Source organism: Apium graveolens, chromosome 1 (assembly GCF_009905375.1).
Source record: "Apium graveolens cultivar Ventura chromosome 1, ASM990537v1, whole genome shotgun sequence".
In the NCBI taxonomy this organism is placed as follows: Eukaryota; Viridiplantae; Streptophyta; class Magnoliopsida; order Apiales; family Apiaceae; genus Apium; species Apium graveolens.
In genome coordinates this window covers 197,037,202-197,109,290 of record NC_133647.1, presented here as the reverse complement: position 1 = coordinate 197,109,290, position 72,089 = coordinate 197,037,202, and the positions used below count along the sequence as shown (strand labels likewise).

The 72,089-nt window shown below is 31.7% G+C and overlaps 4 protein-coding genes, 2 long non-coding RNA genes and 1 pseudogene across 6 annotated transcripts; 4 read left to right on the top strand and 3 right to left on the bottom strand.

The window, feature by feature from the left end:
• Positions 1-28,405: 28,405 nt before the first annotated feature.
• LOC141723916 (ubiquitin domain-containing protein 7SL RNA1-like) lies at positions 28,406-29,364 on the top strand (annotated as a pseudogene).
• Positions 29,365-34,889: 5,525 nt separating this feature from the next.
• Positions 34,890-35,952, top strand: LOC141723908 (ubiquitin domain-containing protein 7SL RNA1-like). Its single transcript, XM_074525859.1, has one exon. The coding sequence runs from the start codon at positions 34,973-34,975 to the stop codon at positions 35,783-35,785; it is 813 nt and encodes a 270-aa protein (XP_074381960.1). The 5' UTR covers positions 34,890-34,972; the 3' UTR covers positions 35,786-35,952.
• A 1,089-nt stretch (positions 35,953-37,041) lies between these two features.
• Positions 37,042-38,174, top strand: LOC141723901 (CASP-like protein 1F2). The gene is made up of 3 exons (XM_074525847.1): positions 37,042-37,314; positions 37,482-37,605; positions 37,733-38,174. Exons 1-3 carry the CDS (start codon positions 37,097-37,099, stop codon positions 37,943-37,945), a joined length of 555 nt encoding a protein of 184 aa, XP_074381948.1. The 5' UTR covers positions 37,042-37,096; the 3' UTR covers positions 37,946-38,174.
• A 4,702-nt stretch (positions 38,175-42,876) lies between these two features.
• LOC141677081 (protein phosphatase 2C 70-like) lies at positions 42,877-52,349 on the top strand. Its single transcript, XM_074482817.1, has 13 exons — positions 42,877-43,237; positions 46,582-46,759; positions 46,892-47,071; positions 47,644-47,819; positions 47,910-48,068; positions 49,384-49,524; positions 49,605-49,666; positions 50,135-50,270; positions 51,013-51,107; positions 51,217-51,332; positions 51,419-51,548; positions 51,962-52,016; positions 52,119-52,349. The coding sequence occupies exons 1-13, from the start codon at positions 43,040-43,042 to the stop codon at positions 52,272-52,274; spliced, it is 1,782 nt and encodes a 593-aa protein (XP_074338918.1). The 5' UTR covers positions 42,877-43,039; the 3' UTR covers positions 52,275-52,349.
• Positions 52,350-56,652: 4,303 nt separating this feature from the next.
• Positions 56,653-57,753, bottom strand: LOC141723894 (uncharacterized). Its single transcript, XR_012576391.1, has 2 exons — positions 57,131-57,753; positions 56,653-57,005 (listed from the first exon to the last, which is right to left on the bottom strand). It is a non-coding gene; the product is annotated as an uncharacterized LOC141723894 (long non-coding RNA).
• Positions 57,754-58,475: 722 nt separating this feature from the next.
• LOC141677073 (uncharacterized) lies at positions 58,476-62,279 on the bottom strand. Its single transcript, XR_012557319.1, has 3 exons — positions 59,928-62,279; positions 59,336-59,429; positions 58,476-59,205 (listed from the first exon to the last, which is right to left on the bottom strand). It is a non-coding gene; the product is annotated as an uncharacterized LOC141677073 (long non-coding RNA).
• Positions 62,280-64,601: 2,322 nt separating this feature from the next.
• Positions 64,602-64,961, bottom strand: LOC141715082 (bifunctional phosphatase IMPL2, chloroplastic-like). Its single transcript, XM_074518568.1, has one exon. It carries the CDS (start codon positions 64,959-64,961, stop codon positions 64,602-64,604), a length of 360 nt encoding a protein of 119 aa, XP_074374669.1.
• Between the last annotated feature and the right edge of the window lie 7,128 nt (positions 64,962-72,089).

Here is a 72,089-nt window from a genome sequence, read left to right as displayed (position 1 = left end):
ATTGGCCCAAAAATTGGATAGGGGTCAAGACGCTGTCGGGAGCCGGCGGATGACTCAGGTGCCCCCGAACCGCGCAAAATGGTCTCCTATTACACGGCTCACTAACTCTACTTGGGGCGGGATACCTATTATTCATCGGTGGTCCGGCGCACCCCTATTATAGAAAGCCACCCCCAACTCACTTAAAGGATGTTGCTTAATTACGAAGGATTTTTTTTCTTAATCTAGAGAGTTCCTTTTCGTTAAGCGGATCAAGCCAGAAGTGGCTATTTTTATTTTATGTAAAGATTCTCAGAAGAGTACCTTACCTCTTTCTTAAGTCCCCGCCCCCGAAATATCTACCTATCTTTAGAGTGCTCCCTCGCTTTATATTATGGAAAAGATGCATAAATCCTATTCTTTCCTATTTTCAACATTAAGATGTTGCGCCCCTATCAATGTGAATTGATAAATCCATCGATCGTTGGTAGAGGGAGTTGACTCGCTTGAGTGTTATACGCGCTGGTGGCTAAAAACCGTTGTTTATGACCTTGTATGTATGATGGCTTAACCCCGATAAGAACTCATGTTTTATGCTTCAGGAAAGGCTTCAAAGCCTCGGTTTCTTACTGGAATAGCCCTCACGCCCCGTTTCTAGGCTTATAAAATAGTTGTTTACACTACCTTTCTGTTCGGTACGAACGAATAAATTTCGAACAAAAGGGTCGGAACTCGCTAATAGAAAATGAGAGAAAAACAAAGCAATGGCAAGAGCTCCGTCAATCTGCTGTTCATCGATAAACAAAGCTCTCTCTTTATCATCTCGTGCCAGATGCAACAAAGGACTCATCATTTTTCCTTCTCGCGGGAGCGCCTAACGTCTAGAGGAGCAAAGCTCATTTTCCTTTCAGGGTAAAGCGGCGCATAAACATAAAAAAGGGTCGGCCCGTCAAAAGTCCGGTTCCTTCGTGAATGAAGTTCAGAATCAACAAAGGTCGTAGAACGAAGATTGGAAGAAGGTCTTAGTGGATTTAAGTAATTTAAAGAATCACTAGGATATTTTGGAATAGTTTTTTTTCTCATATTCCTTATATCGTACTTTAAGACTTCAAATAGTAATAATAATATTTAAATTAGTTGTATTAAATTAAAAAAATTGAGATAATTTTTACTCCCTCCGTCCCACTGGGATGTTTACGTTATTATTCGGCACGCATTTCGAGACTTCTATAAAATATAGTTTCATAATGTTTTTTCAAAAAAAAAATTTTGAATAAAAGTTTAAACATAAAATTTTTATTAAAAAAAAAATATTATGAAATTATACTTTATAGAAGTCTCGAAATGTGTGCCGAATAGTAACGTAAACATCTCAGTGGGACGGAGGGAGTATATATGAATTTATAAAAAAATATGATGTTTTCATAAAAAAAAACTATATTAATTTATTTAGATATGGATACACTGAATTGTTAAAAAAATTAATTCAATTGACTATTTCAAAATAATATAATGTTACAGAAATGGATATAAAATGATAATTGAAATAAGGGCTTTTTTACTTCTTTTCTTTTTTCCTATATGAACTTCTAGAAGTCTACCAAACAGCAACCAAAATACTCACACAAATATCATAGACAAAAAAAATCTTCAAATCACGATTTGTCACCCGAAAAAGTTGGAACTGGACAAGTTTGTGCGTGTATATATTACGTTGTTGACTTGCTGGTAAGTTGCGGTTTGACTTTCTAGTGCCAAATATTCTAGTTAAACTTGGTCAAAAGAGAAAGTGTCGGTTAAATGCGGAGTAAGAGCATTTTCGATGGTCAAAAAACCTTGGCTAAAAATCTAGGTGGCATGTCATATATATTAGTATAGAGATTGTGTAAAAATAAATTGCTCGGACATTCCCCTTAGTTAAAATTTTAGCTAAGGTCATCATATTGGCTAAATTTGTTGAACCATTAGGGACCTGTAACATAACTCCACATAATCTATTACCATATTAAAATTAAATATTCTATTTATAATAACTTGAATTAATATTAACATACCATTTTTAAAAATATAGTCAATCATTATAGCCACTCCCGTTGAAGTACAATCTGTAATAGGTTCAGTAAAATTTAAATAATCAGTATTTTATATCATTTTAGCCAATCATAATGGAGATGCTCTAACGTTGACAAATTTAAGAAACAAATGGAGAACAAGGAGCATGCATAACAGCATCAGTGATGATTGAGAGTTGTTGAGGTGCATCAACATATAGATCAAGTTTTTGGGTTTATAAGATAATGATGGAAATTTCCACTTTAAAAGATCATCAGAATCCCCATTAATTTCGTTTGTTTCCAAAAGCATACACTCTAAGATTCATGATGTTGGTTGGTAAGTTGAGCAAAAGAATGGCGGGGTGATGGTTAAAAATATCCATTCTGGGGTGAAATTACTCAAAATACCAATTTTTAAAATATATGGATGAGAATATTATTTTGGTTACATATTTCGTAATTGGCTAAGTGTAATATGTATTTGAAAGTTGGGTATATAAAAAATTATTAAAAATACACATTTTTATTTTTACTTTTCGTATTATCATTGAGATACACATTTATTCAATTGACAAATGCGTATCTAATACAAAACAGGATACCCAAATGACAAATGCGTATCTCAAACGGTATTTTCAGTCATTCACTTTTAGAATAGTATTTTCATCCATTTGAATTAAAAATTTGTTATTTTTAAGATTCTTTCGGTTAAAGTTTTGTGCTTGGATGAGGTAGATGTGCCCTTTTTTATTTTTTATTTTTTCGTGTTGGAACAAGATTTTTAGAAGACAGTTACGTCCTTCGATCGACCGTAAAGAAGAAAATGTGAGAGATTGTCAAATTAACTTTAATGTAAAAATTATTTAATCCTGTCTAAGTATGTTCCAAAATACAAGAGTTTTGATAGAGTTGTGAGTGTGTGTAAATTAAAGTGTATGATATTCAAACTTCATATATTTACTTTTAACTTTTATTATTCAATTTAATTAACCAAATTTTGTCTGAAATTCAAATAAATTATGTAATTGAATTTTGGGCTTTTTTGAAAAATACCCAAGGCTAAAAATATTTTGGCAAAAACACTGTTACTTTTTTAAAAAAAATTCAAAAATTCTTTTTAATTTACAAAAATACTATTTTTCAAATTTTTTTTGCAAAAATATGGTTTTTTTGGCAATCGGAATCAACTGCATGCAACCTTTAATAAGTTTCTGCAACTATATGCAACCTCAAATCAACCAAAAAAACTTTATTCAACAAATTACATATTTGGTTGATTTTGGTTTATTTCGTATTTTTGCAAAAAAAACAAAAAATAGTAAAATTACAAAAAATACTTAGAAAAATTATCATTAGGAATTAACCTCATTTCACATATTATATTGCTCCTTTTTCTCATCCAACAAGAAGGCAGGTGACGGGCATTCATCTTTTGCATCGGTCATAACTTCGCAATGCACCCGAAAAAAGTTCGAGTAAAAAAAAGGTTTGCAATTTCCTAATTGGTCGTTTGAAAAATCTTAAAATAACTTATAATTTATAATGAATTCGTGATTTATAAGTGATAATTAGATAAATACTTATAAGTTACGTAAGTATTTGGATAATTTTATTTAAAAGTCAGATTTTTTTTACTTAAATGAATTAAAATAAATAATTCTTAGATATAATTATTTTAATTCATGAATTTTAAATTTAAATAATATTTACAAACATATATTTTTAAAGCTAAAGTTAATAAAAAAAGTGAAAAATCAAAATAAGTTGAGAAAAAGTACGTCACGGCTATTATTTAACTTATCAGTGTATAAGTCCTAAATTTGACTTATAAGTTGGGTCGACAAACATTCGTCGATAAGTACTTGCGGGTTTATAAATTAATAAGCAGGTGAAACAGAGAACGCCAAACATGCCCTGAATATATAAAACAACAACTTTTTATAAAGGAAATTTAGGAGGAGAACCTCAGCACACTTATACGTCATACCTTTTTATTGCTTAATTAGGAAGATTGCTCGTTCATTTTCATAAACAATTCAATTATTAATAATTAAACCGTTCTTTTTAGAGATCGTGAACCCTCGTCATCGTCATGAAAAAAAAAAAAAATATCGTGTTTGCCCGTGCTGATCAGCATAGCTTGTCCTGATATCAAGTTTTTTACGTAAATGAATGAGACATCGAAAAAATTGAACTTTTAGTTACACATTTTTCTATATAAATAAAGGAACAAAAGAAAAAAAATAAAAAAGGCATAAATAAAATTTTAGGTACGCAATTTTTAATTTTTATTCTAAAAGACGACTTAAAAAAATAAGATATATATTTTGCAGTTAGTCGGACTGATTTAAACACTATCGACATCTTATTCGTTATCACTTTTTCGATTTATTATCACAAGACTTTTTTTTTTTCACCGAGGCCTTTGTATATCTGAGGACCGGCCCTGCTGATCTTCATAGCTTAATTAATAATTACATCCGATTAGTATTTCAAGTAATTACCCATAACTCGATAACCACTGAAAGTTATCTTCGCCGACTAATTTCGATTCCCATCTTTTAAAATGAAAATTATTTTCGCCGACTAATTTCGATTCCCGTCTTTTAAAACGGTCGATGCTCAATTGGTACAACCCAACTTGCACTTGTAAGAATAATGGATGGATTCGTTGCTAGCTAGCTTCCCCTAAGTTTTGTCGATGTCAGAGCAATGTGCAATCTTCGCTGCCCTAATGAATACTTCCAGGTATGTGGTAACACTTTAGTATGGTGTGACAAACACTTTGATGCTTACTCTACATCAACATAATATTTTTTATGGAATTGCTATTTTGGCCCCATTTCTGAATTGTACGGACACTCTTTTATCCAAATCTTTATTGGTTTGTGATTGTGACCATGTTACATCCGCAGGTGGTTTCCTAAATTCAAATTGAAATTTGAAATGCAGGTGGGATATGAATCTGCTATGAATTTATGATTTTTATATGATATAACTAAACATCAACACTACTTACTAAGATTCTGTTTGAGATTGCTGTTAAAAATTGTTGTATTGTTAAAAAAAGTGCTCCTGAAAAAAGTGTTGTTATAAAAATCAGATGACTGTTTGGTAATTTTTTTGATACGTATATGTTTTGATGCAAAAAATTAAAAATAATGATGATTTTGGTAAGGTTTGATGGTGAAATCAGCATCTGCTTCCCGCAACAGCTGGAAAACAGTTTTTTCTAAAAGTACAGGGGACTTACTTTCTGTAACAGCAGCTTTTAGGCCAAAAACACTTTTCCGAAAAGCAGCTTTTAAAATTTATCAAACAGTTTTTTAACTGCTTTTCAGCGAAAAGCTGCTGTTGCTGTTCAACAGCAATACCAAACATATCCTAAATTTCATAATTTTAATTATATTGAATTGATTAATATTTTTTAATAATGATGGATGTCCTGCAATCAAAAAGAGCCAATTTTTAAATTTTCAGTACTTAGCAAGTGTCCGTAATCATAAACAAATATTAGAAAAATCCTTGAATCTATTGTGTTGTATTTATTTGAACTTCTGGATACAATCGAATTAAATTTGATAGAAGTTTATGTGTTATTGTTTGAAGTTTGATTTTGCTCATTTTGAAATTTGTTAGATACTCCCTCCGTCCAATTTATCTTCTCTGTTTGATTTTTTGTGGTCAAATTAAATAAATTTTGACTATAAATTTCATATAGTAAATGAACGAAAATATATATAAAAATTATATCACTAGAAAGTACATTTAATCTACTTTAATATATATTTTTCTATTTTTTAAAATAATAAAAAAATGAGTTTTTATTTACGGTCAAAATTGAGTGAATTTGATCATAAAAAATCAAATAAGACTGATAAATTGGGACGGAGGGACTATTTATGAGATATATAAATATTTAAAAAAATTGGCCGACTTTAAATTCTTGATAGATAAATTAAAAATTTGAACACAATACCAACTTATGAATTTTATGCATAACTCAGATGTTCAGGATTTACTTATAAGACTAATATTTTAAAAAAAAACAGAGCTAAATTATCTTTGTCAATTTTATTTTATAAAATTAGCAAAGTCTCAACAGCAGCCCACTTCTCCTGAGTACTATTTTTCCGGTCAAAACGTCACATTTGTGTTTTTAAACGTCCATCGAAACTCGCATTAATAAAACTAGTCCGAACACCCGATTAAAATATTTTTTTACGAAAAAGGATATACTTAAACCTTAACTTTTTTAATATAGTCATACAGAGAAAGACGGGGGTACAAAATTGATTAATGAAGAACACAAATTCCTCAATAATCAAACACATCCAACAAATTAGAAATTTTAAAAAAAATTAAGTAGCCACCAAAAAAGCCTCCCAGTTACATAATCCCCTCTCCTTGCACCTGCTGTTGTTGTGTCTCTGTAAATTTTCCCTCCCCATTCCAACCTCAACATCTTGTCTAATTTCATCAACAATGTTGTTGTCCGTACTGATTTTTTCGAATTCGTCTTCTTCGAAAACATCCTCCTCATTGCTCGTGTTATGATCTTCCGTTTCTGATTCATGAATGTTGACATCTCCGATATTTCCTGACCTCATTTTGCTGTCGTAAAAAAACTCGCAGTTCTTCAGAAACCGTAGCTGTAACCTGCCATTGCCTCGTTCAGCTTCGAAACAAGCACGACTCGATGGCGCTTCGACAGCTTCGATGAACAGTCTTCCTCCTTCTCTGTGTGGCCTAATGTGAATAGAATTCGTACCACTTATTGTTGTTAATGGAGGTGGAAAACTCCGTGTTTTCGCCTTCTTTGTTAGTGATTTTACGCTCCTTGATTAAAATGAAGTGAACGACAAAATGTCGAGATCACCTATATCATCACTGCCTGTTTCGCTTCCCAAATTTTCGGTACATAATTCTAGGCTTTTCTGGCTGAGCCTTAGAGATGGATGAAATTTTTCGGCATTGAATGTTTTTTTCGGAGTCTGAGAACAATTTGAGAGAGATTCGAGAAAATTCCTACTTGTGTTTTCTTCGGTACTAATAGTATTTTTGATTCCTGAGGGTTTCGGTGCAGCCAATGTGAGCCTCAAAGGTTTGTTTTGCGTGTGTGGTGACTCGAAACAAGACTGTGAATCCTGATATACTATAGTTGACGACATAGCTTAGTGTAAAACAGAGAGGGCTTATGAGAGGAAAGAAAGGAAGAAGAGGTTGAAGTTGAGGGATAAGTGAGGGGGAGGATGTGAATTTGTAGTACCCAGAAAGTAGAATAGGGCGGGGAGATTGGAAGAAGCTTTTTGCACCACTTGAATTATTCTCTCTCGGTCCCACAAGATTGTTTACGTTATTTTTCGACACGTTTTTTAATGTTCGTTTAAAGCATATTTTCTTAATATTCTTTTTTTAAAAAAAATTCTGAAGAAAAATTAAAAAAAATTATGAAACTATACTTTATTAAAGTCTCGAAATACGTACAAACAATATATATAAACAACTCACCACGACTTTAATACATATCTACCATTTTCTACCCGAAATATATTTAGGAAAGATTATCGGCCGGTTGGAAAAATTGTCGCTCATTTTTGAAATGAACTCAAGTTTGATATTTACATCGACATCTTATGTCACGGGTCAGCTCATGTATATATATAATGGCTCCAAAATCTCATTTATTTTAAATAGAAATATGAGATTATCGAAAAATTTATTGCTCATTTATTCACTCTTCATTTTCATTTTCGTATTTAGGACGGAGTTTTTAAAAATTTTGTTATTCGTAAATTTTTTTCAAAAATAATGATTCGACTGATTTTTCAAAAATCGCCAATAAATCGGTCAAAAATATTTGTCCGATTTGACCGATTTCTGATAAATTGCCGATTAATCATCCGACTTTTTAAAAATCGTCCGATACATCGTAAATCAGTACCTCAACCGAATAGTTCCGATCTCCGAAATCTGGAACACCGCCGTCAATTGATAAATAAATGTGGAACAACTTCGAATCTCATTTATCTCATAAATTAGTTAATAATTGCCTGGGTAGCTGACCGAGACTGACGCATTGGGATACAAAACTTGAGATAACACATCTCTATACATATCTTCAATCTAAGTCAACATAATCATACATTTATTTGGTGCCGCAATTTTTTTCTCTGTAAATTGGACGGAACATAAACAATGTCGGAAAATTAATTTGTCAACCCAAAAAAGAGTACTAATATACTGTCGATCTCTCTTCTATAAAAATCGGTCGATTTTTCGAAAATTGCCGATAAATCGCTCAAAAATTACCGATAAATTCTTAAAAAATGGGTCAAAAATATTTCTCCGATTTGACCGATTTCAGATAATTTTCGATAAATAATCTGATTTTTTAAAATTCGTCTAATAAATCTTAAATCAACCACTCAACCGAATAGTTTCGAGATTTTCGAAATCTGTAACACCGGTCAATATTGGTATATCAAATCATATAAATTGCCAGCATTTGTGTAGTAGTAAGGGGGAACTAGACATGGGTTTGTTCAAAACATAGTTCAAATTCATGAACCATCGATGAATTATGATTCATTTTGAGTATTTTATTAGAAGAGTCAAAATTAAGTTTATTTTTATGTCCATACATTTATACACGTATATTTGGTGGACATTCATCACAATTCACAGACAGCCTGCACACTTTGAACTTGTTTCAAAAATTAAAAATTAAAAAATCTATTTCGGTGCTGTGTCCGCGTTTAAAGATTATGACTGAATCACCCCTTGCAAATTTTTGGATTTTCTCCCAAAAACTTTCGGCAACAACGGATAATCAAAATTTTAATTTTATTAATTAGTTTAAACCTCAAAAATCATTTTTCGAAGATGTCCGGTTACTAGGGCTGAGCAAAATCGAACCGAAACCGAAAAACCGAACCAAACCGTGCTAATTCGGTTCGGTTTGGTCCTGATTTTTCAGAAATCGGGTCTATTCGGTTCGGACCGATTAGACCGAAATAAAATTCGGTTCGGTCCTGTTCTTGTAAAAAATATTTCGGCCCGGACCGAATAGACCAAATCATAAATATTTTAATTCTATATTACATATATTTTACATATATCTTAAAAATTTTGATCATAAATTTTAATTTCTAATTGTATATATACACTTTTAAAACTCTACATATCACCTTATTTTAATTATATTTTATAATTTTTGATTTAAAATTTTAATACAATTTTATATTTTTCAAAAAATTCGGTACATTCGGTCCGAAACCGGACCGAACCGAATTATTTCGATTTGGTTCGGTTCGATCCATAATACAATTTCGGATAACTCGATTCGGTTCGATTTGGTTCGCTTCGATCCATAATACAATTTCGGTCCGGTGCGGTCCAAGAAAAAATGATAATTCGGTTTTTCGGTCTATTCGGTTCGATCCGGTTTTGGACCGAACCGAACGAATGTTCCGCCTTACCGGTTACAAAGACGTATTCCTCGTCCTCTTGAACGGGGTTTGATAATTTACAAACCGTTTGACTGAATTTTATGTAATTTCGTAATTTGATTGTTAAAGTTCGGGTCACCGTTTTGGAAAAAAATATTTTCAAAAAAGTAGCCGTTAGTCACATTTTCGAAGTGCAAAAATAATGTTAATTTCCAATTTAACCGATTAATTTCCGATTAATTTGATGCAAGATATCCTACCGATACGATTTTTAAATCCGATTAATCCTTACAAGTTTCTTTTTATCGGAGTATTTATAATTATTTATCAAAATAAAATACTATATTCATTTAAATATGAATAATTATATAAATTATTATATAATAAATATATATTTGTTCAAAATAACTAATATAAACATAATAATATAATTTAATATTATAATACATCCGATTTTTACTCCGATTAATCCTTCTGCTTAATTTTCGATTTTTAATTAATTCAAAATAAGTAGCTCAGCTGATCTTGTCCAATTACGGATTTTTACAACACTGCCTATATTTTGTAAAAATTTAAATTGCAGTCACAAAAATGTAAAATTGAATAAAGTTCAAGCACTATTTTATAATTTATTAGCTGCACCAAGTAGGATTTTTTTTTCTCGTACATTGAGAATTTGAGATTCAAAATACATTCATTTTTTTCCAACAATTTTTTTGCCCAGGCCATCAGCCAAACTAAAAGAACCAAAGCATCAGTTGAATATGTGTATGTTTGCTTCGTCACAGGGCAATTATAATTATTGTTGGGGTTTACCATTAATATCATTTTATTATATAATTAACGTTTTTAATCTTAGCCAATAGTCCCAGTTAAAAAAAATTGCACATACTACAAATTATGCTTACGCAGTTTGCTAAAGGTACTTTACATATAATATTATACATTATACTTTAAACTCCTTTTATGAAGGTAAAAGTAATGAAATCATCTTCCATCTGAAGAAAATATCTTTATTTGGTTGTCAGATTGGTGCTAATTTAAAATATGAATGTCATTACCCTCACATTGTTTGTACGAATATTCCGCATTGAGCGTCATGAGGGCAACGACTTACTCCCTCCGTCCCTCCCAATTGTTATCGTTTCTGGAAGAGTGTCCGACACGCATTTTAAGACGAAGAAAAAGTATAGTTCTATAACTTTTTTTTAAAAAATTATTTTTCTGAATAAAAGTTTAAACATTCTATTTTTATTCAGAAAACGAAATTTTTTAAAAAAAGTTATATAACTATACTTTTTATTCATCTTAAAATGTGTGCCGGACACTCTCCCAGGAACGATAACAATTGGGAGGGACGGAGATAGTATTATTTACCATACCAAAATTCGATTATTCGTTTTCTCGAATTATTTGAATTCAATTTTTACTTGATCCGAAATTTGTAGAGAAAATATTCTATCAACTAGTTTCTAATTTCATTAAAAATACTTAGTTCGTTATTTTTTTTCAACGAAATACTAACATCGTTATGTGGAAGATATAATTTATAAAATTCACCAGTAGTATCAGAGAAAATGAAAGAATTATCCGCGAGAATCTATTTATTCTTAATGTGTGCTAAAGAAGGAGTCAGATAAATTTTGATTTGGCCATGGGTCGACCCGTTTAACTATTTTAAACCAATTAAAAAATAGGTTTTAATACATATAAGGAAATATAAATCATTTTCTTGCAATTAAAAATTAGTAAACAATTAAAGAGCCCACATATCATTCCAATCACAAATCCATGTCATACGCTAACCTATTTTCAAATTCAAAAATCCTCACAATTCTCTCTTCCGATGAACCCTATCTTCTCCTATCTTCTCCTACCATAACGAAGCTATGACCGCATATTCATGGATTCGATGTTTTGACATCCGATTAGTTTTGATTTGTTGAAGAAAAAGAACAAAATCATTAAAAATATCTCATCCGTTTATCTTTGTTGACTTTACAGGTTAATGAATCGTGGTAATAGTCATCGTAATGATGGTGAGAAGTTCAATACATCCCGTCATATGCATGAACGAGATAGGTTGCATTAGAACGTTAATAATAATAATAATTACTTTTCACTTATCCATCTCTACCTCTGTTTGTTCGTTTAACATGTATGTTATGATGTTTGGTTTTGTAAAATATGTATGATAGCAGTTCTGAAGCATGGTAATTCCGTTCATGGGAATGATCGTATATTTTTTGATTCTGCAGACTGCAATGAATCTTCATGTCAATTCAGTAAATGTTGATTCTCAGCCACATGCCTTCAACAGGAAAATTATGCAGCCTGATAAGTGTTTATTTAATGTCTTATGTTTATTTCTTACATGTTTGCGTACGGTCCTTTTATTCGATAATTTATGTACAGATTTTATTCGTCCCAACCGTGTTTCCGCCCTTGATAGGTTTTTATATAACAGAATGATTAATATGTCAAATCAGGAAAAGAACAAGGAGAATATATCATCGATTGGTTGGTGTTCATGTTGTCTTATATATACATTTTGTTTGTAAGAGTTCTGATGTTTGTATGATTTCATTTGCAGGTTCATCGCAGGAAGACCGCAGTAATAATTCATCTCCTAATGTCCTCCAACTTAATAAACACAACACCAATACATAGTCTTCGTTGTCATGTGTTTCTAATAGTATATATGTTTATCCACAATTCTCTAATCCTAATTATTGTTATAGGTTTTATTTACAGTATTTCATTTGTTTCATATTAGACACTCTGCTATCTTATGGTCATATAATGCGTGAAGATATTGAAAATCGTGGATTTTAATGGACCTCGGATCCAAGTGGCATGAGTTATACTACATGTATTAAATTTGAAATAACTTCATGCTGTCTTTAATTGTTCTTATTGGTTTTATTTGTTTAAACTATTCATCGGTACAATATTTATATATTGTCGGATACATTGCAAGTTGCACCAGTTAATAAAAGGTGCAGAGTGCTCGGGAATGATACAAGTACACTGACGCAAGGTACTCCCTCCGTCCCTTTTGATTGTTTACATTTTTGAGAGAGTGTCCGACACACATTTTAAGGTGCATATAAAGTATAGTTTTGTAATTTTTTTTACAATTTTGTTTTTTTGAATAAAAATTAAAACATCCAACTTTTATTCAGAAAAAAAAAATTGTAAAAATAAGTTACATAACTTTACTTTTTATCAGTATTCTAAAAATCGGTACTCGGTTCGACTCGACAAAGGCATGGAGTAACGAGTACTCGGAGTACTCGGAGAGTACTCGGAAAGAGTATTTGGATAATAAAATATTAATTTTTAATTTTAATATTTATTTAACTTAAAATATTATATAAATAAATGATATACAAGATAATTAATTATGTTTTTATAAAACTCGAAATTTTAAATGACCGGTAACTTTTATTTAGTATGAATTTAACTTATAATATTTTATAAATGATATGCCATATAATTAATTGTTATTTTATTATTTTGGCTAGCCTTTTACAATCATTTTAACATTAAAAATACTTAAAAGTTATATTTATTTGTTACAAACTAGCTACAAAAACTTCTCCATAATAGCGAGTCCACCTGACCTTCTAAATGAACCATACTAACTTTTAGAACAAGTATTCTTTTAGATAATCTGAATCTTATAACAAATAAGAAACTCAAGTAGCAGTTTGACAACCAAGTTTTTAAAACTTGTTTTGTTTAAAGGACTTTTAGAAAATTTTGTGAGGAAAATCTCTTTTGAAAACTGTTTAAAATTTTGAAAATCATACACCTGGTCGTCATTACTATATGAGTTGGTTGTTGTTCTTTTCAATAATTTCAAGGTATCAAGTTAGGGAAGCAATCAGATAAGACCCCATTCATTTCCATATATCTTCTACCCATTATTGATTCCATTTTGCTTCATTGGTCAACAAAAACTCCAGTTACCGTTTTCATATTATCATATTCGTTGCTTCACTTCTAATCTTCCATACTGGTAACTGTATTATCCCGTAATTTTTAAATATTGATTAATAATAGAATAATAGAAAAAAGTATTAAAATTTGATTAAGATTAGGATTTAAAATTGAATTAGAATAACAGGCCTAAAATTTGGATCAGATTCTAATATGGATAACTTGTAGGTTAAGAAATAGGATTTTGTATCGTTATAAATAGATCCTATTCATATTCCCCGTTTTTAATATCAAAATTCGTAGGCCTTTATTCATAAAATTCAGCAGTCTTGTAAAATTCGTAGAAAATTCATCTTAAGTCGGAATTCAGTGATCCTGGACTTTTCGGAAAGCTCTTTTCGATCTCTACAACTTTTGTGTTTCGTGTTTTTCAAGATAACATCGTTTAGATGGTCAAAAAGGGCTATATTCATATCTGGTCAGGTTTTGAAGTAAGTTTTCGATCAATCTTGCTAGTGTTTTCAAAATTGTGTGTTGTGCGTTTATATTTGATTATCAAAACTTGGGCTAAGTGATCATATATTTGATATTATTATGTGATATAGAATATGTATCGATGTGTATATGTGATGTCTACACGATAATTTGAGATCTTTGATTTGTGCCATGGTTTGTGAAAATATCGAATAAGAACTTAGGACCGCAGTCACCGGATTGTAGTGACAGTTTTATGAAAATTTAGGACCGTTATCACCGGGTTGTAGTGGTCGTGGCATGAGTTATTGATTTTGAATTATTGTTGTTTATGTGGTATGTGTATTGTGTGTATCGAATAAGAATAGAAATATGTATCGAAAGTGTTTGTTTCGTATGTCGTATATTGTATCGTATAGATTATCGTATTTTGTTATATGTGTTCATGTTACTTGGCCAACTAATTGGATCGATTGTTTTCTTGCTGGGCTGTATAGCTAATTACTTACAATTTCAGGTTTCGTATAAGATTCTAGTTGGAAATCATTGGAGTTCGAGGACTTAGGATTGGAGTATATTAAATTGTGGGCTTCCGTTAGCTGCGCTTTTGTAATAGACACCTTTGTAATAGATTTTTGGATTAGTTATTGCATTTTTTTTATTTCCGGTTTAGAATTAATGGTCTGGAAGTGCGGGCCGTTACAGTAACATTCCCATCATCATCTATTACGATTGCTAAGTATAACAAATCTATCTAGTAATCATCATATCTATTTTATAACACAAGGTCGATTTATATCACATTACTTTTACACGTATCATGTTTGGTCATAACATCATCATCTAATTCCAAGAAAACTCTCAATCTCCAATCCTCTCAAATTTCTTTAGAAATCCATCTAGCTTACTTCACAAGATAATCACGGGTAGTATACTCATTAATAGCTCCATATAACCTGGTAGCAGCTATCCTTCAGAATAACTAAATTATCTCTCTAGGTTTCTTCTTACCCCTCTTAATATCTCGTGTATTCACCATATGTTGTAGCTCTCGAATCCATCATCCTAGGTGTTATTACTTAATAAGACGGGTTTTAAAATGATAGTATAAAACAAGGCGTAGGGGAGACAGAAAAGATGCGCTCACAACTGAATATCCGGTAGAACCAGAATCAGCATGTGGGGAATTCTCGAATAGGTAGTCTCGCATCAGGGGATGAGATACTAGCTTGAAAAGGTGCAACCGTCGCAACATGAGGGGATATGGCTAACACAGGTGGAAGAGCAGGGCGTGAATCAGATGATAGTCTTACGACCGAAGGCTCCGAATGATCAAACGATCCAGGGATGAAAGAATCTTCCATCGCCGCCATCTGGAAATCGCGTTGCTAGATAAGGATCTCGAATCTCATCACGGATCGCACTAAAACCTATTATTTGGTCACACTCAAACTCTCGACGTTCTATTTTCTTCTATTTCTTAATTCTAATCTTACCCTCTACCCATTCCCGACAATCTAGGCTTGTTTCAGTGACTTATAACATGTAGTTCTGATGCCAAACCTGTGACGCCCTCCAAACCCGGGTCAAAACTTTGGGGTTCACAAAACACACACACACACTCAATATATAAATACATGCTTATGAAAGTAATATATGCAAAGACCCTTCTTACCATAACCATGGATCTCAACAGGTTAAAATATGAAAACAAGCCACAACCTTAACTTTTATTACATCGTACCAAATCCCAACTAGTTCCGCTTACAACTGATAATGATATCATTCTTACAATCTTACATAACTCATCTATATTATAAAGCTCCTGCTAACTCGGTCCATCTTATCCTGGAACCCTAGATCGCACGTTGGACTGGGAATCCTCGCTACCAACAATTTTCTTTTCAACTGTAAAATAGCATAACATATTTCAAGAGTGAGCTAACTAGCTCAGCAAATCATAATAGCAATAACCGAGGTTCAACAATGATCAGTTGAAATGATTCATAACAATCAAGTTTCTAGATAAGCAATGAATAGAATTAGATATTCTTTTCATTTTTAAAAACCAAGGTTAGGCTGCTGATCAGTCACGCACTAACCACGAGCAAGGCTCCCAACTTTGCTCTATATACTGGATCCAAGGCAGGCATTGGCCTAATATGACCACGAATCTGGTCTGACCATGAATTTGGTCTACATTTATAAAACCATCCAATTCTAAAACAATTCAATATGATAACCATTGCAATTCAATAAAAACAGAATCATGATTAACATTGATAAAACCTTTATCTCAGAGCATAAAACATTTCACAGGTATCACCAGGGTGTATCAAGGTGTAAATATGAAAAACGGCTTCAAGCCTGATGAAGAATCAAGTATCTGAAGAACAATGGTTCAATGATAATACAGGGTATTGATCTTTGATGTGATAGGGTATTCCAGGGTGTATAAGTTTCTGTATGCTCAAGATATTCTGTTGAAATACTTGGTTTATGGTGTGTATGTATTTGTGGAGTAGTATTGTATTGGTATGCTTTAATATCTAGGAAATCAACCTTTGATGGTTTACAAGAAATAAAGCTTACAGCTCAAGTTCAATGATATGATCAGGGTTCAAGGTTGACTAGTTTAAAGCGCTTGTAATGTAAAACAAGATTTATTTTGAATACTAGCAACATGTTATGAGAAAGTTTAGAATTACTTGCAATATATCTCGAGGAAAGGTTCAGAAGGACTTGCCTTATCATAGATGATTTCCAACTTTACTTGTACTCTTCTAATAGTTCTACTCATCAATCACTTTCCTTCTTTTTCTATGCATTGCTTCTATTCGTCAATCACTTGCCTTCTCTTTCTACACTTCAATTCTATCTACTGATCAATGACTTTCTTTTTCTATGCCTCGCTTACTCTGCTAGGCATCACAAGCATCTATCAATACTCAATCTCATACTATTCTAATCGTCACATAGACGTCATAAGCTTTTATATACCCTTCGTTTTACCCAAATCCGATTTACGGATTGAAAGTTATAACCAAAACAGTCAAACAACAACCACATAGGCATATAACACATCAATCAGATAGCACGTAGCACATAACACGCAAGATACTCAATTAAAATAATTTTTCAAAGAAGATTCGGGGTCAAAATGATTTTCCAGGTATTTAATACGAATTTTTGAACATTTTTCGGAATTAAAATGGGTCTCCGAATCATTTTATAATTAAATAATAGGATTCGAACGCCCGAATCTGACTTTAAAATAATTTTATAATAATTATCGAGTCTTGAAAATAATTTAAAATAATATTTTGAAGTTTGAAACTATTTTTCAGAATTTTTAAATCAAAAATAAATAGTTAAATCTAATTATTAAATCAATTAAAATTAATTAATTATTAATTAAATTACTTAATCAATTAATAATAAATTAATCGATTAATTAAAATAATTAATAACTAATTAAAATTAATTAATAAAATAATCCAGATTTATTTTTGAATAAATAATAATTAAAACAATTTTCTGGATTTAAAATAATTAAATAACCATTTTTCTGATTTTTTAAAATAATCAAAATTTCATTTTAAAATAATTTAAAACAGAAATCCGTTTTTTATAAATTTTTACAACAGGAGGGACTAAACTATAAGTTTAGACAAACTACAGGGGCAGTTCTGTAAATTTGTCATCCCCGTCTTCGGTTGTCGGCCGGACGCCATTACCGGCGGTCCGAGCTTTTCCGGCGACGTTCAAAATCACTAAGAACACCATCAAATTGTGCAGATCAGGAGTTCTTTATACCAGGAACCTATTTATACCAAAAACGTGATCAAACACGCACTGAATCATCCGGAAATTCCATCGGAATTTTCTGCCGCCGTTCGAATCGTTTTTCCAGCGAAGCTCAATTAGAGCAATCGAGGAATCGTTTGTTAATTTCAAATATACCAATCGATTTGGTTTCCACGATCTACACAACATGTAATCAATTTCATCTAATAACCCCTAACAAAGAAACGCCTAATTTTCAATTAATAACATTCAAACACATAAACCCTAATTTCAATTTCCAGAATCAAACAACAATTTGAACATGTTATGGAACTCCAAATTCATCATATAATATACCAAAACGACCAGAAAGAAAAGATCTACATAATTTTAACATCAAATCACACAAACAACATCAAGAACAAAAGTTCCTATTCTAATTACTAAATAATTCGAATTAAATTAATTAAATAAGAAAATCACCTTGATTTCTGCACTGAAATGGATGATTGATTATGAAAGAACTTTTCGAGAGCTTCGATTTGATATATTGCACGCCTGAATCGCAGTTCGTTAACGCCTTCGTTTGTGTGTTTGATTATGAAGAACGCGATGAATTTTAAGGTTTTTCTCTAGAAATCATATAGTTTTGCTGTTTGCAAATGATTATCTATACAAAATACAATACTGTGTTGGCTATATATATTTACGGAATATTAGTACGTTCTGGATCGTGTTGGATCGATAAATACGTTGTTTTGCCGCTAAGTAACTATTAATACGATAGTTTGGATAAACATTATCCTGTTTTGGATAACCACTATCCTGTTTTGGATAAGCACTATCCTGTTTTGGATAGACACTATCTTGTTTTGGATAAGTATTATCTTATTTCGGATAATTATCAAAACCGGGCTTTTATAAAACGATTTGTACGAAGATAATGTTATCGAAAAGGGTTAGCGTATCGAAAATATTACGCCGGGTCGCGCACCGGTCAAACCGTAATCCGGATCGAAAAAGTCAAAACATGGAAAATGTCCGGAATTATTAGATTAGGTTAGGAAGGAGTTTTCGGAAGAGTTTCGGGTTGTGAAAACGTAAAAACGGTGGATGTTGGACGATTCCCGGCTTTAGAAAATGATTTTGTAATTATTCAGAAAATAATTAATAAATTCATAAATAAATATAAAATCATATAACACTCCAAAAATTATCAGAAATATACCTTAATTATCTATATTTTATTATAGACATAATAAAATTAACATACTTATACTTTACCACATATAAACATCCGCATAACAACACCAATCATCAGATAATTCACAAAAAATCACAATATAATCACATAATAGTTATTTATAAACAAAAATAATTACACGCTATGTCCCGGATATTACATACTTGGCAGCATGATTCCCGAAAAAGGCCAGAAGCCGAGATTTTCTCCAGTGTATATATATATATATATATATATATGACACCGATAATGAAACTGATAATAGGATGGACCTAATTGGAAATACAAGAGATTCTGTTGATCAGGGAATTGTTGAGAATTTATCGTGTATGTTGTGTCCGTACAACAAGCTGGCTCAACATTTTTTACAGGCTCGAGAACACTTTCAAGAAAATGAAGTTGATGAGTTCAAGTTGATCTTTCTTTCGTCTAGATTTGCCAGTAGTCGACCCAATATTATTGGCCCCAACAATGAAATTGCGGGTCTTATTGTAAGTAAATATACTCTTTATAAATCATTATCCACTTACATTTACAAATATATTAGTACATAAAATATTTTTTTTTAAATTTATTATCATTAAGAAAATCAAAACTAAAAAGTATTGTTGATAATGTTTATAATTGTTTTTATACGATTAAAGCATCAAACACGTTTGTGTAAATTTTTTGTGTAGGTAAAAAGTAAGGTTGTTGGTGTTCTTTTTTTTAAAGATAATTTTTATAAGCTTTTAGTAATTTTGAGAGCAAATTACAATTTGGTGATGTAAAAAATGAATTTTTTGTAGGTCGTGATACAAATTTGGACATTTTAAGGCTAAATAATTTATCTTTCACACATGTAATTGTATTCCGTGAAGTTGAGCGTAACTCCATAATTATTGAGGGATGTTATTAACAAATTCAACGTGCTCTAATTACAAATATAAATAACAATTGCCAACAAAATATAATTGTTAACCCTTCAAAATCGTTTTGTTTAGGGGAATGTAAATTAAAAAATATTGAGGTGATACTTACTAATTAATTTATCATTCTTCAATTGTAAAAATAAGATTGTTATGTACATTTTTTTCATTTCGAATTATAGGTTAAAAGTATTTATATTTAAATCTTTTTAGAATATGAACCTTGGATCCTAATAGACCCACCAACCAGTATTTAATTTTTTTATTGCACTTTAATTTTCTCCCATATGTCAACATATGTGATTTAAAGTTCACACATCCTAAAATTTTGATATGATGGGTTTCTTATGTACTTCCTCCGTCCAATCTATCTGTAAACAAATGGTTTGGGCACGCACATTAAAACAATATTTTTTAGATAGATAGTAGGATGAGAGCGAAAAAAAATTATAACTTATTAATATATATATATATATATATATATATATATTTGGTTAAAGCGGTGAGACCACCAATCCAACGCTTCTCTGATACTCCAAATTTATAAGTCTATCTATATTGTACTATTATAAGCGAAATATGATTTCGTTTGGTCGGTTGGTTAACATATTCCTAAAAAGTTTGTTACACCTTCCAAAAAATGTTTAAATAAATATAATTTACTTAAAAAATTAAATTATATATCTAATATAACTATAAACACTATAAATTATTATTCAACATAATTTCTAACCGCACTCAACTTCTTTTTTATCGGAGAACCAAACACTTATAAAATTAATTTTTAATAATTCAAATTATAATATAACAAAATAATTAATAAATCTATCATATACTATTATAAACGAAACATGGTTTCGTTTGGTCGGTTGGTTTACACCATCCTAAAAAGTTTGTTACACCTTCCAAAAAATGTTTAAATAAATATGATTTACTTAATAAAATTAAATTATATATCTAATATAACTATAAACACTATGAATTATTATCCAACATAATTTCTAGTCGCACTCGACTTCTTTCTTACCGGAGAACCAAACACTTCTAAAATTAATTTTTAATAATTCAAATTATAATATAACAAAATAATTAATATATATATACTATACTATTATAAGCGAAACATGATTTCGTTAGGTCGGTTGATTAACACTTTCTAAAAAGTTTGTTACACCTTCCAAAAAATGTTTAAATAAATATGATTTACTTAAATTTTTAAATAATATATTTAATATAACTATAATCACTATGAATTATTATCCAACATAATTTTTATTCGCACTCAACTTCTTTTTTACCAGGGAACCAAACACTTCTAAAATTAATTTTTAATGATTCAAATTTTAATATAACAAAATAATAAATCTATACTATACTATTATAAGCGAAACATGATTTCGTTTGATTGGTTAGTTAACACAATCCTAAAAAGTTTGTTACACCTTCAAAAAAAATGTTTAAATAAATATGATTTACTTAAAAAATTGAATTATATATCTAATATTACTATAAACACTATGAATTATTATCCAACATAATTTCTAATCGCACTCAACTTCTTTCTTACGGGGGAACCAAACACTGATAAAATTAATTTTTAATAATTCAAATTATAAATATAACAAAATAATTAATCTATACTCCCTCCGTCCTTTTGATTTGTTATCAAAAGGATTAGAGACAGAGATTAAGAAATATGTATAAAGTAGTGAAAAAGAGAAAGAAAAGTGGGTGAGGTGGTGAGACCCATTGATTTTTAATGTATAAAAAGGAGATAGTGGGGTAAAAGTAGTGTGAAAAAGGAGGAAAAGTGAGGAAATGGAGGGACCCATTGACTATTTTTGGTAAGTTTTGAAATGTAAAGAAAATGGATGGGACATCCAAAAAAGAAATTGTAAAGAAATGAAAAAGACGGAGAGAGTACTATACTATTATAAGCGAAACATGGTTTCGTTTGGTCGGTTGGTTAACACCTTCTTAAAAATTTGTTACATCTTCCAAAAAATGTTTAAATAAATATGATTTACTTAAAAAAATAAATTATATTTCTAATATAACTATAAACACTATGAATTATTATCCAACATAATTTCTAATCGTACTCAACTTCTTTTTTACCGGAGAACGAAACACTTCTAAAATTAATTTTTAATAATTCAAATTATAATATAACAAAATAATTAATAAATCTATACTATATTATTAGAAGCGAAACATGGTTTCGTTTGCTTTGTTGGTTAATACATTACTAAAAAGTTTGTTACCCTTCCAAAAGATGTTTAAATAAATATGATTTACTTAAAAAATTAAATTATATATCTAATATAACTATAAACACTATGAATTATATTATCCAACATAATTTCTAACCGCGCTCGATTTCTTTCTTACCGGAGAACCAAAAACTTCTAAAATTAATTTTTAATAATTCAAATTATAATATAACAAAATAATTAATAAATCTATATTATACTATTATAAGCGAAACATGGTTTCGTTTGATCGGTTGGTTAACGCTTTCCTAAAAAGTTTGTTACACATTCCAAAAAATGTTTAAATAAATATGATTTACTTAAAAAATTAAATTATATATCTAATATAACTATAAACACTATGAATTATTATCCAATATAATTTCTAATCGCACTCAACTTCTTTTTTACCGGGGAACAAAAACTTCTAAAATTAATTTTTAATAATTCAAATTATAATATAACAAAATAATTAATAAATCAAGAAAAAATTAAAAAAAATAATACCAAATCATCCACATATATCAATTCTATTCAAGACTCCCACTTTGCTGTAGGCTCTCCAGGCTCTCCACCAGCGCAACAAAACGTACGACAGATTGCGATAGGACTTTTTAAAATTTTAATTATCTAAATTTTAAATCTTTCAATAATATAATACATACAAAATAATACGTAAATATTTTAACTTAATTTAACTAAATATAATATAATTATTATCTTTTATAATTTATTTTTATACTATAATGAAATAATAAAATTACAAATATTATAAACAGTACGTGAATCGTACGGGTTATAGGCTAGTATTTTTAAATGTACTGATATGCTTTTAGATGTCACTCTTTCTGAGTGGCGGAGGCAGGATTAAACTCGATGGAGGGTCATGTTATACTATAATTTTATTTTTCACAACAAACAATTAAAAAGCTGTTATAAAAAAATATTTTAAAAATAATTTATCTAGAGATGGCCTAGGATTACTCACATTTTCAGATCATACTTATAAGTTAAAATATTTAGTTTGTGTTTGATTTGGGTGAATGGAATGGAATGGACGTAAATAAAGGAAATAAATGAGAGTTGGAGGGAAGATTTGAAAAAAATAATTAGATGGGCAAAATTGTTATCATAAAAATTGTGAAGAAAATGGGGTTAGTAAGGATGGAGCATTTCATCTCAAATTGAGGGTGTTTAATTTTAATGTAGGTGGTTAGAAATGGAATGAGTGAAAAAATGAAAATTTTAGAAAATTTAATCATTTTCCACTTAAAATCTCATTTCATTGCAATTCATTTCATTCACCCCGACCAAACACAACATTAATAGCGAAAATGAGCAAATTTAGGAATGTATAAATATGACTAAAATTGAGTTCTTTCGGAAATAATAAGAGGAAATAAGCACTTTTTGTTGTTTTTATAAATGTTGAGTGATAATGCGTTGTTGTTTTTGAGCAAATTTTACTTAAATAGAGGATCTAGGAGTTTTGAAGATTCGGGGCTTGGACAAGTCCAGAAACATGTATACTGGACCAAATTCCAGGGAAGGCCCAAATATACTCTCTGGGCTTACTGTGCCTCCGCCAGACCGCCACTAATATGTTATAATTTTCGAAAAAATTTGACATTTAATTTTTCGTCTAATGGGTGTGCTTCAAACTTTCTAAAAGTATTTTTCATTATTAAAATAATATATATGATTTAATCAAGCAGAGCTTGTATTTTAAAGTTTACCAATAAAAAGTAGAACTAATTAGAAAATAAAGTAGATAACACGCATTTGTTCATTTTTCTATCATCTGACGACATTGATAGAAGGCGAAGTTTCTTTTATTTATCTATTTATTAATATTAATTTTAGATATTCTTTGTTATTTACTTTTGAAGAGTGGAGAATCTTCGAGAGTTATCGATACATCATCGTTTGCCTTTCTAGAATATTCGTTTGAGGGATGGTTATAGCTATTTAAGCACTCTAATCCTAAATTCGGAGATATCCTTAAGTTAGTTTCTCTAATCTCTTCTTTTTATACTTTCTTAATTTTGTATTAGAATTAACCAATCTGGCGTAAGTGAATTTGTGAAATTAACATAAAAACACTCTGTAACATATTATCACCATTTCTCATTAGTTATTTCATGCTTTATTCCCCTAAACTCTGCTTCCATTGTCATCATATCTCGATTTCTTTATTTTTCTTTTGTTCATGGATTTTAATCCCTAACAATTACGTATTAAATAAATCTTATCTAATATAGTACTTCACAACCCTTAAATCTTTATTTCAGGGGCTCAGATTAAAGAATTTTTTTTTACCTTTCGCTATAAATATCCGCGGAAAGGAAGGACTTTTTCCTTTCCGCAGATATTTATAACGGAAAGAAAAAAGTACTTTCCGTGTGAAAAAAAAACTTCAATCCGGACCGTTGAAATATAGATCCCACACCCGTGAAATAGCGCGTTATTTAAACGGTCCGTGACACACGATTGTCAGGGACTAGGACCCTTTTGATCACAGCACCTTTTTTAAAATCTAATTTTAGATCTTAACAACCAATATTTGCGAATGATTTATCCCATTTAACATAATTTGTCAAAGAAAAACGGCACCACTATACAATCTTCCTTCAATGTACGTTTTTACTATAGATGGAATCTAAAATATATTTACATCGATAAAGTCGATATGACTGTTTCTAGAAATACTAGCCAAAACCGGGTAATTAAAAACTTTCAATTTTATGTATCGACTGGTTAGGGTATATTTATAGAATTGAGCACAAATATCCTTTTAACTTGTCGGTTATATATTGATAAAGTCTAGATATAAGCATGGTTGTAAAAATCGATAATCGGTACTAATCGGTTTAGATACCAATTAGGAATTAATCGGCGAATGGGGGATTAATCGTAGGGATTAATCGGAATAAAAATCGGATATATTTAAATATTTTAATAATATTTAATATATTTACCTTATTTATTATGAAATATATAATTCAAAAATAATTTATAAATATTAATCGGATTTCAAAAAATAGATCGGCCAAATATTTTTTAAGGATTAATCATAGATTAATCCGGAATTTTTTTAAAAATCGGGGATTTTTAGAACACCGGATATAAGCAATGAAGAAGATGCTCCTTTCGTTTTTGGATTGTTTTAGAGGAAAGTTCAGTGCTCAACTACTAATGATTTGTATGTTTTCAAGGCTCAGGAAGAAATGGAGTTTCCTGAATTAATGTTTTTTTGTGTTACTTACCTGATTAATTTATGATTTTCCAGATATCAGAAAAGTCGAACAACAGCAACAGACTGAATCGGACAAAGGCCATTGAAAGACAAGTATTAAATCTGCACGAACCCTACTCGACACATGATGATCCTGCATAAAGTCTCCTTCTGTGGCAGATAAGTAGCTCTTCTCGTTTTCACTTCATGAATATGCATCACTACTGGACCCTCCATTGCATCATATCACCTCATCTAACTGATCTTTTTGTTGCTAATCCCTTGCTCCCGAGTTTTAAAGGGAAGGAAAGTAAGTGAAGGGTCAGTTAATTAGTTTCACTTTCCCTACGTAATCGTACTCCCGAGTTTTCAAAAGAAGCGAAAATAAACGTTAATGAATGTAAATTTAAGAATCTTTCACTCCGAAATTTTCACTTCAAAAATGGGATGAAAGTATTTTACCTTCTAAACACTCTTTTCCATCCCATTAAAAAACTCGGGAGCAAATTCTAACTGAATATTTTTTTTTTGTAATATTTTAAGTTATTACAGTAGTGTTTGTCTTTAACTTTAGTTAGATTTGTGAATTGTAAAAATTTCTTAGTACTCCGCCTCTTGTCAGTCTCAAGGCAATGGCCATTGAATAGTGAGGTTTGTCTAGATATTGAAATGCTTCGGTACTTCTGGATTTTTCTGTCTCACCAAACCTATTAAAGTACCCAATTTCTATGCAAAACCATTTTCCCATTCTAGTCTCTCAATACACATTCATTTGGTGATTAAGGGGTGTATTGAACTGAGATTTTACACGATTTTTTGTTCATTAATGAAATTTAAACCTCGTTTGTTTCGATATAACTCAGCTATGTAACTTTAAATTCCTTGGATTTGAAATAAGAACGGTGTTTAGTTTGTTATATTTTAGATCAAGCAGGGAACTCTGGTTACTAAATTTACCACAAAACATGAGAAGTTACCAAGGTTCACCGTGGTCAAGTTACATAGCTATTCAATATAAACACATTAAATACTTACCCAAATTAAAAATATAATTTGTAATTGGATTGTAATAAACCAAACACAAGTACTTTAATTGCCTAGGAACTTGTAGTTGTAACTTAGTTAGGGGAGTTTAAGTTCCGTGTGTATTTACAAAATTGAAGAAACAAATGAGTCCGAGGTGTATTCAAATGAGATTTTAAAAAATGTATTAGAATTTTATTGTATTCAACTAGGATTTTAAATTATGCTACAAAATCGGTGGTATTCAATCAGAATTTTAAATTATGCTTAAGAATCTGATGACAATTTTTGTTGAAATCATAAAATGATGGATTTTATGTGATTGTTTAATGTATTCTATGGTTTTACAAATCCCTATAATTCATGAGATTTTAAAGGATTGTGTTTAAATCCTAAAAACTCTTCATTAAGACATTTTATATAGAATCCGCGTAAAATCAAAATCAGAAAGATCCATGAATTATAAATAATGCATTAAAATCTCATTTCAATAGTTCAATACATCTAGATTACTAAAGATTGAGTTCTTAATTTTTGATTGTTTTATAGGGAATGCTTTAGGGGATTTTAGAGATAATCACCTTATAGTAGTGTGTTTATAGTAGTGTGTTGAGTTACAAATCAAATGAAATATGAATCTTAACAATATCCGGAATTTGAGACTTGAGTTTTACTGTGTGAGATCTTATCACAGTGAAGGTTTTTCAAATTGGGATATATTGTTTTACGGTTATAATAGATACAAAATTACATGGGTTATTATAAAATTTATATTATTATAATGGATGTAAAATTAAATGAGTTCTTAACGACTACTTTCAAATTAGAATTTTCCAATGGTAACAAATAACAAGTATATAATAATAATAATAATTATTATTTTGATAGAAAAAGTCATTGATATTATTTTATTAAATATTTATTACATAATCTGACTAAAAAGTATTACTAATAAATATATTTATTTTGTTATCAGATTATTAAAAAATTTAGTTTATTTTTAAAAAATTAATAATAAACATCTTACTATTTTTATTTATCAATCTGCACACATTTTTTTCTTTTAAGGAGTCCACATCATTTTGTATCTATTATTATAACATAAGATGAATATAAGTGGATAAAAAATACCATTATTAGATGTTTAGAAAATAGTTTTGTAATAGCCATCTAATGTTAATATTTTTTTTTGAAGGATGTTAATATAAATTTTGTGTACTAAGGTCATATAATTTGTGTATACTGTAAAGGTAAAAATGAATTTTGTAAACTTTCAAAAACTATACTAGGACAATAATTATTTTCATAACTTATGTAATTTTTTATTTATTATAATATTATTATTTTTTGAAAGCTGTTATAATATTGTTGTTACTATAACTCATGCAATTTTGTATTTATTATAACGGGTATCCATTTTTTTAACTCATGTAATTTTGTAGGTATTTGAAAAGAGTTGTTATGATAACTCATGTAATTTTGTATTTATTATAACGGGTGACTATTCTTTTTTTTTGAATAATTCGATAACTTATGTAATTTTGTACGTAATATAAAATAGAGATTATGAAATGATGTAATTTTGTATTTATTATAACTGTTATATTCTTTTTGAACAATTCGATAGCTTGTAATTTTGTACCTATTATAAAATAACTGTTACGATAATTAATGTAATTTTGTATTTATAATTATAACGGATATCTATATTTTTTGAATAATTCTAGAATGATCCCAGACAAAGAGATAAGCGCGGTCTCTATGGGTGTTTAAAATTTCTAAGTTATTATGATAACTTGTGTAATTTTGTATCTATTACAACGGTAAAATGTGTCTAAATTTCAAATCCATCTTTCACCGATAAGATAACACAGTTAAATTTAAATTTCAAATTTCAAATTTCAAATATTGTTACAACTTATATTCAGTTCTATGCAACTCAACACTCTAATATATATAAGGTAATCATCTCCAAAATTCTCAAACTAGTCTCTTTAAAACAACCAATATTTGAAAACTCAAACTCAATCTATCATAATTTATCACCACCACCAAATGGATGTGTATTTCGAGACTGGAATGGGATAACTGTTCTGCATTGAAATTGGGTACTTCGATACTGTTCTTGAGATTAAAAAAAAATCCAGAAGTACCAAGGCATTCTAATCTCTCGACAAACCTTAATATTCAATGGCCACTGCCTTGAAGATGGACATGACGTGGAGCGGTGTGACATTTTTCACAATTCTCGAATCCAACTCATGTTAACCCCGGACACTATTGTAAAGCTCGAGGATTCATCAGCAAAGTCATCGAGAATGCAAGTTTTTATACGAGTGGCATCGTTGAAAAAACAAGTTGAGATTGATGTAGAAGACAACATTCTGCAGTTGAAAGAGAAAATATGTGAAATTGAAGGTGCATCACTGAATGAGAGAGTTTTTTCACTGTACGTGCATGGTAATGAACTGCATGACAACCAATATATACGAGACTGTGGAATTAGTGATAACTCGGAGATTGATGTTTTGATTAAGCCAGTGCTGAACAGTACTGTCACCACAGTGACATCTGCAACATCTGGCGGCGGTAATTCAAATTCGAAAAGATTGAGAATTTTAGTTTGAACTCAGTGCGGAACCAATACAATTCCTGTGGAAATTAATGCTTCTGATTCTGTTGGAGAGCTTAGGAGAGAGCTGAAGAGGCTCCAAGAGATCCTTCATTTTAGTCTTCCTCCGGAAGGCTACTTTTTTATTTACAAACAAAATGTGATGGATGATGACAGATCTTTCAGATGGCACCATGTCAGTAATGGAGATATGATCGAAATCTTCAATGGGAGTGTTACTGGTGGATCAGCTTGATGAAATGGGAGTATGATTACTGCAGATTTAGTAGTTGTTGTTTTTCAATGGCCTTTGTTTAGTATTAGCAGTCCTGTTTTTTTAATCTGTTGATGTGGTTAGGCTTTAGCCCGTGTAATCCTCAGTCTTCTTTGTACTTCCTTTCTTTGTTACCGATAATCTCTGGCTTTTTGAAAAAAAGTTAAGGATGTGATGATCTATGCTTTTAATTCTGTTATCTTTGAATTTATCAGTTTCCCATTATTATTCTTATTTTCTGATGAAACATATCCTTGTTAATGATGATTTTGTACTCCTTTACTGCATTGAAGTGAATGAGAGAATGTTGTTATCACTAGTGTCCCTGTTTCACTTCTCAAATTTTCAATACTGAATGTTTTTTTTGGATTTAATGAACAATTTGAGAGAGATTAATGAACATTCCAACCACTAGAATCCGAATTTTTAGTCATGGCTGTTGTGATTTATCTTCTTTGGTATTAGTACTTTCAAATTCTACAAATTTATGTTTAGCCAATTTGAGTCTCAAAGTTATGGTTTTGGTGTGCTGTGCCACAAGACATCTTGTACAGAGAGAACCATTTGTGAGGTTATAACTAATGTTAAGTTGATTTGTAGTTGAAAATATTTACTCTATGGCATGGTTAAATTATACTGTTTGAATTAGAAAATATTTTTAACATACTTCACACAAAGATTTCCGTCATTTTTTGATTGAAAAAACAATCCTTGTACCTTAATGACTTTAAGATTTGAGTATAACTTTTATAAAGTGTGGAAATCTTTAGCATAAAAAGAAAGTATTGAAATCATAATTAAAATGATATTGAAATCTAAACTGAAACTCACAAATCCCTAACAATTATCCTTATTATCATATGATTCACAAATTCGTAAGTATAATCAAATTGCCTTACTAATCAGTAAACACTCTTTTAATTTCACTTATAATTATATGGTTATATATAATTAGAGTAAAGGAGATCATATGGTACGGTATGGGATGGTATGTAATGGTTTGGTCGTCACTAAACTTAACTAACATCTAAGAAAGGTTCACCATATTTTTACTATATTAAGATTTTTATAAGTTTGTTAACTCTTTTGAAAAAATAAAACTAATTCCCTAATATGTTTAATGTATGCTATTAACTTATACGGAAAATTATAATATAACACTTAGATAAAAGTTATAATTTGGTCAAGGTGTTTTTTAATATTTGGTTATAAAGGAAAAATAATAGGAAGATATATTTTGTATAAATAAAAACAAAGAAAGAATTTTTTATTAAATTTAAAAAATATGAAAAAAGGACACCACTTGAAATACATAAAAATTACAACAATATAGATTATATGACTTTATTTATGACTTTATTTTTATATGTGTATGAAAATTGGGATTATAATACGAGTTAAAGAAATAGCATATAATCAAATTTCATGTAAACAGAAATGCAACTAGATATTTATATAAAAGTTGGCAAACAATTTTAAAAATTGAAATAATAATACTATTTATATTAAATATGGAATACATAAAAGTTACAACAATATAAATTATATGACTTTTTTTTATATCTGTATGAAAATTGGGATAATAATACAAATAAAACAAATAGCACATAATTAAATTTATCTTTACTATATTAAGATTTTTATAAGTTTGTTAACACTCTTTTGAAAAAATAAACCCTAATATGTTTAAGGTATGCTATTAACTTATACAAAAAATTATAATATAACAACTTAGATAAAAGTTATATTTTGGTCAAGGGTATTTTTTAATATTTGGTTATAAAGAAAAATAATAGGAAGATATATTTTGTATAAATAAAAACAAAGAAAGTATTTTTTTATTAAATTTAAAAAATATGGAAAAAGGACACAATTGAAATACATAAAAGTTACAACAATATAAATTATATGACTTTATTTATGACTTTATTTTTATATGTGTATGAAAATTGGGATTATAATACAAGTTAAAGAAATAGCACATAATCAAATTTCATGTAAATAGAAATGCAACTAGAAATTTATATAAATGTTGACAAACAATTTTAAAAATTGAAATAAAAATATTATTTATATTAAATATGGAATACATAAAAGTTACAACAATATAAATTATATGATATGAAAATTGGGATAATAATACAAGTAAAACAAATAGCACATAATTAAATTTCAGTATCTTTACTATATTAAGATTTTTATAAGTTTGTTAACACTCTTTTGAAAAAATAAACCCTATTATGTTTAAGGTAATTATAATATAACAAATAAGATAAAAGTTATAATTTGGTCAAGGGTGTTTTTTTAATATTTGGTTATAAAGGAAAAATAATAGGAAGATATATTTTGTATAAATAAAAACAAAGAAAGTATTTTTTATTAAATTTAAAAAATATGGAAAAAGGACACAATTGAAATATATAAAAGTTACAACAATATAAATTATATGACTTTATTTATGACTTTATTTTTATATGTGTATGAAAATTGGGATTATAATACAAGTTAAAGAAATAGCACATAATCAAATTTCATGTAAATAGAAATGCAACTAGAAATTTATATAAAAGTTGGCAAACAATTTTAAAAATTGAAACAAAAATACTATTTATATTAAATATGGAATACATAAAAGTTACAATAATATAAATTATATGACTTTATTTTTATATCTGTATGAAAATTGGGATAATAATACAAGTAAAACAAATAGCACATAATTAAATTTCAGTATATTAAGATTTTTATAAGTTGGTTAACACTCTTTTGAAAAAATAAACCCTAATATGTTTAAGGTATGCTATTAACTCATACAAAAAATTATAATATAACAACTTAGATAAAAGTTATATTTTGGTCAAGGGTGTTTTTTAATATTTTCTAATAAAGGAAAAATAATAGGAAGATATATTTTGTATAAATAAAAACAAAGAAAGAACTTTTTATTAAATTTAAAAAAATATGAAAATAAGGACACCACTTGAAATATATAAAAGTTACAACAATATAAATTATATGACTTTAGTTATGACTTTATTTTTATATGTGTATGAAAATTGGGATTATAATACAAGTTAAAGAAATAGCACATAATCAAATTTCATGTATATAGAAATGCAACTAGAAATTTATATAAAAGTTGGCAAACAATTTTAAAAATTGAAATAAAAATACTATTTATATTAAATATGGAATACATAAAAGTTACAACAATATAAATTATATGACTTTATTTTTATATCTGTATGAAAATTGGAATAATAATACAAGTAAAACAAATAGCACATAATTAAATTTCAGTATATTAAGATTTTTATAAGTTTGTTAACACTCTTTTGAAAATATAAACCCTAATATGTTTAAGGTATGCTATTAACTCATACAAAAAATTATAATATAACAACTTAGATAAAAGTTATATTTTGGTCAAGGGTGTTTTTTAATATTTGGTTATAAAGGAAAAATAATAGGAAGATATATTTTGTATAAATAAAAACAAAGAAAGAACTTTTTATTAAATTTAAAAAAATATGAAAATAAGGACACCACTTGAAATATATAAAAGTTACAACAATATAAATTATATGACTTTATTTATGACTTTATTTTTATATGTGTATGAAAATTGGGATTATAATACAAGTTAAAGAAATAGCACATAATCAAATTTCATGTAAATAGAAATGCAACTAGAAATTAATATAAAAGTTGGCAAACAATTTTAAATATTGAAATAATAATACTATTTATATTAAATATGGAATACATAAAAGTTAAAACAATATAAATTATATGACTTTATTTTTATATCTGTATGAAAATTGGGATAATAATACAAGTAAAACAAATAGCACATAATTAAATTTCAGTATCTTTACTATATTAAGATTTTTATAAGTTTGTTAACACTCTTTTGAAAAAATAAACCCTAATATGTTTAAGGTAATTATAATATAACAAATTAGATAAAAGTTATAATTTGGTCAAGGGTGTTTTTTAATATTTGGTTATAAAGGAAAAATAATAGGAATATATATTTTGTATAAATAAAAACAAAGAAAGAATTTTTTATTAAATTTAAAAAATATGAAAAAAGGACACCACTTGAAATATATAAAAGTTACAACAATATAAATTATATGACTTTATTTTTATATGTGTATGAAAATTGGGATTATAATACAAGTTAAAGAAATAACACATAATCAAATTTCATGTAAATAGAAATGCAACTAGAAATTTATATAAAAGTTGGCAAACAATTTTAAAAATTGAAATAATAATACTATTAATATTAAATTTGGAATACATAAAAGTTACAACAATATGTCTTTATTTTTATATCTCTAGGAAAATTGGGATATTAATACAAGTAAAACAAATAGCACATAATTAAATTTCATGTAAATAGAAATGTAACTAGAAATTTGTCATCCAGCATGTGCCAGTAATCAATTAATAAAAAGAAATAGTAACACTATTTATATTAAATACAAGTGAAAATCGTATATTCAATTAAAATAAATCGTAGATACAAGCAAAAATAATTTATATAAGCAATATATAATACCATTTATGACAAAAAATATTTGTGTAACTAAAATTTATATAAAATTTTAAATAAAAATTCAAAACGAAATATAATAATAAAATAAATATGTAACAAACACATTAAAAATATTATTAAAAATTTCTCCGGATATAAAGCTAGTATTTTTAATGTATAATCAATCTAACTTTCTATGCCTAGATGCATGACCACCTGTGACAACCCCATACCACCCCTCAACTCAAAATATCATATTTGGTAACTTTCTTAATCAATATGACTGAATTTATTATTATAACATAAGATGGATATAAGTGGATAAAAATACTATTGATATTAAAAAAATAGTTTTGGAATAGCCATTAGAATCTAATGTTAATATAAGTTTTGTGTATTAAGGTCATATAATTTGTGTCTACAATAAAGGTATAACTGACTTTTGTAAAATTTTAAAAATTATATTAGGACAATAATTATTTCAATAAATTATATAATTTTGTATCTATTATAATATTGTTGTTATTGTAACTCATATAAATTTTGTATTTATATAATGAGTATCCATTTTTTAACTCATGTAATTTTGTAAATTTTTGAAAAGAGTTGTTACGATAACTCAGATAATTTTGTATTTATTATAACGGGTGGCTATTCTTTTTTTTTTTGAATAATTTGATAACTTATGTAATTTTGTACGTAATATAAAATAGTGATTATGAAATGATGTAATTTTGTATTTATTATAACGGTTATATTCTTTTTGAACAATTGGATGGCTTGTAATTTTGTACCTATTATAAAATAGTTGTTATGATAATTAATGTAATTTTGTATTTATTATTATAACGGATATCAATATTTTTTGAATAATTCTAGAATGATCCAGATAAGCACGGTCTCTATGAGTATTTTAAATTTCTATGTTATTATGATAACTCGTGTAATTTTGTATCTATTATAACGGTAAAATGTGTCTAAATTTCAAATCCATCTTTCACTGATAAGATAACACAGTTAAATTTAAATTTCAAATTTCAAATATTGTTATATCTTATATTCAGTTCTATGCAACTCAACACTCTAATATATATAAGGTGATCATTTCCAAAATTCTCAAACTAGTCTCTGTAAAACAACCAATATTTGAAAACTCAAACTCAATCGCTCATAATTTATCACCACCACCAAATGGATGTGTATTTCGAGACTGGAATGGGAAAACTGTTCTGCATTGAAATTGGGTACTTCGATACTGTTCTTGAGATTAAAGAAAAAATCCAGAAGTACCAAGGCATTCCAATCTCTCGACAAACCTTAATATTCAATGGCCACTGCCTTGAAGATGGACATGACGTGGAGCGGTGTGACATTTTTCACAATTCTCGAATCCAACTCATGTTAACCCCAGACACTACTGTAAAGCTCGAGGATTCATCAGCAAAGTCATCGAGAATGCAAGTTTTTATACGAGTGGCATCGTTGAAAAAACAAGTTGAGATTGATGTAGAAGACAACATTCTGCAGTTGAAAGAGAAAATATGTGAAATTGAAGGTGCATCACTGAATGAGAGGGTTTTTTCACTGTACCTGCATGGGAATGAACTGCATGACAACCAATATGTACGAGACTGTGGAATTAGTGATAACTCGGAGATTGATGTTTTGATTAAGCCAGTGCTGAATAGTACTGTCACCACAGTGACACCTGCAACATCTGGTGGTGGTAATTCAAATTCGAAAAGATTGAGAATTTTAGTTTCAACTCAGTGTGGAACCAATACAATTCCTGTGGAAATTAATGCTTCTGATTCTGTTGGAGAGCTTAGGAGTGAGCTGAAGAGGCTCCAAGAGATCCTTCATTTTAGTCTTCCTCCAGAAGGCTACTTTTTTATTTACAAACAAAATGTGATGGATGATGACAGATCTTTCAGATGGCACCATGTCAGTAATGGAGATATGATCGAAATCTTCAATGGGAGTGTTACTGGTGGATCAGCTTGATGAAATGGGAGTATGGTTCTTGCAGATTTAGTAGTAGTTGTATTTCAATGGCCTTTGTTTAGTATTAGCAGTCCTGTTTAGTAGTGCTCATTTTAATCTGTTGATGTGGTTAGGCTTTAGCCCGTGTAATCCTCAGTCTTCTTTGTAGTTCCTTTTTTTGTTATCGATAATCTCTAGCTTTTTGAAAAAAAGTTAAGGATGTAATGATCTATGTGTTTAGTTGTGTTATCTTTAAATTTATCAAATTACGTGTACTCTTCTTTGTGGTTGTTGATGATTGCATTGAAGTGAATGAGAGAATATTGTTAGCACTAGTGTCATCACTGCCTGTTTCACTTCTCAATTTTTTGGCATTGAATGTTTTTTCGGACTCTAAGAACAGTTTGAGAGAGATTAATGAACATTCCATCCACCGGAATCCGAATTATTAGTCATGGTTGGTTGTGATTTTTTCTTCTCTGGCATTAGTATTTCCAAGTTCTACAGATTTCGGTTCAGCCAATTTGAGCCTCAAAGTTATGGTTTTGGTGTGCTGTGCCACAAGACAAGACTTTGATCCTGATACATATACGTATACCACCCTGAGGACAAAGGACCCTTAGTGTTATTGTTGTGGTGTTCTGTTAACATTGTACTCTCACATTAACAAAATTGCACAAAGTACAAATGATTAAGCAGTTTTCTTTGAAGTTTGAACTCCTTTACATTTACTTCTAACTCCTTAATAAGAAAGTATAAGTAATGAAATCATCTTGCACAGACAGAACCATTTGTGAGGTTATAGCTGATGTTAAGTTGATTTGTTGTTGGGCTAAAAAATTTTACTCTATGGCATGGTTAAATTATACTGTTTGAATTAGAAAATATTTTTAACATACTTCACACAAAGATTTCAGTTATTTTTTTGATTGAAAAAGAAATCCTTGTACCTTAATGACTTTAAGATTTGAGTGTGACTTCATAAATATATTAACTATTATAAAGTGTGGAAATCTTTAGCATAAAAAGAAAGTATTGAAATCTAAACTGAAATGATATTGAAATCTAAACTGAAACTCACAAATCCCTAACAATAATCCTTCCATTATCATATGATTCCCAAATCCCTAACTATAATCAAATTGCCTTACTAAGCACTCTTTTAACTTCACTTATTCTATTAATAATATTTTCCATGTATAATCTAACTTTCCATGCTGAGATGCCTCTCCACTTGTATATAAGTGACCACCCATACCACCCCTACTCTCAAAACATCATATTTTTTTAGCCTTCTTAATCTAGTATTTCTAATTTGCAAGGTCAATCAATATGACTCAAGAGCAAAGTGTTCCCAGTCCACAAGCATTGTCATTGACAACAAAGCCAGTGAAGCAGAGAGTTTTCAACATAGCTCAATTTGTTTTGAGAGTTTTGGTTCCTTTCTTCACTCTAGCTGCAACCATTGTAACACTTAAAAGTGGCCAAACTATTCAAACTGAATTTGGTTTCAGTTTTACTGCCAGCTACAAATTCTCATCTGCAATTAGGTACCCAACTCATTTTCTCGAATCACATTGGAAAAGAGCCAAGAAGTGTGTCTGTGTGCGAGTTGCATGAATAGTTTTTCGTATTTTGATTCCATGAATTTACATTTAATCACATAACAACAATAGAACATGAACAAATGTAGTCTCTTTCTTTTATTGTCTTGCAGGTACCAACTAATAGTCGATATCGTAGTAGGCGTTTCTTGTCTCCTGTCTCTGGTGTTTGTGTACCTCTTCACACGTCCAACTTGGAATATCAAAAACTACTTCTACATTTTCTTGTTTGATCTGGTAAGTAAAGTTTATGACTCGCCAATTTGCTCTAGTAATTAGTTTTCTATGAGAGGTACTGCAGAAATATTATTATTGGCTGCCTTGGTAAGAGACTTCATCACATTGACATTGTTTAACTTGACAGGTTCTGCTGCTGCTGATAACCTCAGCATGTACCGCTGGAACTTCTATCGGGATGATAGCTCGTAATGGTGAATCGAGGATAGGTTGGTCGTCCATATGTTGGCAAGTTCAAGCGTTTTGTCACAAAATAACGTTGGCAATTGCATTTTCATACCTTGCTCTCTCGTGCATGGCTATTCTGACAATCATGTCGGTTTCTAAACTCCGGTCTTGAGCGAAAGAAACAGTCCTGTGACATTTGAAATGATTTCTGGAAAAGAAAGGCACCAATAAGATGACCAAATGAAAGAACCAGTTCCCCTTTTCTTCTGGATGTATAGATCTTATGTCATAGTTAATTTTATAGCTTGTAGAGTTTATTCATTAAGTTGTAGTGGAGTTTCTCATCTTGGCATTTTCATGCAGTTTGAAAATTATTAATGGTTTAACAAGAGTGTGATTAATTTTTGGTTTAAAGATAGGTTATGCACTTTTTATTTGAAAACTGATATCATTTAAAGGATGCAATTACCATTTTTTATTTGCAAACTGATATCATTAAAAGAATTCCATTCAATACAAGATACATTCAGATACTCACATTCACTTGACTTTCACATGATCAACAACACTATCTTCAAGCTGCTGTATAAGGCTTTGATGTAATGTAATGGATTTGATTCTGTCAATTGATAATCTTTGGGCTTCAATGTCAACTAGGGAATGCACGCAAGATTTGTGATCCCCTGCAATTGTGAGGCTACATACTCAGACCAGATTATAGCAATAGTATGATGCCCTCATCTTTTGTGCGCGAATTTGCAGTTAAACATCTGAGACTTTCTTAATGCCATTGCAGGAATCTATTTGTTGAGCCTGCGCAGAGAGAACAAAAATATTGAAAAATGTGATGATTTTAGAGAATTTATTATGTTACAAATTTTGTTTACATGTCTATAAATATATACAAAAAAGTATTTCAGTTTCCAGAAAAAACACAGACAAACCTAACCGGTTATAGGAGGAGCCGCTAAGGCAAACACACGAACAGGGCCTTGTTGCTTTCAGCAGGACAACTTAGTGCAAGAAAACAGTAACAACATACATTTTTTTGGTTCCATGATGGTTCAGTGCCTTTGTTGAGGGAGGATCAGAGGATTGCAGTAGTAAGTGCAGCCTGCAATTTTTTTTTGCATGAATTAGTAGTATTACAGTTAACACAGAATATGCAAATTTAATAGCTACTCTGCAGTACTAATGTTTTTAAAGTGTGGAAGTAGGCTAATAGAATTTAGGACAAAACAGAACATGGTCATGGTATTTTAAAAGCTTGGGAGCACCTGACTACTGTGTATTCTTGCCATTGTTTAGAAAGGTATGTATTACTGGTAGAGAAGTCTGTACAGGGAACTGAAAATGACATACTCCTGCTTCTTTTTTTTATTCTTTTTTATCGTAGGTAACCCGCAGCCGCTACCCTTCGGGTGCGCACTGGGTAACCCTACGGGCTCACGTAATAGCCTGCAAACTACGTGAACCAAGGTAAACCGCATTTAAGCGACAGACTCTGACTCAGGAGGCATAATCATAAATTCTCCTCCCGTGGGTTCAATCCCACCTGTGACCAAGATGATAGTTTTCCTCTCTTTAACCAACTAAGCCAACCCTTGCAGACTACTCCTGCTTCTGTTCCCAACCTAACTCAGGATATTGTCCTGTCCAGTACCACACATCTGTATGAGTTGATTTCGGTTTACAGTTGGCAACAATATATGGTATTGCTTAAATTTCTTGTCATGATAATTTCAAGAGAATGGTACAGAGTTAGCAGACGTGCTCAGCATGACCTTGGTGGTCTAGTTCTTGACCTACAGGGGCCAGTTTTCTTTGTGATTTTACAAGACATATCAGTTGTTAGATTAAAGTTTAGTCCATATTTAATAGTTGATGATTCAATTGCTGATCAAGAGTATAAGAATGGTCCCTTATTCTTGATCTTGATAGTTGTTTCTACTACCTTACTGAGCGTTAGCTCACCCCCTTTTAGTTTCTGATGCAGGTAACTAGAAACTTAGGCAGTTAGGCGGCGAGCTGATGAAACTCCCTGGAGCATATGTACACCATGAGGATCATATTAACCAATGGAGGATCTTGGATTTTGCTTACCTATTTGTCATGTATTTTCTTAAATTTTGAAGATCTGTGTGGTCTTGAAACCATTTTAATTTCACTAGCACATCAGAACAATTTGGCTTTGTTTTAAACCTGGATATCCAACAATAACAAGCCATGCTTTAGTTTTGTTTTCATTTTAAGTGTTCATAATTTTACGGTCTGGTGTATAAGGTAGTATGTTTTTTTAGTAAAAAATATAGGGCGTTACAGGAGCGGATCTGATGACATCTGGTTTGTTATGATTCTTGACCACATATACTTCAAACGAGTATCTAAATCCGGGGGACACCGACCATATTTTGTGAATACACCTTTATATTTTTGAACCCCGTGCCCTTACTGGATCCTTTCTTTTTCTAAAATCTGGGAAGGTTACAGAGCTTCAGAACAACAATTGAGATGTTTCAACAGAATCTGCAACTGACTCCAAATAAACCATTTTTGCACACAGATACTATAAACACTCGTAAACAGTGCAGTAGTACATTGTCAAGTATCTTCCAACTTTATATAAATAAATCTTTTACTATAAGACTCTGCAGAAATGGCGAAAAATGTAGCTTATGGACAATGGTCACCTATAATTCACCTGTTTGTTTTTACTGATAGAGTTGCATTTCACTTTTAACAGCTAACCAACCTGCATTTCACCTCCCCTTGTTACTTTTAACTGGTTACATAATATGATATCAGAACTCAGTTTAGTGAGTGACTCGGATTCGAATTCTCCCCCGTTACCCGTACTAATTGTTTACATAATTGCTGATTTGCTGTGCCAATGACTTAGCTTCTGCAGTGAGGGCGAACGAGCCGAGTTTTGAGCCGGACGTAATTTGAGCCGAGATTAATTGGGTCGAGCTGAGCCGGCTCGTTTAGTTAAACGAGTCTAAACCTCTGAACGAGTCGAGTCGAGCCGACTCGTTTAGCTAAACGAGCCGGTTTTAACGAGTCGGCTAAACAAGCCTGTTTTAACGAGTCGGGCGAGCCGACTTTTTTAATTTTACACTTAATCGAGCCTAAATCTCTACCCGAACTCGGCTCATTTAATTTCACGAGTCGATCCGAACCAGCTCGAGAAATTAAACGAGCCAGAACCTCTGCCCGAACTCGGCTCGTTTAATTAAACGAGCTAAACGAGCCGACTAGAGTACACTTAAACGAGTTCGAGCAGGGCGAGAACCGCCCAACTCGAATTACAGCCTGCAGCCTGCATGCTCCTGCATGTTACAAATAAAATATGCAGAAAATATTGGGAAAAAGACAGGATCCATGATTCAGTGAGGCCCATTTATTGGTGAAACTATTAATCAATTCCTAAACGTGTCCTCTCCTGTTTGGAAATTGAAACACCATCTGTACCTAAATTCAAGTTTTTGTTTTGTGTAATGAGGAGAATATTTACAATGTGCTCATCATGATTGCCAATTATTCTATCACACAAATTAACGTAAGCAAGTTCAAAAATTCATAGATTACGCAAAGTAGACGGTAACAACTTAGGATCATCACAATTATTAACTCTTACTTCGATAATAAAAATTTTATATTTGAAACTTTATAGTTTAGAGCATGTAATATTCACTTAAATTTTATGTTCGCGATTCGTAACTGATTATAATTTTTTAAATAATCCTGAATATTTTTCAAAAGTAATGTATACACGAAATCAAATTATTTAAAATTTTGGTTGATATATATAGTGTGATTCAGTTTTCAAAATGTAAAATGTAGACATTTTTTAGTATAGTAAGGTCTAGCGGGCCTCCCTCCTCTTCTCTCCTAAGATTTGTCCATTTTTAAGTAAAATCGAGGGGGTTTTTACTGGTTTTTTCCGGTGAAAAGTCCCAATTCCTTCGTTCTTTTTTATTCTTATTAATGTCCTTTCAATAAAACTCAATTTTTGGATGTTTCCGTGTCTCTACTTTTGAAGTGTGTGTTTTGTCTTTACTTTTGGAGTGTTTTGTTATGTTTTTATTTAGTTATGGTTGGGTTTATTTAGTCCTTGATTTGTTAAGATCGAGTTTATTGATATTTTTGGTGATCTGTAAGGTCTGCATCGAATATGAGGGCGGTGGTGATTATTGCAAGATTGTTCATCATTCACGGGTTTACACTTTCGGCATGTCTATAGCTGATATCCTATATATAGATAGCTGAAATTTTTTCGGCATGTTTATAACTGGTGTTCGGCATGTGGATAAATGTGATGCCGCTTCTCCAATCACTATTTGTGCGATTGGTGTTTCTGAATATTGTTTATGTGATATAATCAATTGCGATATTGCTATTTTTAGAGATGTTAGTGCAATTTGGATCGCTTGAGATGTTTTTGATTTCGTGTTTAGCTTTAAGAATTTTTAAATTCTATAAACGATCAAGAAACAAATCATCTAATTATTTTTAATATATTATTTGTTTTACCACATAATTTTATCGACAGTTGGGATTTGTGTCCACGGTTGAAATTTGTCCCGACTATATTATACACAAGTTAATGAAATATTTTTCATTTGTCAAAAGAAAAAATGTAAATTGTAGACACATTTCGATTATACATACAAACTAAATACCGATTTTTTTAATCTCTTTCGCAAAAATACAAATAAAATTACACATTTCAAGATAGGTCGAAAAAAGTTACTCTCGATAACATTACGGCCTTACAAATGATAAACAAATTTATCCTATTCTTTATATAAATTAACAAAAATGACCATTTTCAGGAAAATTGATCAACTTTAGTTGATAAGATACACAATGACATTGTATATTAGGTATATTATATAATAGTATATTATATAAATTGAGATATACTGACAATACAATATTCAATCAGCTAAAATTGACTATTTTTTCAAAATAATTATTTTTTTTATTTTTTTTAAAATTAAATATTTTCATTATTTTTTCCAACATTACTAGGTTGCCCCGTATTATTAAAACATTACACATAATAGAAAATTCGATAAACAAAAACAAAAGAGGGCGAAAATTGAAAGGGCGAGAAACTCGCGAAACCTGGAGGCTGTAAAAAAAACCATTCAACCCCATCATCCTCCACCAATTCCAATCACAACAAACAAAAAAACAAACAAACTCACCCATCTATACATACACCTATACATACAACAAATCGTACGGACATCACTCTCCGATGGCACCGGAGATGTATACGCCGATGGTAGAGTTGACTTCAACCTCCATCGACATTGTTTTAGCTTTCGCTTCTTTTCTTCTCCTCCTTTTATTGCTTCTTTTTATCTTCTTTCTCATCTTTTGTAAACCCTGGCGATTGTTGCGATCATCGTTTTCGAGAAGCTCCACTCGTGTCGCTCCGACTCGTAATGTTAAGGTCGTAACTCCAATTTGTTTGATTTGTCTTAATATGTATTGAAATGATGTTAATATCGATATCGAGAAGGATTGATGTGATTATGTGCTTTGTTCATAATGAAATGATCAATTTGTGTTTGTCTATATTGAAATGATATTGAGCTAGATTGATGTGATTATGTGCTTTATTTAGCTCTATGTTTGTATAAATTGGTCGAGCAATGTGAAGGTCGTATTCTCGTGTCGCTCTGTGCCGTAATTTTAAGGTCGTAAGTTCGATATGTATGTGTACATCGATTTTGTGTGTATGTTGAAATGAAATGTTTGATTTGTCTTAATCTGTATTGAAATGATAGGATTGATGTGATTATGTGCTTTGTTTATAATAAAATGATCAATTTGTGTTTATATTGAAATGATATTGAAATAGATTGGTGTGATTATGTGCTTTATTTAGCTCTATGTTTGTATCAATTGGTCGAGCAATGTGAAGGTCGTAATCTTGATACCTATATGAACATCAAGTTGTGTTTCTAGCTTAATTTGTGTTTATATTGAAATGATATTGAGATAGATTGATGTGATTATGTGTTTTATTTAGCTCTATGTTTGTATCAATTGGTCGAGCAATGTGAAGGTCGTAATCTCGATACCTATATGAACATCAAGTTGTGTTTCTAGCTTAATTTGTGTTTATTTTGAAATGATATTGAGATAGATTGGTGTGATTATGTGCTTTATTTAGCTCTATGTTTGTATCAATCGGTCGAGCAATGTGAAGGTCGTAATCTCCATACCTATATGAACATCAAGTTGTGTTTCTAGCTTAATTTGTGTTTATATTGAAATGATATTGAGATAGATTGATGTGATTATGTGCTTTATTTAGCTCTATGTTTGTATCAATTGGTCGAGCAATGTGAAGGTCGTAACCTCGATACCTATATGAACATCAAGTTGTGTTTCTAGCTTAATTTGTGTTTATATTGAAATGATATTGATATAGATTGATGTGATTATGTGCCTTATTTAGCTCTATGTTTGTATCAATTGGTCGAGCAATGTGAAGGTCTTAATCTCGATACCTATATGAACATCAAGTTGTGTGTCCACTGTCTAGCTTAATTTGTGTTTATATTGAAATGATATTGAGATAGATTGATGTGATTATGTGCTTTGTTTATCTCTGTTTTTATATCAGGAGCAACGGTAAACTTCTAATCTCGATACCTATACGTACATCAGTTTTGTGTCTATATTGAAATGCTTAATTTGTGTTCATAATGAAGTGGTTTTGAGATAGATTGATGTGATTATGTGCTTTGTTTATGTTGAAATGCTCATTTTGTGTCTATATTTATGTGATATTGAGCTAGATTGATGTGATAATGTGCTTTATTTAGCTCTGTGTGTGTATCAACTATCAAGTGGTGGGTGGTGGAGCAACGTTAAGGTCGTAATCTCGATACCTATATGTTCATTAGTTTCTGTCTATATTGAAAATTGAAATGATATTTAGCTTGAAATGAATGATGTGATTGTTTGCTTTATTTATCTCTATGTTTAGATGGATTCGTGTTTTGTTAGGTGTGATTTAGGGCGTTTTTTGGATAGTGATTTGAATTTCTAGCAGTAGGTACATTAGTTTGTGTCTATATTGGAATGCTCAATTTGTGTCTATACTGAAATGATATTGAGATAGATTGTTGTGATTATGCGCCTTATTTATCACTATGTTTAGATGAATTTTAGGTGAATTCGTATTTTGTTAGGTGTGATTTAGGGCGGTTTTGGATTGTGAGTCGTCTATCTACCTATATATACGTCAGTTGTGTCTATATTGAAATTATATTGATATCGAGATAGATTGATGTTATTATGTGCTTTTTTATATTGAAATTCTCAGTTTGTGTCTATATTTAAATGATACTGAGATAGATTGATGTGATTATGTGCTTTATAAAAATTGAAATGCTCAAGTTGTGTCTATATTGAAATGATATCAAGTTGTTGTTTATATGAATTCGTTTTGATAGGTGTGATTTAGGGCATTTTTTGATTGTGAGTCGTTTCTCTCTACCTGTAGGTACATCACATTGTGTCTATATCTAAATGATTTAGAGTGATTATATGCGTTGATTAGTTTCTTAAGGTGTGATCTAGGTCATTTTTGGATTGTGAGTCGTCTATATACCTATATGTGTATCAATTTTTGGATATTTTTAATGATTTAGTGATTATGTGCTTTAATTTGTGTTTTGTTAGGTGTGATTTAGGGTGTTTTTGAATTGTGAGCTGGTTACGGTGTTACGGAATAATTATGAAATGATTTGAAAGTTTTTAGTTATTTATGTATGTAGGATTTGATTTAATATCGTGTGAATAGTTTGTGATGGATATAGTGTTTGATTTTGTGTGATGTGATCTTGTGATTTGAAATGCTGAGCTGTTTGATATGTTGGAATAGGTTTGATATTGTGTTTTAAGGTCCTGATCTCTCTACCTATCTATACATTAGTTTGTGTCTGTATTCTAATGTAGTGTTTGAATGTTGTGGAGAGAAATTAATGTAGTTATGTGTTCTGTCTATCTCTGTGTTTGAATTGATTTATATAAATTATATGTATTGTGTGTTTTTTTTTAGGGTTGAGTTACAGCATTTTTGGATTGTAAGTAGGATATGGTATTACAGATCACCTATGAAATGATTGCTAACTTTTGAGGAATTTTTATGTAGGATGATATGATGTTGTGTTTAGTCTTTTTAATTGAGCTGTTTGATACGTTGGATTAGGTTATGAATTTTCAAGTTTTTTTAGGTGACTAGATATGCTTGATTTGATCGGATTGTTTTAACGAGTTTTTGAATTTGCTAGAGCTAAGAACTTAGATTCTCTTTGGGTTTGAATTAGAGCTTAGCTTCTCTTTCGGTTTAAATTAGAGGCGATTAATGTCACCTTTTAGGCTTTTACTTCTGAGCTCCGAGTTAAAGATATAACCATAAATCTATGACTGTATTCTACAAATGCTAAAGACATATGATTTAGCCAAATTTTATCAGTGAGTTCTTGGAATCGAATCTGTGTGAACATAGTACCTTTTGTTCGGCTGATTATAGAGGGGATCATATATGTGCAGCAGCTGTTATGAGTTTGAATATAATAATGTGAATGTCATATAATTGCAATGCTTGCAAATGAAGTGGTTATGTAAAACATTGTGAGTTATGTAAAAGTCCGATTTGAGGTAATTGTGTGTTTGTCATGATATGTATGTGACATACGTGCTGTTTTACACTGATGGTGTTTATGGAATTATGGTTTACTGGTTTGAAGACGTATAACTGATTTATGCCTTCTGTAGGCTGAGGATTTAGAGAGACCTCTTGTATCAGAAGATGCAGACCGTAATAGTGAGGTATCTAGGAATTATGACCTAGAGGGGGCATCTACTCAAATTGAAGGGCATTTTAACTCACCACGAACGCAAGGACTTGCTTTTAAACACAGGCTTCCACCTACAACACCTCAGCATTCGCACAGTATGTAATTCTATATTTCACTGTTTGTTTTGTTGTACTCCTTGTTATTACCTAAACCTGTAGTATATATAGTCTGTTGGTTATCAATGCTTGATCAGTACTAAAGCATTCTTGATTTTCAACTTCTTTCAGGTGATAGCTTAATTCTGGACATATCAGAAGATACTTCAGTTGGTCAGACTCTTAAGCGTCCTTCGCTTACAAACATATCTGGTGACTTGCAGAAACTTACAGAAGATATAAGTAATGACTCAGAATTTGGTTCGGGAGATAAACCCAATAAGCCTGTTCCGAAACACATTGTGGATCAAAGTAAGTGCTGCTTCCCTCATTTCTATAAATATTGATATTGAAATTCAATTAATGATGCACATTGTCAGTGGCGGAGCCAGCTATGAAGGCTGGTGGGGGCCAATATCTCTTTTTCTTGTGCCCGTTATATAGCCTAAAATATTATAGTTTAAAAAGTATCAAACGAATAAAATTTTGGTATGATATTTTACTATCAAAATTATTTACATCCCAAATTATCGATTAATTTCATTTACGGTGGTTTTTATTTCTCAAAAAAATAATAGTTGTCATACATTTTTTTTTTACTTTTTCAACTTACACAACTTTTGGAGCATGAATAAACACAATAAGCAACTGAAAAAGAGATGATTAACTGTTCTGCTGACCCTCATCATACTCTCTCAAGTCTCAACTCTCAATATACATCAGTTCACACACACACACACACATACTCTTGCCACAGCGCGGCTCCGCCAGTGCACATTGCATGTCATTAGATCAGATATTTGTGTGGTATCGTTTGTCTATGTGTTCTGTTAATTGATGGAAGAGGTAAACATGTCATCATATTTTTTCTGTTAGAAGTGCAGGAAGCATTCTAGTGCTGGAGGTCATATCTGGTCCTTCACGTGGTCTCCGTTATTCCACGCAGTCAACAAATAAATCCGGGCTTCCACTAACTCTTGGAAGAGTTTCTCCTAGTGCTTTGTTACTGAAAGATTCTGAGGTTTCAGGAAAGCATGCGATGATAAACTGGAATTCGAATGTAATTTTCTTAAAAGCCATACCAGTTAATATAGACATTTGTGCACTTTGTCGGTAGTAGCAATATTTATCTTATTCAATATGTTTGCAGAAGTTAAAATGGGAGTTGGTTGACATGGGTAGTTTGAACGGAACACTATTAAATTCCCAGTCTATAAACCATTCTAATTCCGGGAGTAGACAATGGGGTAACCCAACAGAGCTTGCAAGTGGAGATATTATAACTCTTGGGACTACTTCAAAGATAGTGGTAAGTTCTTTCTCACGTTGTTACTGCTCCTTTGTACTGAACTAAAATATTAACGAAGTGATATATAATATTCTTCCACAAGGGGTAAATTTTTTGTGGTATTTGGTTGTCTAAAGTATCAAGTATCTGAACTCCTTGTTTTTGGAATGTCAGTGGACCATGATGTATTTCCTCTTAATTCCTAATTGCGAGTATTACTCTATGATCGGATTTTTTGATTCATTTCAATTCTTCTATTGCACATAATAGTTATATAATTCCCTAATCTTGTTGGAACAGAAAGTTAAAGACCTTATTCGGGTCGAGGAGAAAACTTTATTGTTGCATGCAAACAAGAAATCTTTTTGGCTTTCTTGGTCCCTGTTTGGGCTGGCCAGAATCTGCTTTTAGAAATTAGCACTTTCTGGCCAAAAATAAGCCACAATTCAAACACACTTTTATATGGTATCTACAAAAGAATCCGGTACATGATTATTTCGAATACAGTGAATTAAGTACCTTATCCAATGGTTTCTTTAGCTGGTCATATAATGTTTCACCATTTAGTCGGTCTGATTTATACGAGTAAGAATTTAATTTGTAATTTCATTAAACTTTAGAATTTTAGATTAGGCAGACTAAGAAATAGGTGTGAAGAATTAAGGAGTGCTTGAGTGGTCGCAAAGGTGCTCCTATTATTAAAAGAGATCTAGACTTCAAAAATATATTTTGATTTGAAGAGGACGATTAGATTGTCTTAAATAAATGCCGAGAATATATTAAGGAATTTGAAACACCAACTATATAACTAATCCTCCAATTAGATAATTTATTGCTTCACTGATAAATTTGTTGCTCCATGCTCTTAACATTGCAATGTTGCCTGGACTAGGCTGCAAGTGTTCAACATAGCACCTTTGTGGCTTGTGGGAGTAGGGCAATTTATTCCACCGAACTTGTAATTATATCTTACATGTTATGAAATTAAGATATACACTTGAAATTTAAACTTTGACCCTACTGAATTATTTTAATATTGTGAATATTTTATCCAACTAAATTCAGGCTATGCCTATGAACATTGATACATGTACAAGGGTTGGACTTTGCAATAATTGCAAAATCTTGCATGTGTGAAGTGTCCATACCCATGTCCGATATCTAATGTGCGACATGAGTTCTTGATGGGTAATTGTGAGTCAGGTGGCATGAAATTTAGATAAAACACTTCACACCCCCAAATATATTTAAATGATAGATGTGGTGAATGATAGTTCTGCTCCAACAACTGATTTTGTAGATAATCTAGTACATCTTTATTCTTGATATTTTACAGGTTCAAGTAACATTTCAAACTGAGCAAATTCCTTTTGGAGTTGGTGTAGCATCAGATCCCATGTCTTTGCGAAGGGGAGGAAAAAAGCTTCCTATGGAAGATGTTAGCTATTACCAGTGGCCTCTTCTTGGGATTGATAAGGTGTGGTAACATACTAACATTTTTGTTGTGATATCTCTCTTATTAAACAAAAACTAATTTGTTCGTTGATGATCATGCAGTTTGGTCTGTTTGGTATATGTGATGGACATGGTGGAGCAGCAGCAGCTGTTTCAGCTAGCAAGTTAGTATTTCATTTTTCTTACTAGCACTTTTGCTTTGGTACAATTAGAAAAAGCTTTTGACAATTCTTGCCCGATGTATTTTCTAGGTTGTAAATAAGGAATCAAACTTGGAAAGATAATCAAATTGAAGCTTAAGTTTTTTCTGTCAAAGTCTTGGAAAACCGATATTTTTTCAATTTTTGTTTGCTGATTTTTTTATATAATTCAATACACCTTGCAAATCCAGCACCAGCTGCCTAACATAACAGCCAGCAAAGTGTAAGCCCCCAGACTGGTTTTATAACTTTTATTGATAGGTTCATCCAAAAATGGGTGTATCTTTGTTTCGAATACTGACATTGTGGATGGCACCACTTGGGTGCTACTGCTACATACTTCTTTAAATCTTCTATCAGTTGGCCAGTCTCAGGACAGACTCTGTAGTATCTTTTATTTTGTGAACTAACTTCACTTGAAATTCTATACAGATTATTGCGTGAGATAGTTGCTGATATCTTGGCAGACTCAGTTAGAAGAAAAAGGGTCTTGACAAAGTGTGATGCGTCGGATGTGTTGCGAGAAGCATTTACTCAAACAGAAGCATGCATGGACCACTACTATGAGGTTTAATTCTTACTGGCTTTGGATAAATTTGTCATGTTTTTATATATTATTAACACTTGTATTCTCTTAATGGCCTTTTTATTTAGTAATTGCACTTGTTAATTCCTCTTTTGCAGTTATGATTATTATATACTAAATTATACCTACCCAGTATTATATATAGGAAGGGTAGATGTACATCTTACCCCTACTCCAAACTGTAGAGATGTTGGATCTGCGATGTTCTTCGTTTAAATTATTGGATACTTGTGAAATATGTAGAAAAACATGAAGAAAAGAAAGAGTTGGAAAAATTTGCAGATATTTCTGAATATTTTTATCGAAGCTACAAAAAGCATCAATATACAGAAGACAACATAAGCACAAGTATTCGTGCAATAAATACATGACACTACCTGTAAAGAGTACAGTACAAAGAAATAAATGTGCTGAAGAGTATATGTTAAGTTTTTGACAATTAACTATTCAATATGGGTGTTCATGGTCTGTTTTTGGGCATTTGGGTACTTATATTATGTGGCAGCATCCAAACCAAGTCTGTTAAGTTCGTCATTGTTATCAAGACTATCGGATTTTGTCGTGAAAAAGAGATGCTTGTGGTCAAATCTACAAAATCTCTATGCTTCATCATCTCATTGTCTTGTATCCTGGGTGTAGTTCTTAATATTGATGTTTAAACTGTTCATTTGGTGTATCGCGTTTTTTAAATTTTACATCTGTAGTAAATTAATTGTATTTTTAGGGTTGCACCGCGACAATGCTTATGGTGTGGACTGACGATCATGAAAATTACTATGTGCAATGTGCAAATGTTGGAGACTCTGCTTGTTTTGTAAAGTATGTTACCACTTTCTTAATATATCTTTAATTGGATTACTAGAAAAATTGTGTCAGATCACAGTTGATAATGATAAGATTTATACTGCACTATTTATCTCTTGAACAGTATTGACGACAAGCATATTAAGATGACCGAAGACCACAGGATAACCAGTATTTCAGAGAGACAACGCATACAAGCAACAGGAGAGCCTCTGAAAGATGGGGAAACCAGACTGTGTGGTGACTACCTTTTTGCTTCATCTTATTCGTTACCCTAGTCTGTAAACTCCAACAAGCAACTGACATGATTTCCATATTTCTTTTAGGTTTGAATCTTGCTCGGATGCTAGGCGACAAATTTTTAAAGCAGCAAGAAACTAGGTTCAGTTCAGAACCTTATATTAGTCAAGTCGTGTACATACATCAAGCAAACAGTGCTTTTATTGTATTAGCGAGGTGATTTTTATCCCCTTGATTTCTCTGACTCATTGCCTGGCATATGCTGCAGTCTCTTTGTTTTTAGATAGAGTCATGTTTAATTTGAATTTATTATAGCATCACTTAAGGGTTTTAAAATATGGTTCACTTAATATTTGAGGTTTTCACTTGGTTGGAACTTCAAAGTGGTTCTTGGTGTTTTCTTTAAGAGTTAAAACTAACTACATTCATTTTAGAAAATCAAATACCGGACTTCACAAATGTAACATATTTAATTCCGGAAATATTAGGTCTTCTATACTTCTGAAAACTAAATCCTCTTTCTGAAGAATACAAACTTACCTGCTCTTTTATCGTTGTTTTTGTTTTATTTATGTTGTGTACATACTTTTCTTGACTAACGCCGTCATGTTTTTGGTCTTTTGGAGCAGTGATGGTTTTTGGGACGTTGTAAACTCCAGAAAGGCATTTCAGCTTGTTCATGAGGTACTTTCTCTTTACTCTCACTTTAATCTATTGATTTTTGACGTCTTATTTTTTTTACCTAACATCCCAGATCCTAACAAATTCGGTATCTTAAACTTTCAGACAAGGGACAGAAGTACCAAAAAAGGAGAGAAAACCGAAGAAAAGATTGCTAATATTTTGTTGACAGAGGCTAGAACACAGCGTACAAAGGATAATACATCTATAATTTATTTAGAGTTTGGTAGCAACAATCGAGACAGTTTTTCTAATTCTTGATTTATAGCAATAGATCTTAAGAGTTCTGTAATTACAAATTTTCAGTTAGCTATATATATTTGTGTCATAGCGTTAGGTCTTTTCTTGACGAGTAAAAAAAAGATCATAAGAAACAGGATCAAAATTAACTAATTTCATAAATCAAAATCGGGTGGTGGCCCTTAATGTCATTTATGGGTTAAAAATGACCCTAAATGTCACTTCAAAACGGTACATCGTATACCGTTTATGTAAAAGACCTAAAATGGTATTTAGTGTAATGTTTTGGCATTTTGATTTTTTTTTATGCACAAAACGGTAGATAAAGTTCTGTTTTGGTACAAAACACTATATGATGTGCCTTTTTGAGTCGAAACGTTATTTCAACTAACGTTTTGCACATTATAAAAAAATTAAAATAATAATAATAAAGCAGCAAAACGGCACACTATGTACCGTTTTGTATTAAAAAAAATAAAACGGAAGTTATGAAGTGATATTTTTGGTCATTGTTTTAAAAAATGACATTTTGGACCATTTAACACTCAGAAATGACATTTTGGTCCATTGTTCACCAAAATCAAAATCAGGGTAAGCATATACTCCCTCTTTTTTTTATTATATGACGTTTGACTTTTGTGCATACACTTCTAAGTGCTTTGACCGTATAGTTAGAATAATATTTTTTAATTTTTTCTTTTTGTAAATAAAAATATATAACTAAAACTTTAATTTAGAAAAGGAAAATTTTGAAAAATATTATTTTATCTATATGGTCAAAAAACTTAGAATTGCGTGCAAGAAAATCAAATGACAAATAAAAGAAAACGGAGGGAGTATTACTTTTTGAATCGACAATTATGGACCTCTTTTTGAAATTACATGTTTGTTCATTCGAGGTGCCGATTAACCATCTATATGGAAGAATATACAGAAAGACGATCACGCTAGGGTGATACGTTGCGTCCCTTGAAACTATGACCCCAAAATAAACTTGGAGAGAATTGCATTTTACATCCATTATATTTGGCAAAAACTCAATTTTGTATATATATTTTCATAAATTGCAGTTACCATCACTTATTTTGAAATTCGCTTAAACATGTACCATTTTGCCTAATTTTTTAGCCCTAATTGCTGTCTCCAACAATATATCTCATCTTTTCTTTTCAATAATAAATTATATATGTTGTTGAAGACAAGAATTAGGGCAAAAAAATTGACAAAAAATATGCAATTTGAAGCGGATTTCAAAGTAATAGGATGCAAGCTGCAATTTATGAAAATAGGTATACAAAATTGAGTTTTGGTCAAATATAAGAAGTGTAAAATGTAATTCTCTCGTAAACTTGTGAAGGAATAATATGTAAATTACATATTTGTTAACTTTTCAAATAAAGAGATGGGACGTGCAAACATATTTTGTAAATAGATTCGGGGTAGGTAGCTCTACTAAGAATGAACATAGTTATTGTGTAAAAATGGGGGAAATTTGAAGAAAAATATCAACCCTTTATATATTATTTAATTTAATGTTTGTCAAAGACATTTCCTGCCAATTTAGCTATATACACACAAATACACAAATATAGCAAGGTGTATATTGCTCGGTCAATTTTATAATTCTTACAAAACTTGCATTTGTACAAGTTCAATAACTTATTCGGTTAATTCGGGTATAATTTTGTTTATATTGATATGTATATTTTGGGGTTAATTATCAAATAGGTCACTTACTCTATCCAAATGTATCAAGTGAGTCACCGATAAAAAACCGGACTCAAATGAGTCACTCATTTAAAAGTTTGTATCAAAATTATCACTCTATCGTTAATCAAAATTCATAAAAGTATTATATATTGAGTTTCACACATTTTTTGTGAATGATATTACATCCAAATGAAAGGTTCTGATTTCTACTATTTTAGATAATATTGTTAGATTTTAAAATTTTATCAACTATTTATTTTTAATTTTTGATTGTTTTATTTGATTTAAATAAAAATAAATAGTAGACAAATTTTTAAAAAACTAAAAATATTATTTAAAATACTAGAACTAAAATTTTTTCATTTGGATGTAATATCATTCACAAAAAATGTGCGAAACTCAATATATAATACTTTTATGAATTTTGACTAACGATAGGGCGATAATTTTGATACAAATTTTCAAATGAGTGAATCATTTGAGTCCGTTTTTTTATTGGTTACTTATTTGATACATTTGGACAGAGTAAGTGGCCTAGTTGATAATTATCCCGTATATTTTATGGTAATTATTGGATTTTTGAAGATATATATGAATTTTTAGTTGTTTGTAGCTGATTTGAGATTTTAATCAAAATTTATAAGAGTTTCGTAGAGTTCGGACTTAGTCGAGATCGGAAAAGTTTAAAATAAGCGATAAAATTCAATAGAATCCGCTAAGAACTAAAAACTCCTTCCCGTTGAATATTATACGTTCACTATTTGCACGCATTTCGAGACTTCTATAAAGTATAGTTTCATAAAATTTTTAAATTTTTTTTTTGAATAAAAGTTTAAACATAAAACTTTTATTCAGGAATTTTTTTTTTTTGAAAAATATTATGGAGTTATGTTTGAAATGAACATTGAAAAACGTGTCAAAAAGTAATATATAGAATTGAATGAGACAGATGGAGTATAAATAAGCGATAAAAATTCATAGAATTCGCAGATTTATAAAATAAGTTAATTAATTTTTGAATATCATCAAATTGTTATTGACCGTTAATATCCACGTTAAATACCCTTAAATTTTTAATAATCATGAAAATTTAAATTGAATACTTTCAAATATTTTATTATCAAGAAAAAATATCATTATTTCTTTACAAGATTAAACTCTACAAAATGGATTTATTATGAGATTGATGTTCGTGAGGTTATATCACCGACTTTTCCTGAGTTTAAAAAAAATTCTCATATTAATACACGAGAGTATTATAGTAATACACGAGGATATTATATTTAACCTCAGAGTTAACTTTAGGAACATCAATCTCTCTATTATAGAGAAAAACATCGACAACGCATAATATGAGATCAAGATCAACCACAGAGTTCGAGAATCCGGAGATCCCAAGGATTCATTATTTTACAAATTTTACAAAGATTGTCACCAATTATAACTTGACACGTACATTAGGAACGTTTTCGGAGATTTTAGCATTTCTCGTATTTTCATTTCGGGGACCAGGGAGTAGCAAATCTCCAAGCAGGACCGGGAAAATTACCTCCTTCCGCAGAAAAATAAATTCCATCAGTGCTTGCTGCCCAGAAACAATTATTAAACTTAAATCTACGACTTCTGCATTTTAGATCATCCTTGAAGCTTGCATCATACACCACAATATCAGCTTTCTTGCCATTCCAAGTTGCATGACATTTATGTACAAGACTCTTGTAATCCTTGTCTGGAATTTTGAAAAACCAGTGCAAACCTCCGTATTTTTCCTCGAATGTGTGGTTACCTGCATGGGCGGATCCGGGAATTATATTTCGGGGTGGAGAATCGACCATATTTTATAAATAGACCCTTATATTTTGAAGTTTTGGGGAACACTTTCATATATTTTCAAAAAAATTAATGGTAAAAATGGTAAAATATTATTTTAAGAGGGAAACGTGTCCTCCGGTGCCCCTTATTAGATCCTCCCCTGGTTACCTGGTGACGGAGGACTTTGGTCGCAAGTCAGTTCCACGGTTCCGCTAATGGTATTGTTGAAATAATGTGTGTACCCTGTGGCTAATTCATTTTGTGCAGTTGTAGTTGGAAGAACATAGACGACGATTATTGCAGTAACGAGAAGGAAGGTCGAAGAAGATGAAGGGATCTTCATTGTGTAACGATAACAATTTCTTGAATTTGGTTTTGTTTTTAGAAAAAAGATGGATGCATAAATGTGTGCATGGACAGAAACATAGGATCTCCTTTCATTTAGGACCAAAAAAGATGAAATTAACTAAACTTGGGGAACATAAAATGTGAGCGATCGCTAACAATCATGGTATAAAACACGAGTGGTAGAACTTACCGTCTGAATTAGTGAATGCAGCTAAACCATTAAGTTATGAAGATGTTTTTGCCTGCTTAAATTTACGATTTTTTCAGTTTTTCGGGGAAAACTGCCTCAGCTACCACTACTAGAAATCTGTAAATAGACATCGCTCATTAGACATCGGTTGCTTGTGCAACCTATGTCAAATAGTACTATAAACATCGTCCAAAGTAAAACCGATGTATAACGCTCTGCATTTGTACATTTAAACATCTAATTTGTTTTCTGAAGGATAAACTCCCAGACATGAAGGTCAATTTCTATGCTCTGTTTTATTAGAAGGAATTGAATGAGTTTGTATTAACATACTGTAGATATTCATAATTCACATTCCTTGTTCGAGTTCCATTGATAAAATAAAAATCGCTATTACACAATTTTTGAATATATAAAATAAAAAATCACAATGTTCTATCCTATTAAGGCGGAGTTTGTTTAACTGAGCATGAGTATTGATTTCTTTGCCGTGTTCGCTGCCACGACACTCGGCAGTGCAACTGCAGAAGGTGGTGCTTCTCTCCCATTTTCTCCCCAGAACCACATAACATATGTCTGATGGCTATTGCAGATTGAAGCATCTTCTTGGCTGCAAAGCTTCACCGGGATGGAATAGAGAAGATAAAGTTGTGTGCCCTCTTTGTTCCTTGGCTTTGGTACAACTTCAACCTCTAAAACGAAAAAAGAAAAAATAAGAAGAAAGTAATTTGTGGTTAGAACTACAGTACATATATCTAAAAAATTATCAAACTTTCAGCTTAAGAACACAAAGATGGTCATTGTATCAAAAAATTACCTTTGATTTCTCCATCGTCACCTTGGGAACACGAGCACCTCAAAATTGTTGGAGCATCTTCTTCATTGTTTACTTCATAGGCTTCATCGGTGTATAAATGACAAGTTAAAAGGCTATTGCTGCTTAATTCTAGAAACATCCCCCTAGAAGTTGGGTCGTAGAATTGAAAATTTTTAATCAGTCGATTTTGGTCAATGTTTCTGGAAATAAGCCATATCGACTTAATTGTTGAAAATTTATTTTTAATTTATTGTATAAGTAAAACATACATTTATGGAAGATGGTCTAGCCATGCCGTTTTTCTTTAACAAATTATGCTAAAAAGGGAAATTCAATGGGCGAAAATCCATTGTCAAGATCTAAAATCGTATTTTGGAAAAAGACAATAAAATGTTATGAACAAAAGAAAAACAGAGGGATCAAGATAATCGGGGACTAGGGAAGAAGAGTTTGAGGGGATAAAGAGTGAAAAGACCAATAAGCGATGAGGGGATAAAAGGATAATTACAGATTTGTGATTGTAGCGCTTAAATAGCTGCAATCATCCCACCAAAGAACATTCTAGAAACTAAATAATTATTTTGATAAGTACAACATACTAACATATCGATTACTCTTGAAGGTTCTCGACTCTTCACATAGCAGATAATGATGAATATCTAGGAAAAATAATCAATATACAATCTCTCCCTCAAAAAGGAACATTCTAGAGACTTAATCTAAATAGTTATATTACATGCTCAAACCGATAACGTATCGATGACTTTCGATTGTTCCAGCACTAATTCAGCTTATAATTCATTTTTTCCTTTTTTCTTATTTAAATGCTGGATTTGTCATGGTAAAAGATAAAAAAAATTGTATCAATTTATGAGATCAAACTTTTTAAACTATTCCATTGATACCAAGTAATCACGGGGTTAATGTTTTTATTCTCGAATTTAATCTTACTCAAATTTATTTAAATGTAATATTGACGTATAGACTAAAACTATATGGTGTAATATTGTTTGATTTTTTCGACACACACTTGAAATGTTGTGACATACATTTAAAAAAAAACTTTTCTGTAAACTATAATCTTAATTACACATTTGTATTCACAAATACAGACAATTATTTTTTACTGTAAAAACATATTTTTACAGTACATTTAAGAGCAATGCTAGAGTTAAGAAATTACCAATTAGGCAATTTGTTTGAGATTTAACAATTGTTTTTAAGAAACTTTTAATTACTCATTTTTGAATGAAATGCAAAATCCTATAGAAAATCAGAAACTGTTCAAAACATCCAACTTGAGAAGCAGAAAGAACAAGAGTAGAAAAAGTATTGAATGTGTGCTAAAATGGCTGCAATCCTGAAAACCTGTCATTAGGACTGCAACTCCGGAAGAGAGGAAGGCAGCTCTTGTAACTGTAAGAAGCCTCGGACAGTTTGATTACAGCATTGTGCGAAAAAAGGTTTCTCATTCTTGATGCAAACATGATAAGACATCAGAAGCATGAATGTCAAATTCTCATATGTTCTGTCACCTTGGAGACAATATAAAGATTGATAGTATATGTTTAACAATTGGTAATGATAATTGATGGAAGATGAGTCCAACTTTTACAAAGTGTACAAAGTAGCCTTCAGCAATTTAGCACAACATAGAAATTTTACATAGTTAACATCATACAGTGTTGAGCCTCAACATTCCTGGACAAGTTGAAGTCTGAAGAGCAGACAATTTTTGCCCGGATACTTGACATACAGTTAACTAAACCATCATCAAACTAAGCTAACATCAAACTAAAATCTATAAACCTGGCGTGGCGACTGTGCTCAAGCCAAGAGAACTCGTATAAGTCGTGATAAAAAATTCTTTTATGAACCCAATTTATGGCAGCTTTCTTGAGATCATCGTATAAATATTCTTTTTCTGATGCAAGGTTCCTATAAGATTTTTGGCAGCCAGTGCGAATGGGTGAAGAGGCATTGGTTGAATGCCCGTCTTCGTAGGATTCTTGTTATTGTTCATCATTACTTGCGTCCCCCCGTGCCATTTTTTGAAGAATCCACACTAGCATCGTCTGATAGGGTAGTGTTGATATTCAGAAAATATAGTTTATAAATGTAATGACAGTTTTCACATAAGCTGAATACTTTTGCATAAATAATATATGTACAAAATGAGTCTTAATGTAATTAATATCCTATTACCTTGATGAAAGGAGGATAATTAGCCAAATGTGATGAAGCTTGCTGAGAAGTTTTTACCTCAACACCATTTTTGGGGATGTGATAGATAGGAGACCTAAACAACAAAAAAATATGTGTCTATGTGATATATATCAACACCAAATGAGCATATACCTATTATGTTTTCAAGTGAAGATAAGGTACATTCCAATATACATCATTTTTTGTATATAGAAGTGAGGTTCACACGATATTATCGTAATTCATCGTTGGACTCTGAGTTTTCAAGATTGTTATAGCATTATATGCATCAAGAATAGTACTATGTGACCACTTACGACAAAGAAAGAAATGACAAAATATTTCCGAATTTTGAAGTATTCTATAACTTAGTTTGACGATGGTTTAGTTAATGATAAATTATCTGCAACCAACTTGGCTAGGATACATTTGCCTGAGAGCTATCGGAATAAAATATTGCGGCTGATGTATCCCATCCAACGATGGCCGGTTATAAGTTCCCTGAGTTAATATGGTACATATATAAATGTATGCAAACTTGTTAAACCTTCAAGTAAAAAACACAAAAGATGGTTATTGTATCAAAATTTACCTTTAATTTTCTACCATTCCACTTAGAAAGCACAAGCACGTGAAATTGATGGAGCATCTTCTTTATTGTTTACTTATAATGTTAATCAGCATATGAATAACAAGCTAAAAGGATATTGCTGCTGAATTATAAAAATATGACCTTACAAGTTGGGTCATAAAATTGAAAGTCTTCAATCAGCCAGTTAATGTTTCTAGAAATCAGCCATATCGGCTTAATTGATTGCAAATTGTTTTTGTATCATGTATTAGAAAAACATACATTAACAGAAGATTGTATACTCCTGCCGTGTTTCTTTGACAAATTACGTTAAAAAGGTAAATTATTGGGCAAAAATTGGTTGTCAAGATCTAGAATTAGATTCTGAAAAGTATCGATGACAGGTTATGATAAAAGAAAAAAGAGAGATCGAGATAATCAGGACTAGGGGAGCAGAGTTTGAGAGGGGGGAGGGAATAAAGAATGAAATAACAAATGAGGAATGGTGGAAAATGTTTTTTATGTTAATTTCACATATTGACTGAACTTTGTAATGCAAGATTGGTTGATTCTAGTACATAGAAAAGACTAGAGAAACTAAATGGAGAAGAGAATGTAAATTCCAATGAAACTTAAGGATAGCTACAAATTTCTATTACAGCCTTTATATAGCTACAATCTTTCCACCAAAGGAAGACTCTAGAAAGGAAAACGTTAATGTATTGATAACTCGAAGGTTCTTTCCACCAAAGGAAAACTCAAGAAAGAAAAACGTTACTGTATTGATGACTCGAAGGTTCTCCACTCTTCTTTTAGCATACAACAAAGAACACCTAAATAAGATAAAAGAATCTTCACCGACGTCGTCAGCCGAAAGAAAAAATCGTACCAAAGTTTTATTTATCAATTTTTTTTAATTAGTTTTACAACACTATGTCGTCTGCTCTTTTTTCTAATTAGTTCTACTTTTTATCGGTGAACTTAATATTACACGCTCTCCTTAAACTACGTAGTGTGACTAGTGTCAGAAGGAGAACCTAATTGAATTATATATTATCTTAAAAATACAGATAACTTTTAGAAAGTTTGAAGGACCACCATTAGGCAGAAAAAATCAAATGCCAAATTTCTTTTTGAAAAATTGTAACAGATAACATGGATCGCAGAAAGAGTGACATGCAAATCTAGCATATCAGCACACGTGAAAGCGCAGACTTATAAATTTGGAGTACAAACGAGACGTTGAGTTAACCCCTCCAAACGTCTCTAGAATGCAAGCGCAATAACTTATCCAATTAGTTTCTGCAGTTCATATTAGATTGTGGTTAAATTGTTTTGTGCATTTGTTATTGGAAGAACAAAGATGACAATTATTTTAGCAACTGAAGCTAACATATTTTTAGGTATCATTCGCAGATGATTTTGACATTTCGACGTACAATTAAACATCTAATTTATTTTCTGAAGGATAAACTCCCAGACATGAAGGTCAAGTTCTATGCTCTGTTATGTCTTGATTTTGATACAACCACAAATATCTAAAAATGAAAAAGAATAAGAAGAAAAAATCAGTAGTTAGAACTAGAGTACATATATCTAACAACACTTAAATGACTTAATTATGTGTTGTGTCTTTTCAATTGATGCAGTTTTTTTTCTTTAGACTCAACTTGAGTGGCGGAGAATTCATTATTCAGGCAAGAAAATGATAAGCTCGGTGACGAAAACATGTCACTTAAAGAAGCCATGAAAAATCCAATTAGCACAAATTGTGGACTTGTGGTGGTCCAACCATGGTTAGGGAGATTTCCTTGAAAGAACATCATCTTCGGATGGAGCATTTTCTTCATTGTTTACTTTATATACGTTATCGGTGTATTCTAGAAACACACTCTTACAAGTTGGGTCATAAAATTGGAAGTCTTCAATTAGCCGGTTTTGGCCAGTGCTTCCGGGAACAAGCCATATCAAGTTAATTGATGAAAATTTGTGTTTTACTCCATGTATATGAAAGACAATCATTAAGGGAAAATTGTATAGTACTGCCATTTTTCGACAAATTGCGTCAAAAAGGGTAAATCACTGGGCAAAAAATTGATTTAAAAGATTTAAAATTAGATTCTGAAAAAAGATCAGTAACAGGTTATGAATAAAAGAAAAACAGAGAGATCGAGATGACGAGAACTAGAGAAGCAGAGTTTGAGGGATGGGGGATAAAGCATGAAATAATCATTGGGAAATGGTATGATAATCTTTTACAAAGTGTTTTCAATGTAAATTTCATAAATTGACTGAAATTCGTAAGGCATGATTGGTTAATTCTAGTAGAAAAATAAGAAAATACACCGAAGAGACTATGAAAAACTAAGAGGGGAAGAAAGTAAATTTTATGAACCTCGGGATAGCTGCAGATGAGTGATTACAGGCCATAAATAGCTACAATATTTTCACCGAAGGAAGATTCTAGAAAGGAAAACGTTGATATATAGATAACTCACGAAGGTTCTCTAGTATCAAAATCATAAAAAGAAACAGGTAAATATTAAAAAGAATCTTTACCTTCGAACGAAGTCGTCAGCTGATTGAAAAAATCGTACAGATGTGCTATCGAAAATATTCTCACAACATTTTGTCGTCTACTCTATTGTCTAATTAGTTCTACTCTTTTAATGGTAAACATTAAATTCGTCAATACATGTAAACCACTAATTAATTGTTATTTTGCAATATCCAAAATCTTCAATTAAATAGTGTTCCCTGTATCTTTTTTCGTAAAAAAATGTGTATACAAAAATAGAAGATAAAATGCCAAAAGGCTAACATTGTGCTGCCGAGTTTTTTAAGAAGAGAAGAAAATATAGAAGCAGAAAGAACAACAATAAACCTGTCATTTGGAGATTAACACTTGCAACTCCTCAAGAGAGAAAGGCAGCTGTTGGAACTTAAGAGACCTCAGGCAGTGTGATTACAGGAAAATTGTGCAACAACAAGGTCTCTCATACTTGAGGCAAACATGATAATGTTAGGACTTGTCCCACATCGTTTGTGGGAGGGGCAGTTTGCTAGAATATAAGGAGCCAGATAACTCCAATTAGAAATGAGGCCTTTTGGGAGGTGCCAAAAAATAAACCCGTGAGGGCCCGGGTCCCACATCGTTTGTGGAGGGGCAGTTTGCTAAAATATAAGCAGTCTGATAACTCCAATTAGTATGAGCTGAATATCAAGTTCTCCGAGGCTCTGAACAAGAAAATCTAAAATAAGAATGTTTAATCCGGTTCAGACAAAGTTTGTTATAATCAACAACAGAAATACTAGGGAGACAACGGATGGTTGCAGGTACTTAACACGACCAGGCAAAGGAGTTGCGTAGTTAATTAGAGGAGAAACTTTCCAAAGCTTGAATTTTTCTGACTGCTAAGGATAAATCTAAGACATATGGGTAGTCAAAAACACCTCAAGCCTCTAATCACAGACTACTTTCAGTTGTCAAATTCACCCAAAAATCAGAAAAGCAGCCCTCCTGTATAACAACCCTGTAACGGGCGAAATTTCAAAAGGCTTTAAATTACATATATCATTAGATAAAAATAAAGTATCAAACACTAGTTGGAGTCATGCATTCTCAGTTGTACTCTGCTTAACATTCTTGAGATATTTCAATGCATCTTGATGGACCTGGGTGTCTCCAGGCGCAATAATGCGGTAGTAACTTGGAGCTTTATAATTTGGAGAAGCTTCCCAGTGAAGTTTCTCACCATCCCAGTGTGTTACAATGCCTCCAGCACCTTCAATGATTGTATGAAGCGAGAAAATCATATGGATTGAGCAAAAACTGCACACTCACATCGATATATCCAGAAGCTAAGAGTCCATAAGTGAAGCACTCAGCACCAAAAATTGGTTCTTGAACCTTCTCGTGACACGGTTACATGCCTCTTTTTCTTGATCACTGAAGTGCCATGGGCTGGAGGCATATAGTGTTGCTTGCGGAAGCTGCTCACAGGGACAGTCCTTACGGGGACACTGAGACCATCTACGGTAGCTCTTCCTTGCATTCCTACATATCTTTTCTGTAGTATGGGCTGGTCAATAATTCCAATAATCGGGTTGCACTTGTACAGAAGCGCAATCAGGGTTCCAAACAAAGGAACTCCATTCTTGAAGCTAGTAGCGGATCCTCTAAGGGGTAATGGGGGTCATCCTAAACTTCTGCCCGAACCTGAATCGCTAATTTTCACGAGTCGAGTCGAGCCGGCTCGTTTAGCTAAACGAGTCGGGCGAGCCCACTCGTTCAATTTTACACTAATTCGAGCTTAAAACGCTGCCCGAATTCAACTTGTTTAATTTCATGAGTCGAGTTGAGCCAAATCATTTAATTAAACGAGCTGAAATCTTTACCCGGACTCGAGCTTGTTTACGGAACGAGCCGAGCCGAGCCCGGTAAAACGAGTTCGAGCTTGGTGAGCTCGCGAGCTGCCCAGATCATGTAATACAGCCTTACACAAAGATATTGAATATCCTTGGGTTTATATGTTGGTAAAATTTTCAGTGATTCTAACGTTTTCAATTGCAACAATTAAGAGGGGATTTTTAGTCGAAAATATTCTCAATAATCTAATATATAAGGTCTTTTTTTGATTTTTTACCAGCCGAGCTCGAGCTTATAGAGCTCGTTAATTTTTTTTTTCGACACCCTTATATTCGAAGCTGGATCCGCCATTGGCTAGTAGTCCCGTCAATCGGGTCCAAAACCCACACAAAATCAGCATTATCCCTCTGTTCTGGTAACCAGCCTTTTTCCTCGCCAAAAATTAAATGATTGGCGAAATTTTGTAATATCACTGAAACCATAACATCCTCTGCAGCCAAGTCAGCGGAAATTGCTTGCACAACAATCAACCCATCTTCATGGCGCTTATTAAAAGTTCGAATCAATGTAGGTTTCCAAAAGAAGTTCTTTATCACACTACCAGCAGCATCCGCGCCCTTATTAGCCACGCAAACAAATTCTTCAAGAATTTTGTCGCTAAACTGCTCTTCTTGAATGTTCTTCATGTAATCGACAGGAGATAAGCCCTCACCATTCCGTTAGTTGGAAACCTACTAGGATTAGGATCCGCTTGGATATCTTGCCCTATCCTCTGTTCTATATCTTATTTTATTACGGAATTTAACTGATTTTTAAGCCCAGGCTAAAATGGTTTGTATTTGTCCCATCTTTCTTAAATTATTAGTTAAATTAAGGATAATATAATTAGTTACTGTCGGAAATATTATTATTTACCAGTGGCGGATAATATAATAAATTAAGGATGTTACTATCGGAAAAGATAAGGAAATGTACGTGATGCCAATTAATTACACCGAAAGTCTCATTGCTATAGAGGGCATGGAGTAGGGGTGAGCGCGGTCCGGGCGGTGCGGTTTTTCTCTCAAACCGCAAACCAAATCGCGCATGCGGTTTGATCAAATTTCCAAACCGCACCCGCACTGCGTACCCTCAAAAACTTGCGTACCCTCAAAAACTGCATAAACCGCATAAACCACACCACGAAAATGCGGTGTGGTGTGGTGCGGTTCACTGCGGTTCACACTTTACAAGTTTGAAAAATTTAAATAAAATATAAAACTTAAATTTAAATAAAATACAAAACTTAAATTTAATCAAATTTCCGACTAATATAACACAAAGTCGCCAATATTCTTCAATAATATAAATTAGAAATTACACACTTGAAAGTTTAACCTTTTTAGGAATTCATTTACAAAACAAAAATAACTTATAAATTATAAGTTATAATTATTCTAATAAAAAATCTAAGTTATGATTAAAAATAACTAGTGGACAACGGTGGTTAATTGCGTTTTATATTTTTGGTATCCAATTCAGCAGATTAGTCATTTTTCCAAGCCACCGATCACCATGTACGAGAGCAAGTAACCAAAGGGAGAAAATACCTTAAGTCTATCATAGCTCTTAAATTCTATTAAACGAGTTCACTATTTATAACATATTAAATATTACGGTGCGGTTTAAACCGCATTTCAGAAATTTAGAACCACAACCAGCACCGCACCGCGCAGTTTATTAAAAAATCAAACCACAACCGCACCATAAAAATTAAAAATCGTGTTTTGCGGTGCGAATTGGTGCGGTGCGGGCGGTTTTTGCGGCTTGTGCAATTTTCTGCTCACCTCTAGTATGGAGATTGACAAGCACACAAACTTGACACTGTTTGAGCATTTTGTTTATTGCTAATTATTTCCCCTTGAATGGTTATCATTTTTAAGAGAGTATGCGGTACGTATTTTAAGATAAATAAATAAAAAAAAATTAAAAAAAAATATTTTTCTAAATAAAAGTTTAAACAATTTATTTTTATTCAGAAAAAAAAAATTAAAAAAAAAATTATAGAACTATACTTTATATTCATCTTAAATTACGCGCTGAAAGATGGAGTTGTTCCTTATAAACTTTATCACAGGCGGATGAAAGTGTTCTAACGGTTGCAAACCTGTCTCTCGACAAACCAAATATGGAGTATAATGTTGACCGAGCTTTTTTCAGTTCTCCACTTATTTTGAAGAATTAAACTTTCATTACTTGTTAATAACTATGATTTATGAATGAAAATGTGAATTATTTCACATATACAAATCTTATCATGAGTGTAGATATATAAATAAATATTTATTTATTATTTTATTTTCTGATATTTAAGACTCTTCGATGATTGTCGAATCCCCGTATTTTCGTACCCGTGTCCCATATCCCTGCATCTTCGTATCTGAGTCTGTGATTTCTAGATAGAAAGATCACACAAAAGAGACTAGAGAGAAATTAATTAAGAGCAGAACATAAAGCAAATTTTTGTAAACCTTAAGGATGGCTGCATATTTGTAATTACAACATTTAAATAGCTACAATCTTTCCATCAAAGGAACATTCTAGAGACTAATATGTATTTGACAAGTGCAAAACGTTGATGTATCGATAACTCTCCAAGTTTCTCGACTCTTCCTAAAGTGGATACCGATGAATATCTAGGAAAAAATATAAAGCAACAATTCTCCACCAAAGGAACATTCTAGAGAATAATAGTTTTTTGACACGTATTATTATCTCATGAAGGTTTTCGAATATTTCTCTAGCAGACAATGATAAAATATTTAAGGAAAAAGATAATCAAGCTATAATCTCTCCACTAAAGGAACATATTCTAGAGACTATATAATCTATCCACTAAAGGAACATATTCTAGAGACTATATGGTATTTTGACAAAGTGCATAACGCTGACATATCGAAAACTCTCGAGGTTCTCGACTCTTCCTATAGCAAATATTGATGAATATCTAGGAAGATAACTCTCGAGGTTCTCCACTCTTCCTATAGCGGATATTGATGAATATCTAGGAAAGAAACAGAGCTACAAATGTGTAGATGATAGAGAAAACCTCACAAATATATGTTATTATAGCTTGTTTCCCTTCTTCTCACAGCGGCATGTCCTCTTTCTATTGTCTAATCAACTCTACTTTCTATTTATACAAGCTTTTCTTAAACTGCCAGTGTTGGAAGTAAAACTTGTTTAAATTTTATTTTAATCTAAATACAAAACACTTTTAGAGAGTCTAAAGCACCCTCATTGGGCGAAAAAAGTAGCCAATTATCATTTGAAAAATTATGACAGGCAGTATGGCAACATGAAACGAAGAAAGAGGGACATGAGAATCTAGTATACTAGCACATGTAAAATCAATCATAGACTTAAAAAGTTGAAGTACAAGTGAATCGTCGAGTTAACTCATCCCAGGACGTCTAGAATTGCAGTAGCCTAATAACTAATCTAGCTAGTTTCCACGAATCATATTATGCAATTACGACATCGGCATAAGGTTTTTTCAAAGATCAGTCAAGAATACTAAAGAGTTTATAGAAACCTAGCATATAGCATTCATGAACACAGTGATAAGAAGCATTAGAAATACTGAAACACACACTCAAAGATATATTATCATTCTTACTCTCGATAATACAATGAGTGGAGCTTTTATCTTACAATTCTAACCAACTCTGATGCAAGACAAAAGATACTATTTGTCCTATGACGGACTACTTAATGAGGATGCATTATTAGGATAAATAAGACAAACTATAGATAGAACATTAAATAGCAAATGATCCTAACTGGATGTTTAGCACATAGTAGTGATAGAGGATAGATAAGTAACTCAATTACTCCCCCTCAAGTGGAGTGGAAGAGTTAGCTGAGACTCCAAACTTGCCAAGTAAGTAAGAGTGTTGCTTTACTGAGAGTTGCTTTGTCAGAAGGTCAGCCACCTGAGCATGAGAGGGAACATGTTGAGTTTGAATAGCCCCAGAGTTAATTTGATCCCTGACATAGTGACAGTCTATTTCAATGTGTTTGGTTCCCTCATATAGAACTGGATTAGCAGAGATTGAGATAGCTGCCTGGTTATCACATTTCAGAATAGTAGGAGGCAATTGATTAATTCCCAAGTCTTTAGACAGGTTTGCCAGCCAATTAATTTCACAAGATGCAAGAGCCATTGCTTTGTATTCTGCCTCAGCAGATGATCTGGCCACTACAGTTTGCTTCTCTGTCTTTCAAGATACTGGAGATTTACCAAACAGTATACAAAAACCTGAAGTAGACTTTCTAGAGAAGGGACAACTTGCCCAATCACTGTCACAATAGGCAATGAGTTGAGCACTAGAAGCAGCAGCAAACAGAATTCCCTAGCTTTTAGTTCCCTTGAGATACCTCAACACCTTTTTCTAAGATTGCATATGAATGCTGGTGGGATTGTGCATAAAATAAGTTAAGGTATAAACAAAGAAGGTGAGATCAGGTCTTATCACTGTCAAGTAGATTAGCTTTCCCATCAGTCTTTGATATTCATGAGGATTTGCAAGAGGTTCCCCCTTGTCAATTGATAATTTGACATGAACATCCATTGACAGCCTGAGAGGTGATACATTAGTCATGCCAAATTCTTTCAGCATATCCTCAGTATATTTGTTCCGTGACACAAATATTCCAGCTTCATTCCTTGTAATTTCCAATCTAAGAAAGTAACTGGCAGATCCCATGTCTTTCATGTGAAATTTCTTGCACAAAACAGTATTCAATGCCTTGATAGTGGTTTCAGAATTTCCTGTAATGAGGATGTCATCCACATACACCAAGATGATAGCGAGGGAGTTGTCAGCATTCTGTGTGAACAGACTGTAGTCATTCTTTGACTGAGAATACCCTGATTTTTTTAGTGTAACTGCCAATTTTGAGAACCACAATCTAAGTGCCTGTCTGAGCCCATACAAGGCCTTCTTTAGCCTGCAGACAAGGTTGCCTACAATATTTGATTTGTTTTTCCCATCTTGAGCTGAGATTCTACTCCCAAGACCTGTATAACCTTCAGGAAGCTTCATGTATACTGTTTCTTCTAATTCTCCATGCAAGAATGTATTTTTAACATCCATTTGATACAGATTCCAATCTTGCATTACAGCAACTGCAAAAAGTGCTCTAACAGTTGCCATCTTGGCAACTGGAGCAAATATTTCCATGTAATCCATACCATACTTCTGTTTGCGTCCCAAAATCACCAGCCTTGCTTTGCGCCTTTCAATGGTTCCATCTGGATGATACTTTGTTTTAAACAACCATTTACATCCTAATGTTGTCTTGTTTGCTGGCAAGGGAACAATATCCCGTATATCATTTTTTTTCAAGAGCATTCAGTTCTTCATTCATTACAGCTTTCCAATGAGGGTGTTTCACAGCATCACTGAATTTTAAGGGATCAGGTGTCTTGACAATAGCTTCTAAAAAATATGTGAACTCAGGTGTAACATAGTGATCTGTTACAGCAGCAATGTTTGCAGCAAGCCTACTAATGTAGTCTTGGAGCCATGTTGGTTGTTTACTAACCCTTGCTGATCTTCTAAGTGTCATTTCCTCAGGTGGAGAAGCATCATTTTGAGGAGAGGTCTGCAATTCATCATCCTCATGATCCTGAATTTCAGGTTCCATTTCTGGATCTTCACTATATGATGTCAAGTTTTGAGCTGGCATTTGCATAGGCAGAAGGTGAAGATAAGAGTCATCAACATTATTCATGGGAAATATATTTTCATTGAAGATGACATCCCTTGAGACCAACATAGTATAATCCATGAGGTTCAACAATCTGAATCCTTTTTGATCAGGAGGATAACCAAGGAAGACACAAGGGATTCCTCTTGGTGAGAATTTATCCTTGGAGGGTTATTGGTTTTATGCAAAGGCAAGGCATCCAAAAGTTTTCAGCTCATCGTAGGCAGGCTGCTCATTAAACAATGCTTCATAAGGGGTTTTGAAGTTCAAAACTGAACTAGGCAATCTATTGATGATATAGACCGCTGTCAACATACAGTCACCCCAATAGCTCAGATTCACACCAGATTGAAACTTTAAACTCCTTGCAACTTCCAGAACATGCATATGCTTCCTTTCAACTCTTGCATTTTGCTGTGGTCTATAAGCACATGACTTTTCATACTTAATTCCTTTATCAGTAAAGTATGTTTTGCATGACTTATCATCAAATTCCAAGGCATTATCTGATCTAACAGTTTTGACAGAACGTGCAAACTTATTTAACACATATTTTAAGAATGCAGTTAAGGTGTTCAGGTAGTCATATTTCTTTTCTATCAGGTATACCCAGGTCATCCTGGTGCAATCATCCACCAGAGTCAAGAAATACGTAAACTTTCCCTTAGTGACTACCTTGTAGGGGCCCATATATCGGTGTGTAAGAGGTCAAAGGCCATCTTAGGATGAGAGTTGCTCAAGAAAAATGGTTGTTTAGTGAATTTTGTCATAGGGCAAGTGATACAAATCTTATCAGAGGTTTTGTGGGCTGTTTTGAGAAAAGGTATGTGTTTCAGGACCTTGTCAGGAGCATGCCCTAACCTAAGGTGCCATATGTTCAAGTTTTTAAGAGAATTGCAGGCTTGTATCACAGAGACATTTGCACATACGGGTGAATTAGGTCCAGTTTGGGTAGTGTGGCTTAGGTAATACAATCCTTACTTAACTTTTCCTACAACCTTAACTTTCTTTGATACAGAGTTTATAACAACACATGTAGCAGGATAAAACATAACATCACAATTAATTATCCTTAGCTAATTTATGAATGGAAAGAAGATTATGAGTAAATTTGGGAACATACAGTACATAAGCATTCTCAATCCATTTAGTAGCTCTATATCACCAATGTGTGTGATGCTTGTAGTGTCTCCAGTTGGAAGCTTTATTGTGAGATTGGATGGTGCCACCTTTATATTTCTGAGATGCTCAATGGAGGATGTCATGTGATCTGAAGCTCCGGAATCCATTATCCACTTTGATCCTTTTAATAATGGCACTTCATTCCCAGCCATTTCAGAGAAAACACAGTCCAATTCTTCTTCAGTATTTTAGCCTTGTTGTTGTGATTGAGAAGTTGTTCCAATTGTTGCGTAGTCAATGCCACATTTTGATCACAACTCCCAATTGCCACATTGGCTCTTTTTGTATCACTGAATTTGTTGTTGGAAAATTTATTGGTTGACCACTTGTTCTGCATTTTTGGGTTTGGTTTCTTGTGTTGTTCAGCATTATACTTATGATGCCAAGGGGGGTATTCGATGATATTCCAGCATTTGTCATTAGAACGGCCTCGTCCCCCACAATTGGAACAACGATAGACACCCTTATCAGTGGCACATTTACTGGACATAACAGCCATTTCAAGATCTGGTGTAGCTGCAGAGGTAAGAACATCTTTTTGAGATTCTTCCTGTTGGATGACTGAGCATACAGTTTCAACAAAGGGAAGTGGATGCATCATCAAAAGCTGGCTCCTCTAAGGTCCGTATTGCTCATCAAGACCGTTCAAGAACTGAAAAAGTCTTGTCTCTTCTTTCAGGTATTCAATGGCTTTCAGCAAGGCTATACCATCATCTGTGATTGTTGTGACAGTGGGAAGGGTGTGCATAGCTTCGATTTCTTTCCAGAAGGCACTCATCGATGTGAGGTAATCCTTGACACTAGCTCCATTTTGTTTGAGAGCATACAAATCTCGAGTGAGTTTGTATTTCCGTGAGCCATTAATCAGGGAAAACCTT

Bases quoted from the DNA above. Each gene is read 5' to 3' on its own strand.
- LOC141723908 (XM_074525859.1), top strand. From the start codon at position 34,973: ATGGATGTGTATTTCGAGACTGGAATGGGAAAACTGTTCTGCATTGAA.
- LOC141723901 (XM_074525847.1), top strand. From the start codon at position 37,097: ATGACTCAAGAGCAAAGTGTTCCCAGTCCACAAGCATTGTCATTGACA. The intron at 37,315-37,481 runs GTACCCAACTCA...ATTGTCTTGCAG, and splicing joins AAATTCTCATCTGCAATTAG to GTACCAACTAATAGTCGATA. The intron at 37,606-37,732 runs GTAAGTAAAGTT...TTAACTTGACAG, and splicing joins ACATTTTCTTGTTTGATCTG to GTTCTGCTGCTGCTGATAAC.
- LOC141677081 (XM_074482817.1), top strand. From the start codon at position 43,040: ATGGCACCGGAGATGTATACGCCGATGGTAGAGTTGACTTCAACCTCC. The intron at 48,069-49,383 runs GTAAGTTCTTTC...GATATTTTACAG, and splicing joins GGACTACTTCAAAGATAGTG to GTTCAAGTAACATTTCAAAC. The intron at 51,549-51,961 runs GTGATTTTTATC...CTTTTGGAGCAG, and splicing joins GCTTTTATTGTATTAGCGAG to TGATGGTTTTTGGGACGTTG.
- LOC141715082 (XM_074518568.1), bottom strand. From the start codon at position 64,961: ATGAAGAACATTCAAGAAGAGCAGTTTAGCGACAAAATTCTTGAAGAA.